The sequence below is a fragment of the Papaver somniferum genome, chromosome 11 (assembly GCF_003573695.1).
Source record: "Papaver somniferum cultivar HN1 chromosome 11, ASM357369v1, whole genome shotgun sequence".
Lineage (NCBI taxonomy): Eukaryota > Viridiplantae > Streptophyta > Magnoliopsida > Ranunculales > Papaveraceae > Papaver > Papaver somniferum.
The window spans coordinates 36,885,319-36,957,407 of NC_039368.1; the positions used below are offsets into that span (position 1 = coordinate 36,885,319).

Here is a 72,089-nt window from a genome sequence, read left to right on the forward strand (position 1 = left end):
TGCTGAGTAGAGTAAAAGGAGAGAGAATACCCGATTGTACGGTGGTAGCTCGATTAAAACTCCGTTATTTCAAGGCAAAAATCCATCATATTAGCAGTCACAATGGATGAGCACAAAATATACACAAAAGGAAATTTTACTAACACATTATCTACAAGAAAATTTGGTTTTTAAAGGGATTGGACTTTTTGGAAAAATTTGGTTTTGTTGGGAAAAAGACAAATTTTGGTTTTGATGGGAAAACGAAAAATTTTGGTTTTTAGGGAAACATTTGGAAAATTGTTTGGTTATTTAGGGAAAGAGTGGACCAGTTTAGTCCACATAGACTGGGTCCTCCAGGTTGGTTGTTTCAATGTCGGGTGGAAATGGCTCAAGGAATGGCTTTAATCTCTGCCCGTTGACTTTGAAAACGTTCTTGTTGGAGACATCCTCCAACTCTACAGCTCTATGAGGAAAAACTGTGCGTACTAGGTACGGTCCCTTCCATCTGGAACGCAGTTTTCCTGGAAAAAGATGTAATCGGGAGTCATACAGCAAAACTTTCTGACCAGGAGTGAAGGATTTGCGTAGAATACGCTTGTCATGAAATATCTTCATCTTTTGCTTGTACAGCTTGGCACTGTCATAAGCCTCATTTCTCAATTCATCCAACTCGTTGAGTTGAAGTTTCCGTTGAATTCTAGCTTCGTCCAGAGAGAATTTCAGCTCTTTGATTGCCCAGTAGGCACGATGTTCTAATTCCACAGGTAGATGGCACGGCTTTCCATACACTAGACGATAGGGGGACATGCCAATTGGTGTCTTATAAGCTGTTCTATAGGCCCACAAAGCATCATTCAATCTCAATGACCAATCTTTCCTGGACGGGTTGACCGTCTTCTCCAGAATGTGCTTGATTTCCCTATTAGACACTTCCACTTGTCCACTAGTCTGAGGGTGGTACGGAGTAGCAACCTTGTGAGTTATGCCATACTTGCGTACTAAAGACTCAAAGTACTTGTTACGAAAATGTGAACCGCCGTCACTGATGATAGCTCTAGGGGTACCAAAACGTGAAAATATGTTCTCCTTTAGAAATGAAAGTACCACCTTGTGGTCATTTGTTCTGGTTGCTATGGATTCTACCCACTTAGAAACGTAATCAACTGCGACTAGGATGTACAACTTGCTGTCATACATGGGAAATGGACCCATGAAGTCTATCCCCCAAACATCAAAAATCTCCACAATCAAAATGGGGTTCAATGGCATCATGTTTCTCCTCGAAATGCTTCCTAGCTTTTGACAGCGTTCACAAGCAACACAATAATCATGGCAATCCTTGAACAATGATGGCCAATAGAATCCACACTGCAAGATCTTTGCAGCGGTTTTCTTGGCACTGAAATGGCCTCCACATGCTTGGTCATGACAGAAAGATATCACATCTTTCTGTTCCATGTCGGGTACACATCTCCTAATGATTTGGTCTCGGCAGTACTTAAACAAATATGGGTCGTCCCAAAGGAAATGTTTAACTTCAGCCAAGAACTTGGAGCGGTCTTGTCTCGACCAATGTGAGGGCATTCTACCTGTAGCAAGGTAGTTAACAATGTCGGCAAACCAAGGAAGGTTTGTCACAGACATCAATTGTTCATCAGGGAATGATTCTCTAATCAGCTCAGATTCATCAATAGACTCACTAGTTAATCGGGACAAGTGATCAGCAACCACATTCTCACAACCTTTCTTATCACGGATTTCGATGTCGAATTCCTGTAATAAGAGTATCCATCGAATAAGGCGAGCTTTAGCATCCTTCTTAGAAAGAAGATACTTCAAAGCCACATGGTCAGTGTATATGATGATCTTAGATCCTATCAAGTAAGATCTAAACTTGTCTAATGCAAATACCACGGCAAGTAACTCCTTCTCGGTAGTCGAATAGTTGAGTTGAGCATCATTAAGAGTTTTACTAGCATAGTATATCACATATGGTAGTCTATCAACACGCTGTCCTAAAACAGCGCCAACGGCGTAATCAGAGGCATCACACATGAGTTCGAACGGTAGTTCCCAGTCGGGTGGTTGGACAATAGGAGCTGAGGTGAGGAGAGTCTTGAGTTCTTCCCACGCCTTCACACACGAAGCATCAAAGTTAAAGACAACATCTTTGGCAAGTAGGTTACACAAAGGGCGAGAGATTTGGCTAAAGTTTTTGATGAATCTCCGGTAGAATCCGGCGTGACCTAAAAATGATCGAATCCCCTTCACAGAGTGGGGTTGGGGTAAATGTTGAATGAGGTCGACTTTAGCTTTGTCTACTTTAATTCCTTTTTCCGATACGATGTGTCCTAGAACTATGCCGGATTTCACCATGAAGTGGCATTTTTCCCAGTTTAAAATCAGATTCTTTTGCTTACATCTTGATAGCACAAGGACTAGATGGTCCAAACATTCGTCAAAAGAAGAGCCAAACACAGAGAAATCATCCATAAAGATCTCGAGAAAACTATCTATCATGTCTGAAAAAATGCTCATCATGCAACGCTGGAAAGTAGCAGGTGCATTACACAGCCCGAAGGGCATACGTCTAAAAGCAAATGTCCCAAATGGACACGTGAATGTAGTTTTTTCCTGATCTTCCGGTGCAATGTGAATTTGGTTATAACCGGAAAAGCCATCTAGAAAACAGTAGTGACTGTGTCCAGACACACGTTCTAGCATTTGGTCTATGAAGGGAAGGGGGAAGTGATCTTTTCTTGTTACTGTGTTCAACTTCCTGTAGTCGATACATACTCGCCATCCTGTGGTTGTACGTGAAGGGACTAACTCATTCTTTTCGTTCCGAACTACAGTAATGCCTGACTTCTTAGGCACAACTTGAATGGGACTAACCCATTTACTATCTGAAATCGGATATATGATACCCGCATCAAATAGCTTCAATATCTCACTCTTAACAACGTCTCTCATGTTAGGATTAAGTCTCCTTTGCATTTCCCTAGATGGTTTGGCATTCTCTTCCAGATTAATGTGATGCATGCAAATGGTGGGGCTTATCCCTTTGAGATCTGAGATGGTCCATCCTAAGGCTTCTTTCTGCTCCTCAAGTACTCCTAAAAGCTTGTTTTCCTGTTCTATGTTTAATCGTGAAGAAATGATAACAGTTAAAGTATCAGAAGGACCTAGAAATGCATACTTCAAAGTATCAGGTAATGGTTTCCATTCCTGTTTGGCCTTAGGAGACTCATCCGAAGATATAACAGACTTCTCAGAAAGTGGGAGTTGTTCCACTGTAGTCTGCCATTTAGTGATGTCCATTTGAGGTACAGATTCGAGCAAAGATTGGACTTCACCAATGTATTCATCATCATACAACTCCAAGTTAACATCTTCCAAACATGCTTGCCAGGGATCTTTTGACATAATGCCAGTCAATGAATCTTGTATCAAACTCTCAATCATATTGACCTCATGTACATCCTCATCATCAAGATTCACATGTTGTTGACTAACATTAAACACATTCAGCTCGACAGTCATGTTCCCAAAAGACAGCTTCAACACTCCATTACGACAATTGATGATCGCATTAGATGTCGCCAAGAAAGGACGTCCTAAAATGACAGGAATGTGACTATCCGGGTTTTGTACAGGTTGAGTGTCTAAGACAATAAAGTCTACAGGAAAGTAGAACTTATCAACCTTAATTAAGACATCCTCAACTACACCTCGAGGGACTTTGACGGATCGGTCCGCCAATTGGAGAGTTATGGGAGTTGGCTTCAATTCACCAAGACCTAACTGCGCATAAACAGAATATGGCAGGAGGTTCACACTTGCACCTAGATCTAATAAAGCTTTACTGACCATGTGGTTTCCTATAGTGCAAGAGATTGTTGGACAACCTGGGTCCCTAAACTTAGGTGGAGTTTTGTTCAGAATGATGGAACTCACCTGTTCAGCTAAGAAAGCACGTTTGTGCACATTAATCTTGCGCTTTTGAGTGCACAAGTCTTTGAGGAATTTGGCATATGCAGGGATTTGCTTAATTGCCTCAAGAAAAGGAATGTTGATGTTGACTCTTTTGAACAGTTCTAACATCTCATTGTAGTGGGTGCTTATCTGTTGGCGAACTAACCTCTGAGGATATGGAGCAACATCAACATTAGGAGTTAGAGGGGTATTCACAACAGTGGGATTGTCGGCTTTGCTAATGTACTCAGGTTCCTTTTCTAAGTTGGAGGTGTTCTTTGGTGGTGTAGGCAATGATATGCTTGGCTCAGACTCATTTGATTGTGGTATGCCTACATTGTTCTCAACAATCTTACCACTTCGGAGAGTGGTGATGGAATGGGCTTGATCGGGTGAGGTTTCATTGCAAGATGATGTTCCTGCTTGAAATATCCTCTTTGGATTTTGTTGGGGCTGGCTAGGAAGCTTACCCTTTTCTCTTGTATTCAGTGCATCGCAAATTTGACCCATCTGGAGTTCTAGAGCGGAGACTCGTTGATCAGTTGCTTTCTCATTCTTCATCAGATGTTGGGTCAATTGATTGATACTCTCTTCGATGCTAGACAATTTCTTGTCAGCAGTGTATTGAGGGTACGACTGCTGTTGAGGATTTTTAGGGTATTGATAGCCTTGATTGTTTGGATAGCTTTGAGTGGGTTGAGATGGTCCTCCTTGAATGGGTCCTTTAGACCATGAAAAATTGGGGTGGTTCCTCCATCCTGGGTTGTAGGTCTGAGAATAAGGGTTATGCTCTTGTTTTTGAAACATAGCATGTGCCTGTTCTAGCCTAGATTCTTGGAATGCATGCATTTCCGGACAATCACTGACCTGATGGTCAGAACCGTTACATATATCATAGATAGCCATTTCGACATGTTCACAGAAAGCAGTGGTAGAAGGTTTTACGTTTTTCTGAAGTTCTAATGCTTCTATTCTTCTTGCTAGTGCTGCCATTTTTGCATTTTCCTCAAATTTAGACTCAATTCTATGGACCTTATCTACAGGTGTAGTCTTTCTAGGTTCACGAATGGACTCCCATTGTTGAGTTTTTCAGCAACTTCAATTAGGAAAGCCCAAGAGTCATCAGCACTTTTATCTGTGAAGAGTCCATTGCACATAGACTCTATAATTGTTCGGGTGGAGACATCTAAACCTTCATACAAAATTTGCACAAGTCTCCATTTCTCAAAACCATGATGGGGACACTTAAGCAATAATTCATTGAATCTCTCAAGATATCTAGCTAAGGTTTCACCTTCTAATTGTACAAAGTTGTTCAGATTTTGACGAATTGTCGCAGTCTTGTGATTAGGGAAGAACTTTTTGAAAAACTCTTTCGTGAGGTTGTCCCATGTCCTAATTGACTGTGGATGTAAGGCATACAGCCATGACTTGGCCTTTTCCTTCAAAGAAAAAGGGAATAGTCTCAATTTTAGGGTTTCGTCAGACATCTGAGTGAAACGTATAGTTCCACAAATCTCCTCAAATTCTCTCACGTGATGGTAAGGGTTTTCATTTTCAATTCCTCTAAACACGGGAAGCATTTGTATTGTGCTCGATTTTAGCTCATAATGACCAGTAGCTTCTGGTAAAACAATGCACGAGGGTTGGCTTGTCCTTGTGGGGTACATGTAATCCTTGAGGCTACGGGGTTCTTCCATTATCTCAGGTTGGTCCGTGTGTGTTTTCCTCAGAGGATGTGGGTATGTCAATTGGGTCTATTGGATTGACTCTAATTAGTCGGTTTGATTGGTCTCTAAAGGTCACAACCATATCCTAATAAGATCATTGATCGATGAACTAACATCTAACAAGCCCACAGTCAATGAAAAACACGACCTAAAATTTGGTTTTGTTGGGTTTTGGTTTCACAATGGGTTTAGAGAAATTTTGGATTAATTGGGACAAAAAGCCCAAACAACTAAAAAAAAAGGGTTTTGGTTCTTGGTTTTTTTTTTTTGTAAGGTTAGGAGCCCAATGATTGGGGTATAAACCTATAGTCCAAAATAAAATGCAAGCCCACAAAAGAAAAGAAAAATAACCAACAAATAATTACAAGCATATAAAAGAAAAAGAAAAAGAAAAAGAAAAATTATTACAAGCCCAAATAGAAAATAAAGAAAAAGAAAAATAAAATTATTACAGGCCCAAATATAAACACTTAAATACAAGCCCAGATAAATTTAATGAGGCCCAGTTGGGTTAGCTCATGGGTTAGGCTTACTTGATTTTTGGAGGGAGCCCAAATTTGGGCTTTTTATCCCTTTTTAGTTGCACAGGCCCAGTTGGGCTTTAGGATCGTCCTAAGCAGCTCAGTTGGTTCAAGCCCAGCAGCAAAGGTGGAGCAGAGCCCAGCAGAATCTGCAGCGAAGCCCAGGAGCAGTAAGTACTAAGCCCAGCAGAGAGTTGGCACAAGCCCAGCAGCAGGAAATATGCAAGCCCAGTTGACAGCTTCAGTTGGCAGCCCAGTTGGCTTGGCAGCAGCGCTCCACACCACCAGCAGCAGCACGCAGCAACAGCAGCTCCTCAGCAGCAGCAGCACACAACAGTTTCAGCAACACTTGCAGTTGCAGCAGTGCAAGGTAGTGCACACCAAGCAGCAGCACTTGCACTTGCAGCAACACAGCAGCAGCACTTGCAGCAGTGCAAGGTAGTGAAGCAAAATCAAGACAGAAAACAGGAAACAATCAGAAAATAAGCAAACCGCTACCGAGTCCCCGGCAGCGGCGCCAAAAACTTGGTGTAAGGGGAAAAGAACCTACAAACTAGCCTGCAAGTATACAGAGTTGTTGTAGATAGGTGGAGTAAGAAAGGGTTTGTCCACAGGGACTTGGAGGATTTGCTGAAGTTCTCTTTGGGGAGTTTCTAAGGTTATCTGAGTTCAAGGGAGGGTACTAAGGATTTTGATTCCACTACTTGACCCTAGGCTAAGGAAATTGTGATGCAATGTATGTCATGTTCTTTCATGAAAGATTACAATGAAGAAAAGAGTAACTAACCTAGCTAAATGACCCCTAGCATCAGCTGTCTTTCAACAGCACAACTGATCACAAGTATTTAGCTCAACTAGCTAACTGAGCTTAAGGCAATCTCTCTAATGGATTAAATTCTTACAACTGACCTAGCTGCACTCCTAGCATCAGCTGTCTTCTAACAGCACAGCTGATCACAAGTGAAGTAACTCAAGTGGCATTTCATTAATCCTAAGGCAGTTAAATCATTCCAAGACAATACATATACATTTACTATCCTAGCATATGATCAAGAGCTTCCTCTAAGCCCTAGCAAAAGAATTAGAACATGGACATGGTTATAATCATGATATTAACACATATACACATGCTCCACATTATAACAGTATACTTCACAATCAATTTTTATGCATCACAAATATTCCACATGAACTGAAAATGTAACTGATATATGAAGTAAAATGAAAACTAAAACATGTGTTCACTGGATAGCCCAAAGATAACTGTTACAACAACACCACAGTCTATTTTATACCCAAATCCCTAAATTATACAATTAGGGTTTATAGAAAAATCCCCAAATTCCAACAGTGAAATTAACTCACCTAATCTTCAAATTGACGTCGACCCATCCTTCCTCTGACTCTCCTGTTCCATTCCCACGCGCCAATTGCTACTCTAGACTCGCCTAATCGATTGATTTTTCTTCTAGGGTTTCAGAGAAAGGGTGAGAAGAAAAATCAATCAAATAGGGGGCTAGAAAGAGGGGGGTGATGATAGTAGTGATGGGTTTAGGTTTAGGGTTGGTTTGGTGGCTGTTTGGTGGCGTCAGGGAGTGGTGGTGATGATGGTGGTGCAGCAGGGTATGGTGGTTCTGCAGAGGGGGGGGGGGGGGGTGATGGAGGAGATGGGTGCGATAGAATGGGAGAAGGGTCTGTTTGGTTGGGGTGTAGGTGCTCGGTCGCTAGGGTGTGAGGCGAATCCATCGAGTTTTGATGTTCTGTGACTCTGAGCTGCGAGATGCGAAGATCGTAGGTAGATCGGATGGTGATGCGGAGGCAAGCGAGGAGCGACCGTCAGATTTTTTGATACAACGAAGTTAACGGCTCTAGATGGGGTTAGGTGTTGTAGTGTAAGGCGGAGATATCAAACGTTGATGAACAGCAAGGGAGCGACCGTTGGATTCAACTACCATCTAATCTGAAGGCTTGGAATTTCAGCGCTGTGGTGCTTGGCAGAGACTTCAGATTTTGATGCTCTATGAAGGAGCGACCGTCGGATGCTTCTGAGAACTGATCTGATGGCTGAGAACGGAGGCGCTTTTGTGTGTAGAAAATGAGGTTGTGCGCACCATTCTTCGCGGTTTCCTTGCGTAATTTCTCCCGGCTTTTCACTACTTTTCTGCTCTTTTCGCTCCGCGACTCATCCGAACTTTATTTATTACCTAAAAATGCAAAATTAATTAATAAAAATATTTATTCTTGAAAACAATGAAAATACAGAATATGGGATAAAATGTAGAATTAATGCACAAAAGATGAGTTAAAATGCCAACAAAAAGGGATAAATATATACAATATTTGGCACTCATCAACATATCTTTTTGATGCTTTGGCATCATTTTTGCGGTGTTGAGAAACAAAGAATTCACCACCACGGTGCGAAACGAAGAAAAGGCCAATGATGCATATTCTTGCTTATCATTTACAAAAGACCATTTGGCCTAAGTGGACTAGGTTATGCTTGGAATTTGGCCTTTCAATACGAGTTGGCTTTAGTTTCTTGTATAGATTACTTATGAGTTACAATTATTACTTCATACGTTCGCAGACACAATTAGTTGTAACATTAGTGGTCCAACATTTTGTCGATCATATCATCTAACTCATATTGTCTGGCTCGGTTTTGCGATGCAACAGATGATTGTTTCCATGCTTGGTGGGGTAGTAACATTACTTGGATGCTCTTGAGCCTGATTGATACACCCTTGGCTCGAGCAAGACCAATGGATGCTTTCTGATCAATGCCAAAGCAAAGTAAAAAAGCGAAAATAAGCTTGGAATGGTGTATGCACAAGTCCAAGGCATACATATTCCTGGACGGTACTCGGAAGTTAATGATGCATACCAAGATGCATCGGCACCATCCTTTATGGCATTACACCTTTCGCCGAACAATGATAAGTTGGAACCATGAGAAGTTAAGTCTGGAAATACACTTAAGGTAACATGCTTGTGAAGCATGCTTGCAAAGGTAAATGGACATGCATTTTCCTGGTCCGACCCTCGAGTTTTCCCTACGACGGTGTCCTCATCAAAAACAAGCCCTGAATTTCAATCTCAATTAAAATAACCGATTCATCCAATTCTTGATGGATTGATCTCTTATTTACTAAAAACTTGCTAATAGCATAAAGTTTATCTCTAACCATGAAAATAAATCAGATAAACACAAAAACTGAATTTTCTAGTTCCTTTTAATTGCTTTGATACGCATCACAAATTACTTTTGATCTAAATAGATGACCAAGTTCCGTAATCTTTGTTCAATTGCAAGAAAGAGAACTTGATATCAAATAATTGATACTAGACGTGTTGGTCTTTTCTGATTTTGATGACTTTTGTTGTATATACTTTTTTCTATTAATTTTAACATCAAACTAATAGTGAGAATTTTCTGCAGGAACTGCTCAACTACCACGATCGTAGAAATGACACAACATTTGGGAATCACCATTGTTTTAGTGGAAATACATGGAACATGCTTATGGTGGTTAGAACAACAACATACAATAGACAAAAATCTGAGTCACAAAACCTAGTCAATTTCAACACCAGAAGGATCACGACACAATGGTGTGTATGGCATATGATCAAAATGAGAGACCTATTGCATTCCATTCAGCATCATACAATGCACTACATCTGTATAGAGGCCAACTTGGAGGCGGGTATACTAGAAAATCGGGCAGTAATCAGAAGCCAACATGAATTCTTTGAAACCACCTTTAGGTAATATATATAAATACGCGCTTTTTAAGACAATATGTAATTGATGACTCCATAGGTGTGAGGGTAACGTACTCCTTTTAGTTTAAATTAATAAAATATGTTTTAGAAAATTGTGAGACTTTGTTAAAATATGATCTTCTGCCAATGGTATTCATCATATTTTGAGTCTCTCATATTTTAAATGGACTTACCAGGAAGGAGATACTTAAATTAGTTTAAAGAGAATTGCATGTAGTTGGTTCTAATGTTCTTATATAAAAGTGTAAAAGATAAAAATAATGATTAAATGAAATTGGAAACTAGCACGCACTAGTTATAAAACAAACGGCTTTCAATAACAACTAGCTAGAAAGTATGACTATCAACAAGAATACTAGTATACACTATGTCCCAACACTACTTACATACATGATAAAAAAAAGAACCATCATTTGGGGCATACAAGATAATTTTGGGGCATATATAATAAGACAAAAAACAGGGTGGGAAATAGTGTTTCAAGGATACCCCTTATCCCACCTTTTTCAAAAATGCGAAAATACCCTTGACTGATTAGTGTTAAATTAGTGTTAATTAGATTGATTAGTTGTGAATGATTGTACTTAGTTTAGTATTAATTTGGGATAACAGTTTTTTTTTTAAAGAGAGTTAGTGAGTTATTTTAGAAAAAGAAGAAGAAGAAGAGGCGGAATGAAACATTTTTTTTCCTTTGAGATCTTTGTGATTATTGAGAGATGTGTGATCCAAATTCGAGTGAGGAAGGTGAATCTTCATCACGTAAAGCTAAGAAAATACATATCAATTACAATGGAGATCCGGAAATGGCTTATTTTTTTTTATGAAAATGATTTTACCCAAACTCAACTTTTTTCTCAAGCTCAAGATGATGACTTTATGGAGCCAAATCCCGAAGATGAGTACATGAATGAGGAACCCAATGCTAATAATACACAGGTATGGTTGTAGACATTGTTTAATGTCCATTTTCTAGCTTGATTTCACCAAAAGTTATGATTTTTGCATATAGTTCGGCGCAACAGAGTTAGGTTCGGCGGATATAATGTATGCCGAACCTTGATAAACAAGAACAGTTCGGTTTGTGCGGTTGAAATATTTATACGCCGAACTGTCATTCAATTATTTTCGCGCCAAATAATTTTCATGGTTCGGCTTGAATAGGGTGTGCTAATATCAGCTGAACCTTGTACGAAAATCCTAGATTGAGTTATAGTGTAATGTTCGGCTCACACGTGATCCAGCTGAACATATCTTTTTTTTGTTTTCATAATTTTCAAGTCTTATGGTTTGGATTACAATATTAGTGCTCAATAAGCCGAATCCATGTATGACAAGTAGTTTGGCTTTATAAGTCTTATGGTTTGGAGAAGTTTGTATCTACCTCTTCAATGCGGACTAATTAGTCTAACGGATGATGAGGATAAAGATGATGAAGAAGATGTTGTAAGGTTAGGATCATCCTAATACTTAATCTAATACATCGGCGAATATATATTATTTTTTTGCGTTTTGTTTTCATTAGATGCCTAGGATGATATGAGATTATGAATGCTATATAATGTATCCTCAAGTGCATATTATGAATTGAATATATTTTGTGGTTTGTCAAATTTTGAATTGGTGCAAAGTTTAAACAAAATATTTATCAAGTGTAATAGTTCGGCTTAATAATGAAGATATTTGTGCGCCAAACTAGAGTGATTCAAAGTTCTGAAACATACAGTGCAATGTTCGACTGATAATGAAATATAACTAATAAGCCGATCATGTGTTGGTTTCCTAAGTGTCATGGTTCGGCTTAAAGATGATGACTGTTGTGAGCCGAACTATTACGATGCACATTCTCGTAACATACAGAGTAATGTTTTTCTAATTCGTAATATTCTATAATAAGACGATCTTGAGAAGATTTCAGAAGTTTTATAGTTCGGCTTAAAATTAAATTATTTTTACAGCCGAACCATATTAGCTGAGCTTAAAACTTTCATAGTAATCAGGTTCGGCTGATTTAGTGTATTTTTTATAATAGCCGAACCACAAACTGAGATTAAATTACCTAATTTGTTTGAAATCATAAAATCACCATTACAAATTAACCGTTGCAAAATACTAACCATTACAAATTAACCATTACAAGATTCTAATAACCAAAACGAGTTATGAGAAACTTTCTAAGGATGGTATAGTGAGCTTGCTATTTGAAATTTTTTCCTTTCCATTTTCGCCATTTCTCTAGAGCTCGAACAACAATCTCATCATTTGTTTCACCTTTAAACCGATATCGATTGACAATCCGAACCATAGCTATGAAGTCCCTAACTTTATTTTTTATTTTTTCGATTCGACAAAACAATGATGCCCCATCCCGATTGTTATGATTACTTGTTTCGTTGGTGAAGGCTTCATGAATTCTGACCAAGTATTACATACTCATTAGACCATTTACCCGTGGCTCGGCACCCTTCTCCGGATAGTACGTTACGTAATGTTTGCAAAGAGACAAATCTTCTTCTAGAGTATACTTAGGAATAGAGGATGCCATTTTGTTCTTTGATAATGAGATACCATGTGTGGATATATGTATGTTTCAAGGATTGTACTATTTGTAACGGCTATATTTTCAAATGCTGTTTAAATCTATCTGGTTCAGCTAATACGTCATTTATATTACAATCCGAACTATACTAAACGTACCAACCCCAACGGCTAGTTTTTGAGATTTGAAAAACATTAAAAGGTTCAGCAGACATACATTTTCATTTAAAAGCTGAACCTGCAAATTTTCCGTCCATCTAGTATATCTCGGCGCAAAGCTCTCTAATAAATCTCAGAATTCTTCTCTTCAGCCATCTGTAACATATTCCGAGCTCGTATCTTCTTCCTCCATGGAGTATAGCCCAAAGGATTTGAATTCTAGCTTCCTAAATAAAAAGGAATAAGAAGTTAGTTTTATAAAAAGAAAATTAAACACCTCTATAATGCAACATTAAGATTTTGGATTACTCAATTTTTCTTCATTAGTTTCTCTGAGATGATATTGATTAACCCATCCTAATATTCTGATGTAATCTTTCATCGCATAACGGATTTATCGGAATCTTTCGGCTAATTCTGGACGCGTATGATGTTTAGGATTACCATCTAACCGAAAATGGAATTCTTTTACTTTTTTCCAAAACATCGAATAATGCACATCAAGATGTTCACCATAAATACGATAAGTTCGAATGAAAGCTCTAACAAGCAACTTATCATCTTCTACGGTGAATGGTTCCATGAATTAGTTTAGAAGGAACCAGTGAGTTAAGCAGACCCAATGCTCTGAATAGAATACTATATATAGAAAAAACCACAACGGATCTATTTTTTGGAAAAAGAAAAAAATAGTCGTTGTATTTTACAGAAACCAGTGTAATGTTCGGCTCATATTAACGATTTCCTTATGAACCAAACTTGTTGAATTAAGGGTTCGGCTGATTCGAGTATAGCATAATCAGCCGAATCAGATGCGCAGAAACCTAAATATTGTTAAAGGCAGCAGGTTCGGCAACTACGAAAATAGTAATTTGAGCCGAACCAATATTGAACTTCTTTATCAATTTCAGTGTGAACTCCTTCTAACGGTTGTTGGTCTTCAATTGACGGATTAGAAAAAGATTTTGACCGCCTACCAATTGCTTTTTGTTTTCCACGAGCCATTTTATAGTTGTGTTTAATCGACGATCAAATTTTTATGAATCGACGATTAATTTCGATGATGATATATGATTGTACCCGTTTTTTTCCGAATAAAGAAGAGGAGAGGAACCGAAAAGGTTCTTTTGATGTTCCTTATGCTTTGACACAAAAGAGAATTTTTTGCTTTTATATCAACTTAAGGGAAGTATGGTAATTTACAAGTTTATAGAATATTTTAATACTTTCCAAATAGTTCGGCTCTTGATAAATTCTCAGTTTAAGCCGAATGATGCCTTGGATAATTATCGAGTGCCATCATTTTGGTTCGGCTCTAAACTAAATTGGAAATTTGTGCCGAACTTATTACTAAGAGAACTGTCGAATCTCATCAAATTAGTTTGGCTAATATGCGTTAAACACTTATAAGCCGATCTTTCTACTTTGAAAATTAAGGAATGTCAGAAACGGGTTCGGCTAATACGTATTACATGTTTATAAGACGAACCTTATACTGTAACTTACGTATCGCAATGCACTCAAAGCATAACATTTCACTTAAACATAAAAGCATAACATAATAGTTAAACATCGAAACATTGTACCGAAAACCAAACACATAACATTGTTTTCTTCAAGTAAATAACATTGTGCTAAATTCAAACATTACTTAAAAACCAAACCATAAAAACCTAGTGTACTTCAATTTGAACATAATCATTTATTGAGCATGACCGCGTCTTCCACCACCACGACCTTTTTTACCACCACTTCCACTCGCACCTTCACCTTTTTTGATTACTCCATCCCAACGGTTGTACATATATTCTTGCTCTTCCACCGTCATCTCCACATTGCAATCAATTTTCTTCTTCATAGTCTTCAACACGTCGTTACCCCCAACCACCTAATAAAATTTAGTTACAACATATAAGCAACAACATACAAAAATATTGAAAAAAACTTTAAAAGTATGCACTCAATATACCATAGTTCGGTAAGACTTCGAAACATCTTCAACCATTCCCTTTGTGTTCTTCCTCGTCTTCCGCTCCACTTCCTTATGTGTTCGCTTTCCCCTCTTACCATCTACCAAAGCTTGACTTTCCCTATTAATGATTAAGGGATATGAAATTTGGTTATACCAATCTATATAAGCCGGGTCAACTTCACAAGGATCTTCAAGAACCCAACTTAATAAGTTATCTTCCAATTTATCCCAATAAGCAGTGGTAGGATCGGGGTCATATTCCACATTCCATGAACTTTCAGTACTCTTTGTTCCCTTAGAACCCTTGGGCAACAACTTGAACTTTGATTCCTCTAGCACCGGAATCGTTTGGATACATCCATATTGACTGAGTATTCGACGGGGATCAAACAATGTAAAGCCTTCGGGATAAAACAACAGCCCATAGTACATCCCCAATGGCATATCTTCATCCTCAACAACTTCATCATCTTCTTCATCCTTTTTGTATGGTTGAAATACAACTTGTTCAACAGTCAAATAGTCTAACTTTCCTCTCAAAGCTATCAATATTTCCTTTTTATTCCTCTTCTTATTTTCCTTGAAACTCCATTTGGCCGAGGTGGGGAATGTATCTACCCACTTGTCATCTTCCTTGGAAAAATTCAATTCCGGGAAATGGTCATATATCCATACCTGCAAGAACAATATTAAAAAAAGATCCCAAAACTTATTTATTAGGATCAGTAGAATTGGTTCATGGAGGTTGTCAACTTTGGGAAACAGAAGCAAGTTCGGCTTATGTTCAAAACACAGTTAAAGCCGAACCCACTAGGTTCGGCTTAGTAAACTAAAACCTAAATAGCAGAACCTCTTGAAGAGTAGGTTCGGCATAAACAAAAACGATAATTTTAAGCCGAGTTTTATCTTGAAAATGGCACTACAATGTGTAAACTTACCTGAAACATTGTGAAATAACCTCCAATGTTTCTACTTGTTAACCTAGAGGCAGTTCCAAGTTGCTCGAATAGGAAAGAAAGGGCCACGATTCCCCAAGAGTACTTGTGGAAGCTTTTGAAATCCCTTAACAATTGAAGGTATTGAGCATTACACTTGTTTCCACTGTTATCGGGAAATATAACACTTCCTAAAGTATACAACAAATAGGCGGTAGCAGTGCGCCTAGCTGTGACCTCGTCCATAACCAAGTCTCCGTTTGAATTTTCTCTTTTGTGTCTCCAAAATATTTTTTCAAAGCGGTGAACTTGATTTTCTTCAACTTCTTTGTGCTAGAATCCATAAACTTCACCTCTTTAGCAGCGCAGGCGAACTCCAATTATGTCTTGTCTTTTGGCCAACCAAGAGTTTCCTCAGCCAGTACATACAACTCATCCCAAGTCATTTCATACACCGCTGAGTTCACATTTAACCCCTTCATTCTAAGACCACTAATCTTCTGCGCATCATCAGGAGTAATTGACATCTCGTCAAAGGGGAGATGAAATGTGTAAGTCTCCGGACAAAATATCTCACAAAAGGCTGAGTTTGTAACTGCATCAAATTCCTCTTGTGCATAGAAAATAGTAGGCCATAAACCAGAGACTTGTACTAAATCCACCACCTCAGGAGCTTCTTTGAAAATATCCCAATGTGCGGCACTTTGGTATCTAAGTACGCGGATTGCATCCCTGTGATCCGGAGTCTCGTAAATTCTCTTCTCCCATGACTCCTTATAGCCAATCAACACTCTTCCACCATATTCCAGAAGACCATGGGCAAACCATCCCCGCGAGGACGTATCACATTATCCGGATGAGGAATGTGCTTACCTGTCTCCCTTGAAGTAACAACTTTCTCTTGTTCTTGTTCTAGTTCTTCTTCTTATTGACCTTCCTCACCAACATCTTCATCATTGTCATCCTCTTGTTCTACATGCATAGATCAAGTCGTGTCAATTCCCCTTTTCCCTGCATGTAAGTTCTTTGTACCACCACCTCGAGGTTTGGGAGTTTTTGAGTTAGAAGGAGTCACTTCCATTGTTCTCCTTTTAAGCTTGGCTTTGAATTTTTCCGGATGGGTGCTAAAACAAATAACAAACCTTTATTAGTTTTCCAAATTAAATAAATATGATTCTACTACACAATGTGATAAGTCACCTATAAGTGGACAAGTTTACAGGAAGCTATTGGTCATGCACAGTGTAAAGCTCGGCACATTCGATATTTATCAATATGAGCCAAACCATGTGCCCAACAGAGTAAGATGGATTATTATCCATACATGGAGTGAAGTTTGGCACATTATATATTTATCAAAACGAGCCGAACAATGTGCTCAACAGTGTTAGCCATGGTCAGAGCAAAGTTCGGCATATTAGATATTTATCACAATGAGCCGAACAATGTACCCAACAGTATTAGATCGGTTATTAAATAATGGTATTCAAGTTCGGCTGATTAGAATAAAAAATGTATAAGCCGAACATAATGGTTCGGCTCATTCGATATTCAAAATATAACAACTTTTCAGCCGAACTGTTCTTCGTCTGTGGAAAAAAAATTAAGTTGGGCTGCTAAATGTTAGCCGAACGCTACTCTGAAACTACCAAAACTTAGAGGAATCATCGATTACATGTCATAAATCAAATAAATACGCAAAAACAAGCAATGGGTTTGTGGGAAATACCTTTCTATGTGCAAATTTAAGGAATCAGGGTCTATTTCTCGCTCTCCAACACCAATCGATCCACTATCCTCTTCATCTCCATCTTTTCCAAAAACCCTAGATTGAGATGCTACTGAAGCAACAATAGGATTCGGCACCGTATTTCTAGGGCATCGCTTAACACGAGGTGCCATGTATGTGTTTAATCGAGAACTTTATCGAACAAAGAAATTTTAACAATTTTCGGAAATTTTGGAGAAGAAGATGAGAAGAAGAGGGAGAGAGAAGGGTTTTTGGTTTTTAAAATTTTAATTTTTTTTTAAGTAACTGTTTTAGGATTAATGAGTGAGTTAATTAGTGGGTAACGGTTAATTAGTGGGAGTGAAGTTAATTAGAGGATGGGTTAATTAGTAGAAAAGTTTTAGGATTAGAATTTAATTAAGTGGAAGGATAGTAATGTAATTTAAATTATGTAAGGGTATTACAGTAACTTTAGCACCACTAGGACACCCCTTAACATTTTGCATTGGATGGCATATCAAGTCTGTATGCACCAAATGATGGTTCAAAAAAAATTAAAAAAAAAGAAAGAAAAAAAAAATGGGCCTCAACAAATTGAGGCTCTAGGCAACAGCCCAGCTGGCCTAGTCCATAAGACGGCTTCCTTTTCCTGTCCAGATCTCTTCTCCATCGTCCTTATATAAACCTAATGTCTCAGTACAAGTCTATTTCATCTCCACTGAGAAAACCATCAACAATTGCGTTTTAGGGTTTTGAAAAAAAATCGACAAAGATGTCGATGTCGAAGAGTTCAAAGATGCTTCAGTATATCAACTACAGAATGAGAGTAACAATCCAAGATGGTCGTCAACTAGTAGGTAAGTTCATGGCCTTTGATAGACACATGAATCTTGTACTCGGTGATTGTGAAGAGTTTCGTAAGCTTCCACCAGTTAAAGGTAAGAAAAACGAAGAAAGAGAAGAAAGAAGAACTTTAGGGTTACTTCTTCTTCGCGGTGAAGAAGTTGTTTCAATGACTGTTGAAGGTCCGCCACCACCTGAAGAATCTAGGGCTAAAGCTGCTGGTGCTGCTGCTATGGTTGGTCCTGGTTTAGGTCGTGCTGCTGGTCGTGGTATACCTACTGCTCCTCTTGTTCAAGCTCAACCTGGTTTATCTGGACCTGTTCGCGGTGTTGGTGGACCAGCACCTGGTATGATGCAACCTCAGATTAATCGACCACCACAGCTTTCAGCTCCACCTATGAATTACCCACCAGTCATTCGTCCACCTGGATACCCTGGACAACCACCACAACAGATGCAGAGAGGTCCTCCACCACCTATGCAAGGGCAGTTTCCTGGAAGACCTGGTGGTCCTCCACCACAGTTTGGAATGCCTCCACCACAGTATGGACAGAGACCCATGGTTCCTCCTCCTGGCATGATGAGAGGACCACCACCACCACCTCGTCCTGGAATGCAGGGACCTCCTAGACCTGGAATGCCTCCTCCACCTGGTGGTGCTATTCCTGTTTTCGGCCCCCCACGTCCTGGAATGCCACCACCACCCCCTAATCAACAACAGCAAAATCAGCAGCAATGAGTTAGGTATGCCTTTTCTATTGAAATTGGGACTTCGTAGTGCTTTAATATTAAAATTGTGGAGTTTTTATCTGCTTTAGATTTTCTTTGTTACGTTCTGCTGTTTATTTCTTATTGAGGATCATGTGGTTGGCAATCTTTAATTGATCTGGAAAGAGGCTTCAGTTATCTATATAGAGATTATAGAGACTACATTGCTTTTTGATCAAGTGCTGTTGAATTAGGAGTGCGCTAGTATCTACCCATAGCATCTTAGTACAAGCTATGAATCTAGCTAACCCACACGACTAATTGTGTTTGACGAGATGACCTCTCTTATTTCCCACTTCAGTTGAGAAATCGGTTATACCGCTTAGAGATAACCAATTAGAGGTGTGATTTGTCAGTAAATGAATAGTCTATGGGTGTGGTGGAGAAAGTAGTTAATGTTGAACATGAACTCTCAGTACCCCTCAGTTATATGTAACTAGCCAATGCTCAGTATTGTAAATATGTAATCCCCTATTCTAAATACTAGTTCCAAAATGTGCTGAATATGTACATTGGTGGATGCTTTTCTTGAGCTTAGATGATTTGCCCCAATTCCATCCACGTCATTATCTAGTAACTTAGTAGCAAGGACAAACTCTTCAAAAGAATATCCAATGACGAAACTTTTGTATCAATCTTGTCATCTTCTATCAATGATTTTGTTTTTTCTCTCGACTGTCCACTAAGTTTCTGCCTTGATATATCTGTATCAATAGTTTTTGATAATGATTCACTTTGTAAAATCTTAGTTGATGCGATTGTAAACTCTTTGTTTCTGAATTGATATGTTCTTTCTTATTTTGCACGCTTTACATCTTATTTTGCACGCGTTACATCCTATTTTGCACGCGTTACATCTTATTTTGCACGTGTTACAGACCTAGTAGACAGTAAATATCACCTATCTGAAATGCCATTTAGAGCTCCCCGATGTTAATCGGATATCATATGCCATAATACTAATGCTTCTAAAGAAAAGCAACGTGTTTGAGATCCCATGTTAAGATATCTCCAAGTTATAATGTCATGACCAGAAGATGATTGGTTGCAGTGGACTTGTAGGGTATTATAATGTCTGGGATTACGTGTCTATCATTTCAGGAAGCTTTTTACTTAAGAGTCCTGCAGAAGATTTAATGCTATTCACCCTCTTGAGCATGACTATTTTTCATTTTGCTCTGCACCAGATTTATTACTTGTATAACTTTTTGTAAACAGTAATGCAAAGATTTGATCTAGGAAAGGAAGTTGGAGTAGTTCTTTAGTTCTTTTGCTCACAGAAAACATCTATAAGGATTACAGAAAACTGTACCCTGAAAGTATGTAGTTATATTGCATTGTGTTATATTATTTCCTCAGCATTAACGTACTGAATCTTGCTTGTGCAGGAGTTCTGGTATAGAGGAGATTAGTTTGAGCTCATCTGGTCATATGGCGGCTTAACATTCATTACATATCTTGGTGGAGGATTTGTTGGTCATATGTCAAACTTAGAACTGAATTTAAGATCTGGTTCAAAACACAGTTTCCTTGATTGTTGTTATTATTACTTTTCAGAGCTTATACTACACCTTTCAGTAATGTGTTATATTACCTCTTTAGAGGAAGAGAGGTGATTAAGAACGTAGTTATCAATCTAGTCTTTTTGTAGTATTGCTGTATTGATGTGATTCCTGGTTTGTCTTTTGCTGTCAACTACATTAAGGCTAGCTGTAGTGAATATATCCTGCAGTTGTTACTGGATTATATATATATATAATTATGATGAGAAATCTCGGTTCTCAGTTAGCAACTGACTCTAACGTGGCAGTAATCTTAGTCGGACTAGACAATTACATTAAAAATGAAGAGATGGCGCATTGCCATGGCCCATGGCCGCTCAATTTTCACTCCCAATGACGTTTATTGTGCGCACTCACAGAGCCGTATAGATGTAAGAGGGTCAGACCCTATATACCACATAGTCCATGGAACCGCGTACCCTTTATTACTGTGTATTTCCATAGAACCATCTGCATGCCAAGCGGCAGCTGATGCCTAGGCAGGAAGACCATGCTTCTGGTAACAGACCTCAGACCTCCATTTATATAGAGGTTCAAAAAGAGGAACAACTAGCTTCATTAGGATGAAGCATACGCAAAAAAGCGTTCTCATACAACAAAATGAGTTGGCTGCCTAAAATCTTAGTTGGCCTGATACCATCTTTCCAGACTTGATGAAGTTCTGAAAATGAACCTTCGAAGGCACGAAAAATATAAAGAAGTTTTATTTTGGAGTAGTTTGTAAAGAGAACGTTAAACATGTATTATAATCTTGTTTTTAAAAATTTTCTTTCAGATTGTTAAAGAGACTGGAGATATAAATTTAGAAACTAAGAGCGAAAGGTTGAACTTCGGTTCCCACTCTGTGGAAAAGCTTGACGCCTTCTGGCCTGCTGCTGAAATGCCTTGGCCTCTTCTTCTGTAGGTAGTCGGGTGAAAACTGGTTTCTTACGCCTCCCCTTGGACTCTTTCGGACTTTTAGGTCCTTGTTCATCGCCCTCCTCTGCTTCCTGCTTTTCTTCTTGATCTTTCCCGAATTTTAGATGTTTCCTAGCTGCTTCATAATTGAAAGGCTCAAAATTCAAACTTACTTCCTCAGACTCTAGAGATTTCTCAACCTTGTTTCTTCTTAGTTCTTGTTTCGGCTGAAAACATTTCTTAAAGTTGGAGGATAATTCAGAGAGAGACATGGGTTGTTCATCTTTATCCGATTCAGACTCGGCACCATCACCATTTATTCCCTGACCACTCTCCAATGGAATTATATCATCCACTTTTGCAACCTCATTCCCTAGAGGAATTTGTTCATCAGGCAGGGAGAAATCAGAGGATTTAGTGCTCACTTCTACAAGAGGTTTTGACTGGTCATTGCCCATGAATGAGTGAAAAGGAAGAGTTACCGACGATTTGATCTGTTCAACCTTCATCTGTGCCTTATCCTGAGATGGAAGAGGTTTTGACCGGTTACTAGAGCAACATAAGAAAGCAAGGTTTTTCCGCATCCTCCCTAAAAGTAGAGCAACTCACCTTAGAATTTGGATCGAGTTTTCTCTTTGAGCCCGAGTTACCAAACAATGCCCCAAAAGCACGATTTGGCTTCTTTAACACTTGAACGGTCACCTCTGGAACCTGCAAACGACAGATATTCACTCAATAATCCAGACAGAAAAAAAGAAACAAAGCCAACAACAAGACAATTGATATATTTTACATATATAAGAGTAACTTACAGCCTTTGTGGGAAATAAGCAAGAGCCTGTTCCAGTATTCTCTTTTTTCCTTTCATCTCCAATTCCACAAGAACTCTGTTCCACGGACACTCCATGCAAAGTATTATTACCATTGCTGAGTTCTGCAGCCACTTGCTTGTCACGTAAAACACTACTGTTCACACTGTTGCTAACGTCAGTGTTAATCATTTCTGGATGAGCAGGGGGGGACTCCATCATCTCTGTACGATCCTCTGAAGTAGGCGAGGCTTCAAATTCGTCAGGAACTACTTCTGTATGTTGCTTGGATGCCTACATATCCAAACCAAATCATATAAACACACTTTGTAGTGGGAATTATGGAACTTGAGCTCAGCAAAATCCTTGAGAGCTAAGGTTCCACAGACTCAACCAAATAAAACAAATGAGCATACACCAAAACTTCAGACTCTCTCATGATAGACTAAAAAACTTCAGACTCTCTCATGATAGACTAAACCACCTATTGAACTGGTTCTGGTCTAATATAGAAGCATCATAAGGTCCTTCACGTCGCATCATAGTAGGATCTTACTTCTATGTCTAATGCATATTTATAGTAGGCTCTAAGGTTTAGCCAATATGATTGGCGACTGAAAGATCTAAGTGAACAAATTTGTGCCGTCCCACAGAAATAAAACAGGAACAAATAAGAAAGAAATAAAGGCAGGGCCGCAGGGGGGCCATATGCTAATTGGTTGAACTTGATTGAGTGCGCGAATTATATTACCGTTAATGCACGTTCCTTCAGTTGTTCAGCAGCGATTTCGAAAGCTGGAGCATTTTGTAAGGCATTTTTTATAATGGCAACTACAGTTCCAAGATTGTGCTCAATATATGGATGCTTTGACTTCACTAGTCGGCGCAACTTACTAGCACTGTCAGGCTTCTGCCTGGCTTTTTGTTTGAAAATATAGAAAGGTTGGAAATAAGTGAACCATATTTGAAGTTAAGAGTCAAAATATAATAACTGAAAATCGGGAGACGTGTGACGGAGGATGTAAAATACCAATTTCTATTAGTGCTTTGTTTGGCAATATAAAGCCAGTGCTTTCATCCTCCATACGGGCAACAGCATCTCTCCATTCACAAAGCCCCTGCAACACATTTTAGCAGTTCCGCATGTAATAAGATAATTAAGAACCAACATGTGGCATCTATTTTTTGAGGAGGCAGCGAAATGCATCCGTCAGCCACCAGATTGATTTTTGTCCTGCTTTGTCTCAATTTCAAACTGATTCCATATTCTATCATTCTAAATTTCACAGGATGAAGTTAAAGAGAAGATATAACTTACAGCAACAATAGCAAGCTGCTGAGAGTTCAAATCAGCATCTTGTAAACTGTTACGAAGGCAATGGAAACGGAAATTAGCTACTTGCAAAATACTTTTCTGCACAAAGTAAGCAAACTAAAGAATTTACCACTTAACACAGAGGTGGTTCCGATTCAATCATTAATATCTTCGTGTATAATTTCCATTTATTACTAGGCTATTCAAGCAAGTACGTAAGCAGTAAGAAACATACCCATAGATGTAGAGATACGATGTGTCGGTCAACAGCTCCTTTTCGTAAAGTTGCATGCATATGGCACAACTTCGGTTGTAGACCTGTAAGAAAATATAAAAGCTTGGTCAGTGTACACTTACCGCATTCTAACTCTGCGAGGGATGGCAGGAACAGGCAGAAACAACTGGTTGAGATATATATATATATATATTAAAGGGGAAAGAAAAAGCAGAGTGGAAAAGAAACACTAGCACACCCACTAAAAACATTATATTATATATGTAGCATATTTCAAATGCATAAAATACATTTTGCACCAACTATACAAAACAAACGCATCCACTAGCTTTGAGCATAATGGCTCAAGAAACAAAAAATTACTCTTTTCGAATAACAAGGAGCAAGTTGATGCTGAAACTTCTACTTTTACATACTACATTCGACTTGGCTCCAACTGACGTGAAAGTTGTAAACATTGTAGACTAGGTCTAATTGAAGGTGTAGGTGAAAAGGTTGAGCAAGAAACCTAATACTGATTGGCAGGACAACTTCCAATGTACCCATGCAATAATAATACACTACATATGCAGCTGGTAGGGGACAGAATGGCCGCAAAAGGACATAAAAAAGCTAATGCCTTTTTAAGAATGTATTGTATATCATCCCTTAGCATAAACCTAGCTTGTTCTATCGGCAAAAAGCAGCTCAGCAGAGAACTGGTTTTGCTTTCAAGAAAAGTGGTATATAAATAGGTGGTATTAGAAATGATCGAAAAAGATACCTCCCACAATCTCGTTGGAAAAAGAAACTCATGAATTTCACATCGACTTGGGATCTAAATCGGAAGAACATGCAGTGTACTTATAGGAGACTTATATAAGGAGTAAACAAACAACTACACCGAATTGTATAAGCCTATATAACCTACAGGTAATTCACCATCTTAAGGGAAAAGGCCATAGTGTACACCTGATAAGCCAAGAATCCATAAGAAGTTTACCTAACAGCAAAGCCATGTGGTACAACTACAATCAGTAACTACAAAGTAGGAAGAACGTAATGAGGTCATAATAGTAGAAATCTAAAGACGACTACGAGCACTAAAATATTATGTGGTAGTCACATTTGAACTCATTCCTAATTTACCAACTAAAAGTAAATGAATTAAAGATATGCCTTTTCACTTGCCTAACTGTGTATGAACCTTAGTAGTGCATATAAGGACCATACCTCTAACAGAAGATCTTCACCATTTTCAGAGCTGGTAGATGCTGAAAGCAACATGCCTTTCATAATGTCGAAAATATGCAACAGATAATGTGTATCCTCTCTGGCATATCTGTTAATGAGAGATGGTGACAAGAGGATGAACATTAACCCCGAACCAACGAGCGAATGCAAAAAAGAAACAGTAATAAGAAATCAGAAAGCAAAGATTTATTACCTAACCATCTCATCAGGAAGAGGCCTGAGTCTCCATTCTGCATTCTGGTATCTGCATAAATTTTTCGCAATCATCTCAGAATATCAAAGATATTGAGGAAAGTAACTTTATATGACAACTGGCACATTCTAAGCTTCTAAAACATGCTCACAACCAGATTTAGTGTTAAAGCATGACCATAAATAGTGTGTAGCAAGGGTACTGCATTTTCTTGAGATATTGATGTGTTGAGACATATAGGCACTGATGAAAACAGCAGTGCGCACTGCAGTCTTTGTTATGCGTAAGGATCTCACAAAAACCTAAAGAAAACTGAACACAGGAATGGAACTATTCTTTTCAAACTTTATAAGAAAATCACACTTGTTTCTTCTACTCCATGGTCAGTAGTCCGCGCATTTTGTTTTCCCGCTTTATCATTTTGAGGATGCAGTTCACTTCAGACAACATGTAATAATGTCGAGTACTGACACTCGTACTAGTACCATTGTCACATAGGACATTTCTTATATCTGGTAGCCCAAAGGGCCTGAAACTCTTGAACGACCTGATAAACCCCCAGGCTATATATGCAAGGATGAGGATTTAACGGACTGATTGTACAAACATGAGCCCATAAAGAAAATACATGAAAGAGATGAAGATTTACTCTTTGTTCGCAGCTACACCACAAAAGTGATTTAGAAGAAACTCCAAACTGTTCCGCTCTAACTCCAACACCCTTGATGCCTATACATTTGCAAACAGAAAGAATGAAACTTTCAATTCATATATTAATCCAATTCCAGGCATAATAATATAAGAGACGTGAGTATTTTTTATCTTCATATAGAGAAGTAAAGAGGTTCAAGTGAGGTACGAGTACAGAGGTTTATAGGTAAGACCTGTCCAGTGTCGAATAAGTTGCAAACATATATGCCAAAATCTCGTTGAAGCCACAGTATATCCCGATCAGCCCCATGCATGACCTAATTAGGAAACCACAAGGTCAAATGTCAAAAGCATCTCAGAAGTAGTATATGCTTATCACCATTCATAAAATAAGAGATCCCACCTTTTTCTTAGAGGGGTCTTTGAACACTTCCCTTAGGTATGGACCAACATGTACACGGAGCTTTAATGTATCTACTATAAAATCCTCTGTTCTAGTAGAAATCTGAATCAAGCAAGTCATTCCTTGGAAGGACCTATACTGGTTATGCTCCAAATCAACCTAAACAACATGAGAAACAGAGAAGAGCGACGGCAAGCATTAATACAAGAAAGAGATAGCTTTAAATAATCAATGACAGCAGGGATAGCAACAATATCATGAAACATATTTGGTTCAGGATGATTCAAATAGAGTGGGTAAAGGAAAAACCTAAACATCTCCTATATAAACAAAATGTTCAGGTTCTTGTAGGTAGAAATTAGAGAAAGAGGAACAGAAGCAATACTTGTAACTGGAAACTCCGCCTATTTGAGACCAACAAAAAGTAAAGCATGGGATTGTTATTAAATGTGAGCTCCCAATTATCTGGAGCGTAAATATAGTTTCAGCATCCACTGTTTTGTAGTATCAAGACCTACTTAGCTTTTTGGTTTTTGCACCATCTAAATTAGTCAAATACCTTTATTCAATCAACTGATGAAACACTACCTATGCTTCACAAAGCTTTGGCTTGGATACCCTGCTTAAGAAAAACCTACCATGACATGTCGCCGAAGGCTAACAATTTTGACCAACTTATCTAGGTCAACTAAGTCAAGTGTCCCAATCAGTATTTAAAATTTTTACTGCTACCTCAAACAGGTAAAGATGGTAACCATAAGATACTAACAAGCAAACATACGACAAAATTGACTATGACATCCGCCAAAACTGAAAATGCAGGGTCATGACAATAACTGAGAGTAAGAGTTGTCAACAAAAAGAAATATTACCGCAAATTCATTCACATCACGCAGCTTCTTGGACAGTTCTTTCAGCTGTTTAACATCCTCTATCAGCGTAAATGGAGTGCTTTCTAGTGGCAGAGGTTTTTCGGGTTCGGTGTCACCGATGTTTTTATCAACAAAATCCAGCACAGAAAGATTTTCCTGAATGACAGAAGACCATATATTCAGCTTAATTTTGTAATAAGAAAATACCAAACTGAATTTTTTGTCAAACCTATTACCAAGCATGCAAAATACTAATGACATAGCAAACAGAAAAACAACATAAACTTCCATAGATTCTGTTTTATAGGGGACGCTAAGTTATTCTCAGGAGGCAGTGGGATTAACGTGTATACATCAGTGTTGAACAACAAAAGAGAGCAGGGAATAAACACAGGCATTGAAAAAGACAGAAGATTTTCTTTCTGACAAGTAGCCCCACTTCAACAATTTATAACAGCAGACCTTTCCAGTTTCTAACATAGAATATTAGCCACTGCTAAATAGAAATATCCAGCTGTTAAACTCTTATCATTTGTGTTAGAAGGAAAAGCTTTTATATTACAAGCCTATCTGAGCCTATGGGAAAGCATTTAATGCCATTGCATTTTGTAAGCTTAGTTAAAATAAATAGATATGATTCAATAACTAAATTAAACTGCTTCAAGCAGTTTTCCTGGAATCCATAACCCGCGAAGATGCTCCTAAGTTAGTCATTCCTAACTTTGAAATAAGCTCCCATTACTTTTACTCTACAGGTCTTTAAAAACTATGTTTATCAAGGGCACATGGTCCAAACAACCACATATTCTGGTAGAAATATACCTAAGCCACACTGGTAGAAATATAGCAAAAATTATTTAATACTCCGATCTCAAAATGGGAGATGCACAAACCTAACACCATTCTCTATCGAACTTCATAACAAATTGAGATGAGCTTTACAAGCAAAAAGAAAAGCCTGCTAGCCTAGCACATTACAACCAAAAGCTTCTTGCCTATATACGAACAATAGATATAGAAAGATACCAAGCAGAAACCTTTACACTAATTAGAATATTCGACTTCAGTCATCATAAACATATATGCAAATGCCAATCTTCCATGCTTAAGCAGCCGGAACAGAATGATGCAAGTATGACTGTGACCAATGAAATGGCAAAGCATGGAACTTTTGATTACCAACAATATAAATTTAAAATCAATCATAGCCTGAAAAGAAGACAAAAAAAAAAAAAAAAACTGGTTGAAAGAAAGTGAGATATATACTAACCAGGGGATGAATAAACGTGCAGCCATCTTCACTCCTAGTCAACCAAACATGCTCAAATGGCTGGTTTATATTGTTAACAATGATATTATACTCATCTTGTGGCCGCTTCACTGTAGGTATATGAAAAGGGACTTTTGGTTTTGCCCCAGTTGTTTTCTTATCTTTTGATGCCACCTTCACAGACAATGAAGGAGAACTCAAATTCTTACTACTCTCTTCTTCATTACCAATAAACCCTCCTCCTCCTCCTTTCTTGTTTCTCCTACAAACCAACTGAAACCCATCATCAGAACTAATAATCTTCCTACCCATTTCCTCTTCCTTATTTCTTAAACTCTTAAACTCATCAATTGAAACATCAAATCTTTCATAAATATCATCTGTTACATCAGTTAACCAATCATTACATTCATCTAAACCATCAGGAAACGGAATAGGTTTATCTAATGGATAATTCAAATCACCAATAGCAATCAACATAGATTTAGATTTCTCAGACATATCTTTGACTGGTTTTTTAAATTCCTCAAAGTTATTGAAAAAATGAAAATCTTCATTATGCGGAATAGCTTTGGTAGAAGCAGATAGCTTAGATATAGAAGATGATAACGGACCATTAATCAAAGCTTGTAAAGCTTCTGCCTTTTGCTTATTGATTTTCTCTGAATCACTTTCCATCTCTTCTTCTTCTTCTGTATCAATCAATCAATCTAATCATAATCAAAGAAAAAGTTGGTTTGGGTAGAAAGAGAGAGAGCTAGGGTTTGGAGATTTTGTGTTTGTTTTCTTGAATTTTAGGGTTAGGGTTTAACTGCCGCTTCTAAGTCTCGTTTTATTTGTATTTCCTGCTGCTTCTTAAAGTTTTCAAGAAAACAACAGTTGAAAGCAAAACCTGGAACGAATAATAAAGTAATTTGCAGCAGCAAAACAAGTAAAAGTATAACAACACACAAGAAGGAAGGATTGGTTGGTTTAAAACATGTGTATCACACGTGATGGTGTGATGGTGTGAAAGAATCTGGTTTGGACGCATGAATTGAATGCCCATACCAACTAGGAGAGTCCGCAAGAAGCTGCTACGGTGTATCGGAAAGCTGTTGAGGCAAGTAGTAGCTTGTTGTGACCGGTCGGGCTGGTGAAGCGCCAAGATGGTGCGTTACAGTATAGCCGGCCTAGTCGGTGTTTAGTCAAGATGGCCTATACTGAATAGACTGTTAAGCGTTAAGATACTATATTGTAAAGATATTGGCCAGCTAATGAAGCTTATTGGGTGACATAATGAAGCTTTATTGAGGGAAACGCAATATAAGGCCAAGTGGACAAATGCAATATTCAATGTTGGCATTAAGGCATATCCATGAAATTGAGTTGGCCCAAACTCAAGTATAATGCAAGAGTGTAGGATAGGCCAAGAATTGGCCTATGCATTAGTTCAAGGTTGGAAAAAGTTTGACAGTACAAACAAGCTAGTAATGCAAGATGAACATTGATATTGTCTAGCAAGTTGGCCTAGTGAAACATATGACGCATGAATAACCTGGATGAGCTAAAGAAATGGCCAAGATGACAATGTTGGTCGTGCATAGGATTAGGCCAAGAAGATTACATGGCCATGTTGGCTGAGTATTGGAGGAAGGCCAAGTTCAGTAATAAGTAAAGGTTGCACGTTATGGCTCAAGTGACGGTTATGAGTTGGTTATTGTCTTTCCAAGCGTGCCAAAAGTGCGAGACAAAGGAAAACGGTTATATGAGGAGTTTATAATCGTTGGGGGGTGTTTGTAACTGCTTGGGAACAAGTGTTGAAGGTTGGCTCAAGTTATAGCAAAAACTGGCCAAGTTAGCACGATTATTATCGGTTATGGAATTGTCATATGAGACAGATGGTTGTCATATGTGTGTGCAAGTGTTGGGCATGGTTTTTGGCTATTAAAGTTGTTGTATAAATAGTGCAAAGGCATATGAAATCCAGTAGGCTTACTTGGAGGATTGTGAGACTCAAATTAAGAGAGTTTTGTGAAGGTTAAGGATTGGTTCAAGAGGGACAAGTTTGTGTAAGTCCCTAAGTGGGCAAACTTTGTATATCTTCCCGTTATTGAATAAAATGGGTTAATTAATTGTGTCATTTTCTAAGTATTCTTGGTTGGTTGATTATGTTAGTGAATGTATGACGATGTTTGAATGCTTTATGTTAAGCATTTGAGGAGAAAAGAAAAGGATAAAAAAGGTCGAAAGACTTCCGTTGCAGAATTGTGTGAGTGTTGTTTATATTGATACAAACTTGTAAGGCTGAAATAATTATGGGTGAAGCTTGATTCACTAAACCACGTTGTTGCTGGGTTACAGTCGCGCATAAAATTTTGTAGGTGCATTTACGGGTGTGACACTTGCCCAAATTCCGCCAAGACATTTGGGTAGGCCTTGTCTAGTCTGGTTAATCAAGTTACAAGCTTTAAATATTATGACCGTGATAAATCTGATTTACTACGGTGATAAAGTCGTCGTGTGATAACACAAACGACTTGAATTTGGAAAAAAAAAAAAAACTTATCAACTTCGGGATGGGGTATCTTACTTTACTTGTTCGTAGGTGGTCGACTTCTTCTCATAATAGAGGTGTAATCCAAACTTTAATATATCTTTCATAAACTGAAAGCTCCGATTTAATATCTTAGTACTCGAGGTATCGATTAGTTGGCTCGTCGGTATTCATAACTTTTTAACTTTCGAGCAATACAAACTACGTAAATAAGTATAACATGCCTTGTAGATTATACGATTGAACATGACCATGTTGTTTGACACGCAACCGATATGGATCAAATATGTTATTCATCGTTGTCTTACTCACGATGTTAATCATACAAATTTAACCATATTAGTCAACGTTCTATTGCAAAGAATAAGAAAAAAAATTGGCCAAAAAGTCTCATTTCAAATTATAATACTTTGATTTAGAATTTCCATTTCACTTAGTCCAAAGATACGCTTTTAGATCCTCTCTTAACTTCCCATACAAATTTTAGTTTTGAATATAATTATAGTTATACTTGCATAGTCCTTTGTAGGTAGCGATCTTGATGGTTGAATTTCAGGCCCAAGTCCTATCACGTCGGGCTTCCTTAATTTCCATGTTATGAAAAGTCAAGCATATGAGTATGGTTTTATGCATTTCAAGAGGATCAACTACGATATAGCCCACAAACGATAGCGGACTTCCTCTTCAAAGTTCCATATGCACTTTCAACATTGTATCTCAAATCCATTTGTTTTCACTTAAAATACCTCATTCGTTAATTGTTGATTGTATGCTTGAACTAAGGTTAGCCATTGTTAGATCCTAGCTCGGTTGAACTCACCAAACGTTAGTACGTCAAGTTCAATTGTCATATTTTAGTATCAAAACTCATCTAGAGTCGTTTAATTAAATACTAGAGTCAACTTCGTTTAGGTTAGACTAGAAAGTCTAGGAATGATGATACATACAAGTATTACTCCGAAGACCTGAAGAATGTGAAGAAGTAACGAAATACAACGACGAGATCATCCTTCCACTTGAGGTTAGTAATATTGACTTGAACTATTTCATTCCTAACGTATCTTTCAAGTCGTGCTATATTGAAAATATAACTACGAAGCTTTATATATTGTACATATTATATATAATAATCTAGTTATGAGTCATGATCATAATAGTATGACCATAACATAAGGAATTAAACTACGAAGTATAACACTTATCTTTTGAACTTCGTAGATATGATATCAACATAATCTTGTATATAGTTTTATGATTATGTGAGTGGGTTATGGTGAAGATTTCATCCTTGGAAACAATGTTTTACATTTGTTTAAAGGAAGTACATGCATGAACTTGTTTCTTGAATCGAAAGCGAAATCAATAGGTTTATTGGTCCGGCTATTCATTGCATATCTTTGATGACCAATATGTGTGAGTTGGTAGAACCGATCTTAACTCAGGTTATGTATCTTGGTATAACCGATTACAATACCTAGAATTATGATTTGGTATGACCGGTCCTGGTAATTAGTGTAACCGATCTTAAGTAATAACCATGAGATGATATGATCGATCCTTGTAATTGGTGTGACCGATCCTGGTAATTGATGACCGACCATATGTGTTGTGTGACCGATCCTTGTAATTGGTGTAACCGATCCTAGTGACCGGTGTGACCGATCACAAGTAGATACCATGTTTAGGTAGAACTGATCCTAGTGATTGGTATAACGGATGTGAACCCATGTACGTGACTTGGTGGGACCAATCACAACTAACCATTGTGACTTGGTATGACCAATCACATAGTAGCCTTGGAATACTGGCAAACCAGTTCTAAACTTGTTTGGAAGTGTGGTAGAACCGATTCCAATAAGCAACTCCATGTAAATATGAAATAAGGATTTGCAGTGAAAAGATGTCAACATACTTTGAACACGAGCACTAATTTATTGTTCAAAGATATTTCATGGTACTCAAGGTGATCCGGTGCCGAAATAAATTAAGAATCTTTTAATTAAGGTTTTTGGTTTTCTATGCTTTAATTACCAGCAATTAATGCATAACTCCGGAGAATAAAAATTATTAATGTGCATTTACTAATTGGAGATTTTCTATTGAGAGATTTCGGAAAATATTGAACCAACATTTATATTGGAATTATGAAAACCGAATTTGGGCATTCACTGCATATCTTGAGAATATTTTTGGCTTTGGAAATTCCTTGGTGTCCCAACATCCTTGGTCTACAACTTAAGTTTGCATATCTAGCAAACTATCCTAAGAGCCAGGCAAACTTCATTTCTTGTTGTTTCTGGTGGATCCGTTTATTCAGAGAGAAAAGTATCCTAATTAGGTGAAATCTCTTACGACCGCTCGTTTAAAGACTTTTGTGGGATCAAGAAGCTTTACGAGTACCGTTGGTGGGAAACTAGATAATTGCAGTGTTAGTGTTTTCGATTTGATTTGATTGACTAACGGTTGTTGAAACTTTGATTGCACCTAGTTTGTTTATGCTTGAATAAAATCTTCTCTCCTGATAATAGATTTACTCAGACTAGATAAAAGTATCGACGGGATTTTTAAAACTATTGTTAGATCTAAAGACATCTTGTGATAATCCATTGTTAACAGACTCTGTTTTGTGTGTGATTGATCACAAGAGATTTAAGTGGTGTTGTGCAGGTATTTGAAGATAATAGAAGATTTGAAGACGAAGAATAATTCTTATTAGTTTTCGTATCTTGTGGATTTAGTGCACAGACCTTGATCGGTTGGGATCCAACTTGAATCGATTTATCTTTGATAAATATGATTGATTAGTTGCGTGAGATCGACATTCTCTATATTTCTCTTTGAGATCTATATTGATTGAGTGCGAACCTATACTTGACTATTTCGATAGTTATAGTTAGATTGATCTAACTAGATAAATGAATTTATTATATTAAACGGAAGAGACTTTGTTACCAACTCATATATACATTGTATCAAGATTGATTAGAGTGGTTACCAAACAGACTATTCCTTTGTTGTTTGGAATATGTTCCTAAGGACTTGCTATTCACGTGCGTGACTTTAGAATTATAAGGCACAGGGGTACTGAAGGAACTAAGTAGCTAGGGGTAGTATTCTTGGTCTCAATTATACAAAGTTGGTATTAGATTTTGTATAACGGCTTAATTCTGAGAGTATTCAAAACTGGACTACGTCCAGGGATTCTTCTGTATTTGCGGTTTCCTCGCTAACAAAATCTTTTTGTGTCATTTACTTTAGTTTTCCACATTATAAATGTTTTATTATAATTAAAGTAAATTGCACTTTACGTTAACTCCGTAGTACTTCATAGTGATCTTATAGAGTTTGGTTATTACTGAACCTATTATCAAGTACACACTTTGTTGTAGTAGAGTCTCGATCTTGTATCCAGAGTCAATCACACAAGTTATCTTGTTGTTGTACTGTCTCGATATCGTATCCATAAATGATCACACGAAGTGTGAACCGAATTGTCGTATTGTCTCGAATTTTTCCATAGACGATCACATTCGATAGAGGACTTATATGTTGAAATAAAATCGACTTTACGAGATAATTAATATTTGATCAAATCTCTAAAAACACTATAGACTTATTTGATCACATGATAGTGACTCAAGGTTAAAGCCTTAAGTGTTTATGAAAATAAATATTAAGCTTATAGTTTCGGCTAACCACCTTGAACATAGTCCTTATACACGGTTCGGTTACGGTTTCACCTAACTGGATTGTATATCTTGTTTATGTAAATCAGATACAAAGATTCATCTAACGCTGGATATTGATTGCTTGGTTCCAAAGCTATCTTAGATTAAATCTAAAGCAACCTATGCTTTGAATTTCTATAAAAGATAAACTTTAAGCAACTAGGATCTTTGAATCTCAACACTACTTTTCTTGGTGTGTCCTAGTTGTTACTAGAGTCGTCCTCTTCCTAAAACATTTTCAGGGTTTAGCGACTTCAAAGACTTCACTGGGATCTGTGAAGCCAGGTCTAGTTATCTTTTATCTTGATAACTCAAGTATCCTGAGTTTTTCACTTGAACAAGATAGATAGAAATCATCAAAGTTCTCTTCGTCTCAGACTTTGTTGATACCGCAAGTTTTATACTTGTGAGGCGAATAATAATCTAGGCTGCACTTCGAGTTGCATAAGTCCGAATTTTGAGGTTAGCTAGACTTTGTCTATTGCTATCAATTTCCATCACCTTGATCAAACTTTTTGATCGTAAAGGAAATCACATATATGCTTAATCTCTGGGAGGAAGTTTAATTTAAAGTCTTCAATTGAGTTGAAGCAACTCTTAGTTGGCGTGACGTCAGCTAAGGGAATCAACAATGCCGACTGTCCTTTTTTTCGATACAGAGAAGTCGACTAACAATCAATTTCTGCAGTCGGTATACATGAAACGTGACCCGATAGTGCCGACACTGTCAACTTCATGCCACATACGGGTACACTAAATCCAATCGGACGATTCAAAACTTTTCAAAGTTGGTTTTTCAAAAAGAGATCTAATTACTTCGCGTACACCAAATTATTTAAGTTTGACCGCCCCAACAGTCGACGTTGATTAATAATTTGTTTTCACATAGTTCTCTGATCTAAATTCAGTTGGAGGATTTAAAAATTTTCAAACTTTTCAAAAAACTTGACCGAGCAATAATAGGCATTGAATTCATCATGAAGACAATACCGACAGAAACCCTGAAATTGAAATTTGAACTCCAGTTTTTTGATTTATATCCTAAAAATCAATCAAGTGAATATTAATCGACGAATTCATTTGCGATTTTATTTTTTTAGAAAGTATTAATCAATGAAGAAATTTTGGAATCAACGGTCGGAAATAATGAAGAAGAGGAAAAAAAGAGAAAAAATCGGCCCCATACAGAAGAAAAGATAACGTGGGATACAAAATGATTTAGGTTTTAGTTCTCTTTTAATTTTATTATGGTAAAAGATAGTATGATTTTTTCATCGGAAAATTATCCCTTAGCCAAAATCCGGTCCTATTTAAATTGGAGTATTCCCAATTTGTGGCACTATCCCAAGCAAAAAAAATCACAAAATAACGGGCCACTGGCACTATGCGGATCAGCCAATACGGCAAAGCACGGTTCACAGTGCCGGTCCGTTCTGCTTCTGAGTTAACTGATGGTCAATTGAATCTGATATTGCCTTTGAACCTGACTTTCCTTTTCTTCCCGCATGAGTCTTCGGTGTTTCTTTAGCTGTCAAACAAACAGAACATCAAACGGAAATGAGTTCTCCTCATCCTTCTCTGGTTCGTTTAAACATCGGTGAGAAAAATATATACACACTCTTAGCCTTTTCTTTTTCGATATTGCATTCGTCTGACTCTCTTTGATCATAAAATTTGTTGCTTTAATTTTAATTTCACATTTATTTGGATCAAACAAGTTCGATTTGATCGATTTTTTATTACTTTTTATTTCGAATGAAAATCCCTAATTATTCAATTACCAATAAGTATTGGAATTTTATTTGTACTAATGTTTTTATGTTCATAGGTGGGAAGAAATTTAGCACAACTGTTGACACCTTAACTCAAAGAGAGCCGGATTCAATGCTTGCAGCAATGTTTAGTGGTCGCCACACATTGTCTCAGGACTCTGAAAAGGTTCTTATTTGCCCGTTATACCTTGAATTTTGTTTATGACCGAATTGGCTTTTCTGAGATCTCTTAAATACTGCACAAGTATTCTCAGTTAGTAGAATACTGATTCAAGTATGGACATGGTACGGATTAGGTAGAAATGTTTATCATTTATTAGATGTCGGTTTAGTATTAGAACAAAAGACTCATACCCGAAAAGAAGTAGGTATGGAGTTGCCAATCATACGTTGTGATGGCCAAGAGAGGGCTATGCTAATGGTTTGCTTCTTCCTATCCTTCACAATGTATCACATTTATCATCGACACCTCATTGCATGTTACTTTATGTTATTAACCCATTATAAGGTTTGATATTGTTCTTTTAGTATACAGCACTTCATTCTGGCGAAATGAATGCTCCAAATACACCTTTATCGCATTTAAACTGCGTGTCGGTGTGCTTGAATAGTCACGGAAGTGTAAAACACTTTTACCAGAACAAAAGACTCATTGTTGATCGTATTCAGTTGGTTAATATATATAAACAGTGTTGTTTTACTTGTACATATGATCCGTCAATGCGCATTAGGATTGTGTAACTATTTAACTATGAAATTGAAAACTTTATATAGCAGTAAATAGTTTTTGCTTGTCTCACCCCTAACTCGGATATCAGTATCGGCACGACCTCCTTCTGTTTCCAGCAGGCAGACTCAAAACTTAAGTCTCAGCACAAGTAGTTTTAGTTTCTTCCTTTTCACTCTATCATCCTATCACCACTTTTCATCTTTAATACCAGTATCTTTTTTTTTACTCAAAGAGCACTACAAGTTATTAGGCAAGGGATTCATCTCCAAAGAAAAGAAAGAAAGACATGTTTTCCAATCTATAGTAGTAAAGAAGAAGTTAAAGAAAGCACTACCAACAGACTTCAAGTTCGGTCTTTTTCCCCCTCATCTCTTGAGGTGTTTCAGTCAACGAAGCACTTCTCATTCACTCTTTTACAGAAGTTCGATCTCATTGCAGGCCTCAAAATGTCTGGGAGTCTTGAGAATAAGCAATTGAGATATTTTCCAAGTCCAACCACTTCAAAGATATGCTTAAACAAACAAAGTTTGTCTTAACACGAAACACTACACCTGCAGAAATCTTCAATGATTTTTCGCATTTAGTCATCTTTTGCCGATTTACTATGTTACTGACTGGTGCACAAATCTGCTAACTCACAACATCTGGGAAAAATCGTGATGGGTTTTAAGCTAGAAGTGATATTTCAAAGGTGCCTCAGGTTATAACATAGTAAATTGGCAAAAGACGACTAGATATGAAAACTCAGGTTATCACATGCATGCAACTATGCAAGACTTCATTTGATGGAAAATGTAAATAACTGCTGAATTTCATTTTTTGGGGTGCTACTAAATGTGATTTTAGATCACCTTTTATCAAGCTATTGCATAAAATTTCTTAAAATTTATCGCTAAAGGACTTACTAGGAATGAGATTCTACTACGTTGTCCACTTATTAAAATTTGCATTGTGTAACAGTAGATGTACTCAAGTACGAAGAATTTGAATCAGCATTTTTTGTATAATACATGATTGTTGCAGGGGCCTGTGTTTGTTGATAGAGATGGTAAACATTTTCGGCATATTTTAAACTGGTTGAGGGATGGTGTTATTCCAGTACTTAAAGACTCAGAGTATTTGGAACTTTTACGAGAGGCAGAATATTATCAGCTACTTGTAAGTTGTTACTCTCGCTCTAGAATATGTCTTATGCAATCATACTGTTTTAGTAGTTTGAGTGATACTGTGAAGTTTTCGTGATACTGTGAAGTTTTCTAACTAAGAAATTCTGAACATATTTTACTTATTTGATATTTTAAATTCTTATCATGCAAGTATGATACTTAGTAAGATGCTACGTTTATCCAGAGACAGTTTAACGCTAACTTCAAGTTTTCGACTTAAGGGGTCCAGATGCACCCTATAATGTGACAGCAAGTACACAGCACATCACAAGTCATCAAGCTCATCGAATTCGCCACTCATTCCTTCCGGGAAAACACACACTAATTTTTTAATCTCATTTATTGCTATCCACAACTATAGTCAGCCATCAGCTCTACATTTTACTCACTATCACAGTACATTTGATCATAAGCAACAAAGTTAACATGGATAAGAAATTATACACAATAAAAGAAGTTTCTACAAGTATCCTACCAATATAGTCTTTCATCAAAGATGGATTTTCTTCATGATGCAAAAATAGTGTATTTAAATAACTAACTTAGATATTAATCCTGTGGCTTCAGACTCAATCAAAGTTACCTTAACAATTCATATAATTATCACCTTAATAATAAGGTTAATCCATTATGCAAATCAACAGGTTCTTTTGTTCAGATCTTATCAAGATGTAGATCGAAGCTCCTAAAAAGATAAACAAAGAAATATCGATCTTTTCTAGTATAGCAAAACTGTAACATCGCTTGCCTTAAATGGCTTTACGGTTTCTGTTTTACTGATACGCGGCAGTTACGATACGTGTTGCACAATTTTTTGTGGGACTTCTTTTTAATATGAAGATAAATAAACTGAGAGTTAGGTATAGTTGTGGATGGTGATAGATGAAGCTGTAGGAATTTATTTTAATAGTGTCCTGTTTATGGGTACATCAGCGGCCAGCCTTTATTTTTGGAATGAGATTAGCTTAATACTTGCTCAAACCATCAAATGGTATTTTTTATGTCTCTCATTGACTAGCGTGTAAAGATTCTGGGCGATATCTGTACTGTTTGTTTCTGCTAATCAAGTTCCCAAACTGAGTAGGTTTATCAAGAAATGAGTGAGATTCCAAATATTTAACATAACCTGAGTGAATTACTGCAGGGTCTGGTTGAGGGGATCAATAAGGTATCGAGCTGGAGAAGGGATGAAGATGAACCAAAAGAGAATTTGAAAGCTGAATTGACTCGCACAGATATCATTAAATGCATTCAGTCAGAGAAAGTCAGATTTCGAGGATTGAATCTATCAGGGCTTGATCTATCTAAACTGGCAAGTCTTCCTAGCCTCTGGCCAGTATTCAATTCGAGGACTACTATGTATGACAATCCCTGTGAAGTATTTGTCTGTTGGAGGCATCTTTGGTATTTACTGTAGAAAATTAGAATTGGAGTCCCGCTTCTTAAGTTTCACTTGCAATTTGATTTTTGCATAAAAGTAGTGTTTTTAAGTGTCTTTCCTCATTTAACTTAGATATTCTTGTATAATATTCTCTTCTTATCTTGCTAAATAAACATTTTCCCCCTTTGATTTAGGCGTTACACTTACTTTTCTGCTATGCAGTTCTTTCACAAATCCTTCTTGATATTAAACATTTATGATGACGAGGCATTCTATGAGATATATTTTTCATCCTATGTGTTGTTCTGAACTTTGCAGGATCTGTCATACGTGGACTTCAGCTTTGCATGCCTTAAGAATGTGTTCTTCTCACGTGCAAACCTTCAATGCGCAAAATTCAAGGTAGGTTTAGTCTACCATTTCTTAGAAGACCTTTGTTTGTTTGTTCTTTAACTCTCTAATAAGGGTGAGTGGCTATTTCTTGTACTATTTATATGTGCTTGAAAACATAATCGTCTGATTCTGTGTGCATTAAGTAATATAGGTTTTCAATGTTAGGTTTTCAATATTTCTTGAAATGTCGCTAAATATATTCACTCTCATTTTATCAAATAACACTTGTATTTGTTAGAGTGCTGGTATCTATGACTTTAATCCTATTGTGTAACTTACATCATTAATACGATGGTAAATTTTGGTATCTGGTTAAGGAATTGCACAGCAGTTAAAACACATCTATGCTCTAAATCCCATCGTTTTATTTGTAATAAAAAGGTTTAAGGTCCTACAAAAGTATAGGCACAAACCAAAAAAGTGCAAGGGGATGGAAACTTATTCGGCTGATGTAATCAAGTCAGCCTAGTTCCTTTCTCCTGGCTCTTCGATGAGGTATAATTAGGGTTTCATAGTAAATGCATGTACTGGTCTAATGAGAATGAGGTTTCATTTCACGTACTCTAAATGTTATCGAGTTAGTGTGTAAAATCTTAGCCAAGGCTTTATATGTATCTAATAAAATGGTAAAGCTATCCTTTCTAAACTCCATAATGCTATTCATAGGCCCCCTAAGTTTGTTTCACAAGATGTCAGAACAAGCATTCCCAAGTTTTTATTAGCGTGATTGCTTTTCTGTAAGAAATAACAAAAAATTCCGTTCCCTAGGAGATCGAATTTCCCTTGATATTAAAACTTCCTGTGCAAATATGCCTTTTCTTTTTTTATCTTTTGTTTGTACTTCAGACTTACTGGTTCTATTACAGGATGTGGATGCTGGTGGTTCCATATTCCACAATGCAAATCTACGTGAGTAAGTAATTTCATGAAGAACTTAACCGTTTTTTTTTTTTCAAACTTTGCTTTTGTGGATACTAGTTTAGAAGCCCAGAATATTAACATTTAGTTTTCAGTATTAATGCTTAAAAAAGGGTCCCCTGTGACAGCATTAGCATCAAAAAGGTGTTAGATTTATCTTTTTTCTTAGTTTGCCTTCATCTCCTGTTGGAAATCTTCAGGGTTCATGTAAAGCGTCCTGCCATTTGTTAGTGGCAGGCTGGCAGTGAGGTGATTTTTGATAGGCTAAATAAGTGAATATTAAATGTTTGTTTTCGGCAAGCCATAGGCAAAACATCAAAATGTTTAGCTTAGACATCAGAGATAAGACATTGAATGGGTTTTTGTGCACTGCAGTGAGGATATGAAATAGCTTAAGACATCAAACTACGTAATCGCTACAATCCTGTCAAACAAAAGGATATTGTGATTTGCTATGATGAAAAGCAACAGTAACAACTTGTACAATTAAAATCATAATTGGTTACTTCACTAAGTATTAATAATAGTTGTTGGTAATTCCCTTAGAGATCTAGCGCGCATTAAGTAATCACACTATACCCAGTAACTTCTGATGAATAACTTTAGTCACAAAATGTCACCATAGTATGGTTGTGGGAGCATTTGATGTCTCCTCATTGTCCTTGCACTTATGCACGGTGTGGGTGAGCGTCAGATTTCTTGCAAGCCAATCTTCGAGGGTGGCTTTTATGGTTTTAATCCACTTTTGATAAACTATTGAAAGGAGAAATTTCTCTCTTCTTCTTCTTCTTTTTTTTTTCTTTTTATTTTTTCTGTTTTAAATGTTTATTTTCTTTCGCATTTGTGCTGAATGCTTTTTCATGCCTAGGGAAGGTGTGAATTCACTGGTGCAAATCTACAGGGAGCATTATTAGCTGGAGCTAATCTGCAAAGTGCAAATTTGCAAGGTATGTTGCCAAGTTTTCTTTGCTAATTTATGTCTTCGGGATAACTAATATTTCCTCTTTTAAAGTTTTCAAGCATTTGACCTTCAAGTAAGCATCCAGCTGTCTTTGCTGTCTTTGTTATATCAATGATGCTTTCTGAATCCACACTACATATTTGTGATTGTTCAGATGCATGCTTGATAGAGTGTAGCTTTTGTGGAGCAGATCTCCGCACCGCCCATTTGCAGGTGGAGCTGTCTTGACATAAGCTTTTTCTCATGCTCCTTACATTTTCATCTTTCTTACATGATGCAACATCGGAACTAAACTAATTACTAGTGTCCATCCTACTAGAATCATACTGATCTTTTAAGCCTTTCAGACTGCTGATCTCACTAATGCTAATTTGGAAGGAGCTAATCTGGAAGGGGCTAATTTAAAGGTAAATTTCTCTTTATCACAATCAAACAGTCCCATGCAGATGATATTGGAGATATGGTTACCACTTTGTGTCTAGTCAGTTGTTCGATACAATTTCGTTCTTGGTGTTGGAACTAGGATCAGGAAGAATGAAAGAAAGAAGGCCCTTATATGTAGCTATTTAAAGTGATCATGTAATTTTTAGGGACTTTGATATCTTTACATCATTCTTGTGGTCCCAATCATATATCTAAGTATAAGTGATACAGACTGGGATGTATGGTCCTGATCATACGTAAGCCTTTCTTCTAGCCTACCCCAACTTGTTTGGGACTAAAGGCTTAGTTGTTGTTGTTGTTGCAGGACACTCGAAATACACGATCTATCACTTGGCTATGCGTTTTTTTTTAGCTTAGGTAGATCTAAACACACTACTTCATCATATTTTCATACGAACAAATTCATGATGTACAATAGTAGAGAAATAGAAGCAAGAGCTGTGCACCGTGTTAATTATTCCATAATGTTCTGGGATCATGATTTCCATATTAACATTCATATATTTCAAAGTATTACAAGTGTGAATGTACTCTCATACAGGCCTTCCTGAAGCAGCCAATTTGGTCATGCTGTAAAATTTTCTTTTCCTATTCAGCAACTGCTCACGGTTCTTGTTTCTTAAAAATGCGGCAGCTTTCTCTCTCATGCTTTCTTGTACCTTCATTACGTCAATAGACCACAAGATCGCTGTAAATGATTCTGATAAAGCATAACGCATTGGAGGCTAATTTCTGAGTTATCTGTTTACAGGGGGCGGTGTTAAGTGGTGCTAATCTGCAGGGTGCAAACCTTCAAAGAGCCTACCTAAGACATGTCGACTTACGTGATACGGTGAGTAAATTAGATAAAATTTTGTGTTTCATTGTGAAAGTATTTCACTTTCTATCTTATTGGTGTCATCATCGAACATACTTAAAGGTGACACTGAATCTGGTTACGGGTATCTACAGAAAAGTTAGCTTGGTACATTATGCAACTGGGCATCAGAACATGATTAACCATCCTTTACTAACACCACTTTATTTTACAAACATCGAAAATAGAAATAAATTGAGAAGTGTGAAAGCTTTTGGTTACAAATGGAGACTTTTCTCTATAAATCGTTAACAAGAAAATAATCCATCAAAATCAAGTGTAACTTGTTGCATTAGCGTGCAGCTGTTCAGCTGTTAGATTCAACTGAGAACTGCTAAATTTGTTTCTTCGTTCTCGACACTCGAGTAACAACAATTATCTGTTCATCGTGTTCTCTTAAGGGTTACACTTTGCAACCATAGACCTTGTTATCTTGTTGAAACTACGAATAAGATGTCCTTGAAGAATTGTGCATTAAGCTTGTGAACTAGTTCGTGACTTTGTTCTACAGTTACAAACTCCTATTTTACAGACTGCAAAAGTCATAATTTTTTGGTCTCAGCTACGCAGTTGAAAAAGAAAGAGCCTTTAGGAATAGGCAACATCTTAATGGTTTGTAAATTATGTTGCATTTACCTCAAAATAGGTTCGATATTATTATTGTGTCAGAGTGATATCTTCTAATATCTGAAAATGGCTGATTAATATCTAGCAACTCGAATGAAGAATGTGGTGGGACGTGCGCATTTTCCTGTTTTCCTTTCTTCTTTGCAGCCGTTTTAATGCTAATAAGATATTTTGTTTTTTCTCTTTGGTGTTGATTAATGCTGTCAATCTTGTCATTTTTGTTCATCTGTGTCTCAGCACTTGGTCGGGGCAAAGCTGGATGGTGCAAATTTGCTTGGAGCTATCAGATGATTTATATTTCTCAGGGAACCATGGAGGATATGTTAGAGGTTAATAGCTGGTGAAGTCATGCCAAACATTTTAGGGGCCTCCAGGCGAAGTAGGATATGGGTGCCCCTTTTTATCTATGCAAATATATGAACCTAATACATATTTATTTTTTTCTTTCATACACAACATAGATGAACTTGGGAGTAGGGAGTTCAATTTTTTTGTTCCAATATTTTAGGTTTGAAAGTCACCTAGCTGAATGCCAACCCTTATCATGGACTAGCTTCGCCGCTGCTTTACGGTGCATCCTGAATATATAATTCAGGACCAAGTCTTTGCCCGATAGAAGTCATATAATCTTGCTTGCCGACTCCAATTCGATTAGTGTTGACGCATTGTTAAGCCATGCGTGGTCCAACTGTGCGATAAAGAAACCGAGGTTGAGATTCTCCTTTTGATAAGCACTAAAATATGAGTCCAAATTTGTTCACGCTCCTCTAACGAGTGTATATTTCACATGTTCTTCTAATTGGTTGATTATTTAACTGATGATCCAATTATCCTCCACGTTTAGAATCAAGGTCCTCGTTACATGACTCCCTATATTACATCAAGGATGGAGATTGAAATATGAAATATACACCCTTTAAGAGTAAAGGCTATGGGTAGTCTCCATTTGGAGACTAACTCGCCCATACGAACGAGTATGGCCACTGTGGGGAAATATAAAAGAAGGACTAGCCGGGGGACCGTCCCCCGTTTAATAGTTTTTTTGAAATCTTACGGGGACAGTCTCTCGTAAGAAATAAAAAGAAATCTTGACGGGGGACAATCCCCGTCTAAAAGAAAAAAAATCCAAACGGGGACGGTCCCCCGTTTGTGTAGGAAGTCGATATCAGAAGCAATTCTCCTGAGTGTTTTCATTCTTCTTCAACATTTTCATGGTTTTTTCATCTTCTCCTTCACTATAATCTTCAAAAACGATAAGCAATCCGATTTCTTGAAAAATAAATGTATCCCATTGATTAACGAGTAGAGGTAAATCCTATTCTAACAAAAAAATCGTTTATTGATATTAATTTCATCATCTTATTTAGGTTTTGGTTAAAAGTTACCCTAATTTGATTTTTTTTCTAAATTCTTGAAGGTGTTGAGCTAATTGGGATAATTGAGCCAATTAAAGGTATGATTCTTAGCTTAATCTTAATGTTGAGCGAATTAATTTTGTTTACCTCTTGTTTCATTGTTTTAATTTGATTGATTTATAGCTTAATTTTGATAGATGGTTAATGACACTTGTTTTAGGGTTCATATAGAGAACAATGGATTATCCTATTTTGTCTTCTAAAGGTGAAGAAAATCATATATGCAACACTCTTGACATTGTAGATGGTGAACCTTCAATTAGATTTAGAGGTGGATGGAGCAATATGCATAATTTTTATGAAATTGTATGTAAAAATGAAAAATGTAAGTTATTTGTAGACCAATGTGGATTGGGTCGATTACTTGAGATAAATGTTTCGAAAGATGATCAACAACTCACACACGCAATTGTTGAGCGATTTTGGAAATGTACAAATACTTTTCATTTTCCTACATTTGAAATAGGGCTCATACCCAATGACTTCTCTTGGTTGACGGGTTTAGAAGTAGGAAAAGGAGTAAAGCTAGATTATGTAAATTGGTGTGATAAGGAAAATAGAGAAACTTGCTTGGAGTATGTTGAAAACCTTTTTCCCAATTTAGCTCAACTTATTTTCGATCAAGCCGAGAAAAAGAAAGCCGCGAAAAAGAAGAAAGCACTAGAAAAGGGGAAAGGGAAAGCCAAAACAACCGAGCAAGAAAGTGACGATGAAGAAGATATTCATGAGAATTTGTAGCCGAATGATAGTGAAGAAGAAATTGGTGAGAATGGGGAAAACAGAATTCGTGGTCTTGATGTGTCCTCCTATTTGAGCAAGAGGAGTGGTGGTATCAAATGTGTAGATATGTGTGATTGGTTGAAGACATTTAACGGAAAGGGTGGAGTGGCTATGGATCCATACTGGGATGAAATTGTCCGGGTTTTTATTTTATGGATGATTGATCAAGTGCTTATGCCAAATAGTGTATCCACCACAAAGGTAGGATGGTTATGTAACTTTGAGGAGTTGGATTTAGAAAACGTAGGTTTGATTGGGGATCTCCGACGTTGGCTTGTCTTTATAAATCTTTGGCGAGGCTAGTAGCAAATTGAAGACTTTCAACGGGATGTGGATGATCTTAGAAGTATGTACATATGGCTCATTTTATATCTTAAACCCATTTAATGTTGATATTTGTGGAAAAATGTTATATATTAATTTCCCCCACTTTTTTTTTGTAGTATTGGTTTTACTACTATTTCCACACTTTGTTTCCTAAAATTGATAGGAATACACCGGTTTGGGATGATTTGTGGCCAAAAATTAAGGTGTTTAACAAGGAGAATTTAGCGGAGGTTCAAAGGGATATGGGAAGACATTCAATTACTATTGCTCGTAAGCAAATGGAGAATAGGTCAATACAAGGAACAACATGGCAGCCATGGCGAGGAAGTGAGCATACTAATAATGAAGTCCTAAGATATTCGCATAGGTTGTCAAAGAAACGATGTGTGTTCTTGGATATTGAAGATGATTAAGGCTATAGGTACTTGGGTGAGAGATGTTCGTTTCAAGTAACCGGTGTATTAGGTATTCCGCCTCGCCCACCTCCTGAACATGAAATGGTACGAATTGCTCAAAGAGCATGTGAGAAGTGCAAAGGTTTGAGGACTTGTAGGGAACCCACTACGATTGTAACTATTGAGGAGTATGAAAGCTTTCTTCCCGGGTCCCCTTTTTTTTTCCCCTTGAGCGTCACTCGTTTGTTTTGTATTACAATCGACTCCCGTCTCTTCCTCCTCGACACTGTCGACACGTTGGACACCCTCGACACCATCATCATCAACAACTTGGACCACGGGTGGTGGGGGTAGCGGGGGTACTTCAACATACTTGGTGTAATCGTAACCGGGTTCATTCTTGTATAACTCGTAGCACTCATCGAGGATGAAGGGTCTCCCATGTAGCTTGTGGAAGTCACACCGACCACGTATCATCTACAATGTAAACTTATCATATGAGTATCATTTTTACAAACATAACGAGCAATACGTACGAAACAAAAATACTTACCGTGTGCTCGGCTCCGTAACCACTTATTCGTCCTCCTCGATATAATTTTCCAAGAACGGCGACAAATAGCTTAATGTCTTTCTTTATAACATATATTCGGTTTTTCTAAACTAGTTTTGTCTCTATCATTTGGGTTACCTTTCATTTTCTCGATAAATAATGGAATAAAACGATCCCAATATTTGGTTTTTCCTTGATGCACACCAACACTACCATCACCCGTTATTGCTATATTTGCTTCACAAATAGCTACATCTTCCTCCGTAGTAAATTTAATTTGTTGTTTCCTACGAGTTTTTTGAGCTTTTTGGGTTGAAGGGGTCGGTGTTGATGAAGAAGACATGGATAAAGAGAAGAAGAGAACTTCAAAACTAAAATGGAGTAGAATGAAATTGAGTTAGAGTTGAAGTGGAATGAAGAGAAAAGAGTTTTATGGGTTGGTTTTATAGACTCAAATGTAGCCGTTGGGGGAACAAAATTCAAATACCAAACGGGAAACAGTCTCCCGTTTTTATCTTAAAAACTCATGAAACGGAGGACACTCACCCGTAAAGAAAAAAAGATATATAAACGGGAGACTGTCCCCAGTAAAGAAAAAAAATACCTTACGGAAGACTGTCTCCCGTTTGTTGTTATTTTTTCTTACGGGGGATAATCCCTAGTCTAGTGTGAAACTCCCAACCACTCGTTCAACTGAAATCTACCCATAAAAAAGTGGGTTGAATCTACCCATAAAAAAGTGGATTGAATCTACCCATAAAAAAACCTAACCATAAAAAACCTAATTTGCTCAAATAGGTAATGCACTCTTTCGTTTGAAAGGATGACATTACCCATAACCTCTGCTCCGAGGAGTGTGCACCAATTCGCACTCCATAAATACGGTGAGAAACTATGAATAGCTGCCATTCCTCCACGTCGTGACAATTATTTTTCCTCATTGAATGAGTAGAGAATAATATAAAGATATTAGATTAGACGGACAAGTGGCCGTCCATACCAAGAGTCTCCATCTTCCTTTACGCATTATTGAAAGGATTTCTGCCTTCGACGAAATGAACTTTTGAGTTCGTGTAACAAACCAGAGGATTACACGTATACAATTGATTCTTGAGCCTTCTTTACGATTAAAAGAGTTGATTCCTTCAACTTGTGTGTAAGAGTGAGACCATGTCCCCTCGCAGCATCCCAAGTGTTCTTGTCCGTTAGCTATGTGCCAAAATAAAATATCCACCTCAGGATAACGTCTTCCTTAATTAAGATCGTACTGCGGGTGCAGTAACTCCATTTCTTCGGTTTTCCAAGCAGTATACGCTCTTGCAGACTAGCACCATTATGCTTTTTCTTTTTGCTCTCTTTTCTTCTTTTTTCACTTCCCCTTAAAGAATGACTTAACCGCACTAAACGAGTTGTCTTTTTTCCTTTTGCCCTTTCTAAAGGTGTTTAGGAGTTCTAGTGGGGTATATAAAGATTCGCGACCACTTAAAATTGCCCCGTGAAGTACTTCCAATACTAGTATAATGGAGCTTGGCAAAGTGATTTCAAACTTGTAATTACAGTAGTTAATGTGCAATAGATAGTAGTTTCTAAGATGGCTGTAAGTTTTTTTTGTTGTTACATGTCAAAAAAAACTATATTTTTCCTGTTTCAACCAATAGTACGTCATAGGTTCGTGGCCGTATTTTATTATTTCATGATCAAACCGGCTGCTGTCACGTCACTGTTTTTTTTTTTTCTCGAGATATCCTATCCATGATCTCCATCTTATCATATGCCAAAGTCTCTAAGAAATTAGATAAGATCGAGTTAATTAGTTTTTGCTTTGGCTTAATCAACAGAACTTTAGATACATTCACGAATGGACGGTGCATCCATTATCCACCTTAGGTGGACATAAAGATGAAAGTTGTATTTAAATGCGATATTATCCCCTCACAGTCACAGGTATCATCATCATCTCACGTGGTTCCCACATATTATACTCCATGTCGGTAGAAGAATATCGAAGGGGTATTCAAGTAAATTTCATCTAATTACAAAAAGGATAATGCTAATTAAATGGGAAAGAGATTATTTTGGCGCCTATAAATAGAGATCACAAGTTCCATAAATTTCTCATCCAAATCACAACAAACCATTCAAAACAGAGAGTTTTTATTTTCAAAGATCATAAGAAAAAATGGCAGGAATCATGGGAAAGATTAGTGATGCACTTCACATTGGTGGAGACAAAAAAGATGATGAACACAAGAAAGTTGATGAACATAAGAAAGTAGATGAACACAAAGAAGGAGGACACTATGGCAGTGGAAGCCATGATGAACATAAGAAAGAAGGAGAACACAAAGAAGGATTCATGGAGAAAATCAAAGATAAAATCAGCGGAGATCACAAGGAGGGAGAAGATGGTGAGAAGAAGAAGAAGAAGAAGAAAGAGAAGAAGAAGCATGATGATGGTCATGAAAGCAGCAGCAGCAGTGACAGTGATTAGATCTCTTCTAATGTCATCTCTATTCTCTTTAAGGTAACTAATTATTTCTTAGATCTTTCAAAATTTTGTCCCATTTTCTCAGATCTGTCGTTTGATCGTAGATGGTACTGTTGATTTCTCTTTGGATCTTAACAATGTTTTGTGTTTGATTTGTGACAGGGTAGAGGAGATGTGAAGAAAACAAAAACAGAGTGCTTATGATTCTACTTTGTAAAGTAGAAGTATATTTTTCTATCTGTTTCTCACTATGTAATAGCTTGGAAAAAATTAAAAAAAAGAAAAAAAAAAAGTGTGAATCAAATCGTTGCTGTAATAAGTAGTATTCAGTAATGAAATAACAGTTATTTAACATTTTCAGATCTTTTTTACTATGTGATTTGACGCAATTCGCAAGACATTATCTTAATACGGACCACCCCATGGTATCCGTTTAAAACATAAAGGTGGAAATCTTGGCTAGCATTGACCAGTAAAGCGGACTGTTCCTGCTACTAGCTCGTAAAACTATGTCAAACAAGTTATATAATTCGACAAACATAGCCAAATTCAACTAGAAAAACGATCACTACACTATTATGTTAATTTGAATGATTCCTTAATATCGAATTCTAAGGCCCTTTCCTATGGGTGTGGTAAACATGATCGTTTGTCATTTAAGTGTCCATTATGGAGGGGGTAAATTGGCCTGATTAAGTGGTAAATTTGCCACTTAGTCAGGCCAGGTCAAGGTTCCACCAGTCATGTCTACACCGCTAGGTCTTAACTCCACTGTTATCGGTTTTTGTAAGGCCGGTCGGTCTAGTTTACAACGCTAATTAGAATCTGATCCAACGATCATAAATCTTTCTCCATATAAATACCACATTCCTCTACCATTTTAACTCACACCTTCCTATTTTCTCAGATTTTCCAATGGCTCAAAACATGTTTATGACTCAATTCATAGAAGAGGAACATGCGGTCCAAAATAAAAGAGTTGCACTTCGAGCTAGTGTGGAAAATGAATTAAGAAGAGCAAATAGTAGGAGAGTTGCACAACAACTCAATTTTAGCACGTTCGAAGATGAATGCATCTGCAGGAATTACGTTTTCTACACTAATCATCCAATCGTTGATGGCGCATTACGACTAATTTCGTTTTGGGAACGCGTTTTAATGAAATTTGAAGAAGAAACAACGAACCTCTACAATCGGAATTCGTTGGGGTTGGGTGCTCGGTTCTCCATAATTTCCAAGAATGTTAACAAGTATATTGGTATGATAAGGGAAGAGGCTCGAAACATGAGAAGTGGTGAAACCCTTCTGGAGATTGATCAAAGATGTCGTGAAAAGTGGCTCCTTGACAACGGAAAGAAGTTCCGACATGCAAGTTGTTATGAAATCTTAAAAGTGTTGCCCCAATTTAATCTAGCTTATCAATTCTAAGTTCTTAATTTTAACTTATGTAGAAAACTTTAAACATCACACAAAAGTGCAACTACATTAACGATTTAAACAAACCACGAAATAACAACTAACAAAAACTAACAAAACTCTCAAACTAACGATTACCACCAAATATATAATCCCCTAAGCCTGTTGGATCTTGTGAAAACTCATTATTTGGACTCTGAGATGGTGGTTGTGTAACATCAGGTGAGTCATAACCTTGAAATGGTACCAGAGCCATTGGAGGGGGTGCTTGAAATTGGTGAAATGCTGAACTTGTTGGGGTATAAATTACAGATTGCCTAAATGCATCCAAATTGACGTGTCCACCATCAGGAGTAAGTACAGGACCTTGGGGAATGAAACCAAGATGAGACTGGAAATCCATCCCCAAGTTTTGCTGATGTTGGTTGTATCTGAGTTTCCTCCACCATACTCTCTTCCATCACAGCTGGAGTGTATTGCCGACTTCTACGACCTCCACGACCCCCACTTCCACGACTTCCACTTCCACCAGGCATTTGAGAACTTGATGCTACCAGAGTCTCGGGCAATTCATAACTCAAACTCTCTCTCAAAGCTTGCATCCGGCTCAAGTGAAAATTCTGGAATTGATTGATAAAAAGATCATAATTGTTACACCGATCCTGAAACTCTTCTGGTGATTCCATCACACCATAGTATGGACATCTCCAGTTTGTGATAAAGTCCTGACTTCCCAAGGTAATGGAGGCATACTTGACGATCCCATTTGCATACTAGGGTACGTAAATGGTTCGCCCGTCGGTGGTGGGGGTTAGGATGGAAGATCTGCAAGTGGAAAATTGCCTAGTGCTGGAAAGTTAACACTACCTAAGTTTTGTGATTGAGTAGCAATATTCAGCTTACATACCTTCTGAAACCAACTAAAATAATCATACTCATTTTCTGGTTGTTGGATCAAATCATCAGCTTCTTCCCAAGGTTGTCCATTGTTTATCAACTTTATCCAATCATCATGTGAAACTAGTGAAGTTGGAAACGGGTTGATAGATTTTACCTTTCTTCCTTGTAGCTGAAACATATGTCTTTCTCCGTAGTACCAAATACCCTGACCAATAACTGGATTGTAAAACACAAGTCGCTTAAGGCTCATCTGTAACATGTTTTGTGCCATTGGTTCATGGAACTCATTAATTACTGAATACGGCATTGACGTAATGTTGAGACTAGTTCTGCACAGTTGTTGCATCCTTTGCATAACAACGATATTTTGACCATCATTAATCTGACCAACCCAATTCTTAGCTTTGTACTTGTACACAACTGGAAAAATTAATCGTTTATCGTGAAGATCAGGTTCGGCGACAGTAAAGTAAGTATACCACCAATACGGAAAAATAACATTGACGACAATTGATGTGTTAGTACATTCACCACTAGTTTGACAACTCGGTGATAAATCTAATAAATAGTTCTTACCTCCATTACGACCCAAAATCCATTTAAGCTAGCTGTCTTCTTACTTGAGAAATCACTGAGACACATGTATAACTCAGCTAAAATTGCAGAAGCCCAATCATAATTTGGTGCTTTAGTCAAATCTTCTAAAGATTCCAGAAAACCAATTAATGACACTGAGCTACCATTGGGGAAAAAAACTTGACCTGACATCCATAATACAAAAATACGTTCAAGCTCAGGATATTCTTCAGCTCTGTTTATCCCCTTTCCATGGTAACGGGTCAAAAAAGCCTTCAACCCAGACACTCTTAATCCAAATGAGTGTATCTGTCTTGAATATGGTTTTCCTTCAGTATCATTTGCGTACAAGGGGAATAATTCTTTCCATCTTCCTTTTGATATCCACCTTAATTGGTTAAATTGTATTGTGTCACCCCCACTTTTTATTCCAGTCAACATATACAAATCTAACGGTGTGAACCCTAAAAACAACATGGTCATAAAATTAAAGTTTGTATGTGGTACTAAAATTTGTATAAAACTAAAAAATTGAATCTCTAAATATTAAAATGAGCGTTTCTGAACTAAAAATTAAACTATTGAATGGAAGAAATAGAACTTACCACACTCGAAATCCTTGAAAAAAAACGTATTTGAAGTGTTCCACTAACATTCACAAAGAACTCGCACAATTTGAGTCTGGTGGTTTTTGCCTTTCATGAAATATAAACGCTGCCAAGGATATCTTCTCAAGGATTCTTGAACAGGTTGGGGGAGTAACTCAAAAATTTCGGTTAGCTCAGACCACCCACCTCTTACTTTGGGTAAAAGAACTCGCTCGGGATGGTTAGATAAATGCCTAGATGTTACACCATCTCCAACCAGTTTCCTAACATTAGAGAACTCTTGCTCTTTATTCTGAATCTATACAACATCACTATCTGAAACAGCTTTTTCTGTTTCTTTTCCTTTGTCTATTTGTTTTGGTACTACTCATTTTTAAGAAATCGCTCTGGTCTGCTCTCTAGGGGAGAAAGAAGAAAAAAGAATTTGTGAATGAAAAACTGAATGGAAGGGTGGAGTACCGACCGTGAACGGTGGAGACTAAACCGCTAACGGTGTAAACAACACCGAGCGGTCGAGTCTCAATCGCTAGCGGTGTAGTCTCGATTGCTCGGTGGAGACTCAATCGCTTAACCTATTTCCCATAGTGGCTCGGCCAGTTTGCCAAGCCAGCTGGCATGGAAAATAGAGGGTTTATCCAGTTGACATAGGAACCGGCCTAACAAACATAAAATCTTTTAATAGAAACCGAATTATATTTAGATCATCAACATTCGGATTATCAGTGACGGAACTACCTTGTGACTTGGGCTGGCTTAAGCCAGCCCAAATTCCAGAAAAACCTGTTTTTTTACCATGGTTTTATGTTTGGCAAAACAAAACCATGCTTAGAACATAGGCTTAAGCCACCCCAAAAAATCCAATTAGTTTTCAAGCCACCCCAACTTTATTTTCCAGTTCCGCCACTGCGGATTTTTCATCTCAGTAAACCAAACTGGAAAATTCATTGATTCTCCAAAAAGTCACTCAAACATGTAGATGCATAATGGATCAGTAGCAAATGTCTCTGCATCCAACCATCCAACTTCTTTTTTCTTTTTTTTTTCTTTTTTTTTTAATGATAAAGGAAGTGTATAATTTCAGTGATATGAAATTTTGGTTACATGATCAATTACATTAGTAACAATTGGAAATGGAAAGAAACAACTAGTACAAGATTTCAAAACTTAACAAGAAAACTTAACAAGAAAACCTTGTACTGTACTATTCTCCATTCCATTGACAAAATCGATATCTTTCTAATGGTTATGGTTTTAAACCATTTTGATTTTTGATCTACAGATTCTTGATCGTCAACATCATATATGTAACATGCTTCCATAGTGAAGTGAAGAAGTAATAAGCCCAAATCGACATCATCACAATCAATATCGGTACTAATTTCCAAAATAGATCGCCGTCTTTCAGAACGTACTTGATAATGATGCAGCCGCGCTACCAGAAAAAGCCATTATGGCTATCATATAAGAAATCTGAATGGTATTGAGACACCATCAGATCTATAAAATCAGAGGGAGAACGCTTAAAAATTGTTGGAACAACAATTACTTTTATTGAATATTTACATAAAACTAAGAGAAATAACCTTGATTTGCCCGAAAGATTTGAAAAATCAAATCAAATCCGAGCTAATCAAGGATTTTGAACGATGAAATAGTTTTTTTTTTAGTCAAACAATTACAAATTTAGCCATCACAGTTAGTAGACACTAAACTGGAGGCTGAACCATTACAAGGGATAACACAAGACAATGGAAATAAGCTAATACAACAGTAAGGAAATTGAAATAAAAGGAAAAGCAGATATATGTCGAGACAAGCGTTGTTGCATCCAGATATAGAAGTATACATCCTCACTTGGTCCAATTCTACAGAAGAAACCTTCGGTTAGAGCACTGCTCGGTCGAACTCGCAAGCGTTGCTATCTCAAGCTTGTTTGTCAATGTTAGTGATCAAAAGTATAAGTCTTGATTTCTAATCTACTTATAGATGTCTCGGACTAGGATAAATTGTGTAGTTGAGCATTAGACTTCACAGAGGTCATCATTGAATACAAAGAACTACTAAGAAGATCTTGTGGAACTCCATTAAAAAAAAGGTATGTGGAGACTAAAACTCATCTATCACTTTGAAAGTGTATTTCTACTCTATCTCCTATATTGAGACATAAGTCGTGTTACGATATAGTTTTCTATTATACACATTTGAGATTTCGAGCTGAGTTTAACTCGCTTACATATTTCTCGGAATATGTGTTGGAAAGCTTTCGCTTCGACCAAGTTCATCTTATATTCTTGACGAAAGTCAAAAGATGATCATGTGAAAATTACCGAGTAACATCTTACATGGTTTGTGTGATACAATCATTTGGTGTAAACTTGGAATGTTTCATTATGATTATTTCAATAACTTGAAAATTGCTTTGATGCTAATAGTGTATGAAAACGACTATTGTCATCCTCTAAGAAAGTTTCAATGATTGAAATAAGATTTTAGAACACTTAACCATTATTGGATTGTGACATGTTGTGTACTCTTGCACATATATTATCCATGTCCGGAAACCATAGTATGCGTACACGTACGCGTACCTGTTGGTTTGAGAAGTCCGGGAACCTAAGTATGCATACTAGCATGCGTTCTGGCGTAAGGTTCATGTCCGAGATTTTCTGTTGGGATTGGAGTTATGCGTACCCGTTCGCGTACTGGAAAAACCCAAACTCAGTCCGGGTATTTCAAGTATGCGTATCTGTTTGCATACTTGAAGTTCAAAGTTATAAAATCGGTTATGTACATGAACTAATACATTTATATAATAAGGAATGCATTCTTTGCAAACCGTGGCTATAATGTTCATGATTGATTCAAGTGAATCAAACCGATCTTGCTTCAATTGTGTTTTTGTATACTTCTATGAGAATATAGCAATTAAACAACTCTTTAACTAGTTTCATTTGAGTCATTTGCACTAGTTATGGTTAAGATGAATAAGGTTGATATGAGAGTGTTCATATAGCTAACCTCGGTTAACTACGGTTGAGCCAACATGGTGTACACATTTAGGTGCGGCTACATAAACCTAAATTAAGGTACATTTCATTTGTGTATAACAAGCTAAGTTCGATCTAACAGTTGAAAGATATTAGCTTGAATCCAATCAGGTTTTTATCTAACGGTGAATATTGAATGCTTTAATACCAAGTAACTTAGATTGCAAACCCTGATTTGAAAACTATATAAAGGAGAACTCTAGCAACTAGGAAACCTAATCCTCACACCTCCTTTGTGATACTAGTTGTATAAGCTAAAGTTGATTCTCCTTTAACCTTAGGTTTTTTGCGAAACCTTGTTGGTTAACGACGTGAAGACTTTTTTGGGATTCTGAAGTCAGCCCCAACTATTTTCTCTGTAATTGCCTGATTTAATGTTGCTGTTTCTATCGTGTTTGAGTACTATCTTCTTTAACATTGGCTCGAGATTTAATCTCCGATAGGCAAGATAAAAAGTAGTCACAAACATCTTCGTCTCATCGTTTGTGATTCCAAAATATCTTGTTTCGCTACCATACGATTAAGATTATTGTGAGGTGATTGATAATATTAGGTTGTTCTACGGGAACATAAGTCCGGGTTATCAATTGGTTCATGTTCACCTTGATTTATCAAAAGACGGAACAAAAGTCGTAGGTATTTTTGTGGGAGACAAATTTATCTATTCCAATAGACTTTTCTGTATGACACAGATTTGTTTATCAAGTCTTCGACTTTGGGTCGTAGCAACTCTTGGTTGTGGGTGAGATCAACTAAGGAAATCAAGTGTGTAGTATCCTGCTGGGATCAGAGATGTAAGGAGCGCAACTGTACCTTGAATTAGTGTGAGATTGATTAGGGTTCAACTACAGTCCAATATGAAGTTCATTGGTATTAGGCTAGTGTCTGTAGCATCTTAATACAGTGTGGTGTTCAACTATGGACTAGGTCCCGGGGTTTTCTTGCATTTGCAATTTTTCTCGTTAACAAAATTCTAGTGTCTGTGTTATTTCATTTCCGCATTATATTTGTTATATAATTGATATATCACAGGTTGTGCGTTGGATCGATCAATTGGTAAATCCAATCTTTGGTTGTTGATTGAAATTGATTGATCCTTGAACATTAGTCTTTGGTACCGTTCAAGTTACTTCTCGCAAATTCAATCAGGATCGCAAATTCCTATTTCTGATTGCAGATTGAATTGAGAGATAGAGATACAAAACTCTTTGATATACTTTTCTCTAGATTGAGTCTGACTTCCTAGTTGATTCTCTTGAAAGTATATTGGAGTCTGTTCAGATTGCCGAACAAAATATAGGGTGTGGTTGTTGTACCCCGGCTTTTTCAAAAGGTATCAGAGCAGGAAAACACATTAAAGACCTTATGAGTCTGTATTTGTAGCGATCTGAATATGGACAGAAGTGTTATGTTTATAAACGCACCACCAGTATTCGATGGCTCAAATTACTTATGGTGGAAAATTGCTATGCGTTCCTTTCTTAAAGCGAGTGATTTTCAATCATGGGTTTATGTTGTTAATGGCTATAATCCTCCGGTTGTTGCAGAAGGCGATGCAACTGTTCTTAAGGATATTGGTGCATATGAACCTGCCGAGATTATCGTTGCAAAGCAAAATTCTGGCGGGTTAAATGCTATCATCCATGCCATTACCCCAGATCTTCAGCACCATGTGACTACGTGCACTCGGTATAAAGATGCTAGGGATATCTTAGAAATCGTATTTGAAGAAAATACCAGCAAAAAGGAAGCTAGGTTGCAAAACCTAAATTCTGATTGGGAAAACCTCCGTATGGCAGATGAAGATTCATTTGATGAGTTTAATCACAAAGTGTATGGAATTGTTAATGCATCTTTTGCGTTGGGTAAGACTATTCCTGAAAGGACATTGTGATGAAAACTCTCAGATCGCTGCCATCTAGATACGATTCTAAAAAGCATGCCATCGTTGAAGAAAATAACCTTGAAACTCTTTCCGAAAAACACTTTGGTTGGGAAGTTAAAGATCTTTGATCATGAGCATACATCCAAATCTGGAAAGGATGTTGCTTTCAAAGCACAAAAGAACATTAAATTACTTGAAAAAAGTAAAAGTGTTTGCATGTCTGAAGATGATCTTTCTTAGATTGATTCATCAGATGAAGATCCTGACAAGTCAGTCTCCTTGATCACAAGACAGTTTAGGGATCTTCTTTTAAAGAGAAGTAAACGATTCTCCAGAGATAAGCCTAGGTTATCAGTTAAATCTCATAATCGTGTTCCTCCTAAAAACAGGGATATTGATGAAACTAATGACGAGAACATTCCTCAGTGCTTTAAGTGTAAAGGTTTTGGTCATTTTGCAAATGAGTGTCCAAATCATAAAAAATACACTGGGAACAAAGGTCTAGCTGCAACTCTTGATGAAATGTCTGACAACTATAATCCTAATGAAGACGAAAAATCAAGTGTTGCACTTCTTTGTAAAAATACTGATTTTGATAATTGTAGCAATACATACATCAATCTTGATATTCTTTCAGAAGAAATCTCAACCGGTCAGGAAGAAAATATGAATCTACCGGCTTATACTGGAAAATTTTGTTCTGATTTTTCAGGTTCCACTATGTGTCTAGCCGGGTACACATCTCGGGCGTCTGAATCATTCATGTTGACATGCTCTTATTGTTATCTCAAAGGTCATGAACTTTGAAAGTGTTTCAAGTACAAACACACATTGAGATATGTCAACAAACTTCAACGAAGAGCGAATCGATTAGCTAACAAGCTCAAACTTGTTTAAAGATCATCAGAGGTATGTAAACACATCTCTTCTTCAAAGAAGTTAGTTTCCAAAGAAAAGATTAGATCATTAGAGAGAAATTTTTGGTCTAAACACTATAAGAAACATGGCTCTATGGATTCCTTTCGAAAAGGTTATGGTGGACAGATTATTGTTCACCCCAACACAACTTAATTGTGTTGGTTAGTGCATGTTGTCTCATGTGCCTGATAAAAAGAGACAAGATTATGCACAACTCAGGATTTAAGAAAAAGAAAATCATTTTAGATTGTTTTAATTTTCTTTATTTTTTTTGTTTTTGCTCTGCTGAGCATTCTAAGTCTGGAATCCGTGCCTCTTTTCATATCTAATTGATATTGGAAGGGACTTTCCTGTTCAATCAAAAAAATAGGGTTATTATTGAAAATTCTACCCTCTTTAGGGTTATGAGTTGTGCGTGTGTGAACTTATGTGTTTAAAAGTTCTGTAACCCTACATTCCCTTTTCCTTCACTTAAAACTCTTTTTATCATAAGACTGCTTGTTGAGATTACCTTGTGATTTCCTCTCACAATTTCGCTCGTATGGATACTCCAAGCATTATGTCTTCTGATGAAAAATACGTTAATATGATTGTTAAGCCATCAATCATGAAGGAAAAACATAAATCTCCGTTACCTCCAACTTTGAAAAGAAAAAGAAGGAATGTGAGGAAGCCAAGAGCTGTTCCTTCAAATTCTCAGAAGTTTTATGGTGTTCTGGAAGAGATGAAGGAAACAAGGAAGGAGATTCAAGAAATAAAGGCTATTGCTTCGAGAACTCTTGAAATTCAGAAGACCCTGGTTCAGCATCAGTTCAAAAGGTTTGTTGGAATTGACTCCTTTCTTCATGAACCTTATGTTCCCATGGCTGTTGACAACAAGGAGTTCGGGGACGATAAAGAATTTTTCAGAGGTCTCAATGTCTAGGAAACTTCTTATGAGAATTTATTCTTGTTTTTAGAAGGATAACTAGGGTTTGGAATAGCTATTATTGTGAGTACACATATCTATTTCCAACGTTTTCATCTTGTAATGTTTGTAGATTTATTTGTTTAAATCCTAAAGTTGATTCGAAAGATGATTTCTACAGTATTAATCTTTATGGTATTATATATTGCAAATTGTTATGGGATATTTAGTTTACGTCCATAAACCTTGACTGTCCCATACTTGTTCAAAATTTATCTCTATTACATGTCGGTATGAAAGTATTGATAAAAGATAGAATGAACTTTTGGCTACAAAAGTTAAGAATTTTATGTTATTGTGCAAATAGTGATGCAAAATAGGATGAATCTTTGATTATTCTGCAATATTGGTCTTTCCCTGATCCACATCTTTGTGTATCTACTGTGTTGCTCCGTAAGTTCTCTTATTTTGAGCATGGGAAATTGAATTGATCATTTTCCTTGTGGTTAATTCAATTGAGTTTTTTTTTGATACAAATTCATGTTTCATATGATTTGTTAATGTCCAAATAAATCCTTCTTTTCTTGTAAAAGTAAGGTCGCTCTTGTTGTTCTTTCGGGAATTACATTTTATGGGGGAGAGTTCTTAATGGAACTTAGCTTAATTGTCAAATCTTTGTGGGGAGTGCGGCTGTGTAATATTGTAGGGGTTATCTTGTAACTTTATAAACTCCTTGATGAATGAATTTAGCTTCGGCTATATGATGGCATCTAAACAAGTTGATATGTTTTTCTCTTTTGGTCATGAAGTATCTCTATGAAAATTTCATGAGAATCCCACTAGTTTTCGTACCTTTTCCAATTTATATTGACAAAAACGGGGATAATTAATGTGTAGTTCACACTAAAAATACATACGGTTTACGAATCATTATGTAAGAGGGAGTGGTTTTCATTGTGAGATGAAGTATTGACTAAGGGGGAGTCATACATATCACCGTCGTATTGTTGTCAAAGTTGTGATATAATTGAACTTTAATGTTGTGTAATGATACTATGACACTGTATAACAATGATTGAGAGCAACTGTTTTCTCAATTTTATTGCTACGGATCTTCAACAACTATGATGCTGAGTTGAACACATTTGGAATCATTGGAGTACTTCAAAGTGATGAAGATTTCGAGTAATTTTGAAGAACCAAGAAGATCAAGCATTTGGATGACAAGCTACAAGCTACAAATTTTATTTATTTTGTAATCCATATGTATTGATAGTTTTGTCACTAAAATTGACAAAGGGGGAGATTGTTAGAGCATTGCTCGGTCGAACTCGCAAGTGTTGCTATCTCAAGCTTGTTTGTCAATGTTACTGATCAAAACTATAAGTCTTTATTTCTAGTCAACTTATAGATGTCTTGGACTAGGATAGATTGTGTAGTTGGGCATTAGACTTCACGGCGTTCATTATTGAAGACGAAGAACTACAAAGGAGAGCTTGTGGAACTTCATCATCAAAAAGGTATTTGGAGACTAAAACTCATCTATCACTTGGAAAGTCTATTTCTACTCTATCTCCTATATTGAGACATAAGTCGTGTTACGATATAGTTTTCTATTATCCACATTTGAGATTTCGAGCTGAGTTTAACTCGCTTACATATTTCTCTAAATATGTGTTGGAAATCATTCACTTCGACCAAGTTCATCTTATATTCTTGACGAAAGTCAAAAGATGATCATGTGAAAATTTCCGAGTAACATCGTGGTTTGTGTGACATAATCATTTGGTGTAAACTTGGAATGTTTCGTATGATTATTTCAATAACTTGAAAATTTCTTTGATGCTAATAATGTGTGAAAACGGCTATTATCATCCTCTAAGAAAGTTTCAACGATTGAAATAAGAGTTTAAAACACTTGACCAATATTGGATTGTGACATGTTGTGTACTCTAGCACATATGTTATCCATGTCCGGGAACCTAAGTGTGCGTACCCGCATGCCTACTGGCGTAAGGTTCATGTCCGAGATTTTCTGCTGGGATTGGAGGTATGCTTACCCATACGCGTACTGGCGAAACTCAAACTCAGTCTGGGTATTTCAAGTATGCGTACCCGTTTGCATACTTGAAGGTTAAAGTTCTAAAATCGGTTATGTACATGAACTAATACATTTATATAATAAGGAATGCATTCTTTGCAAACTGTGGCTATAATGTTCATGATTGATTCGTGTGAATCAAACCGATTTTGCTTCAATTGTGTTCTTGTATACTTCTACGAGAATATAGCAATTGAACAACTCTTCAACTAGTTTCATTTGGGTCATTTGAACTAGTTATGGTTAGGATGAATAAGGTTGATATCAGAGTGTTCATATAGCTAACCTCGGTTAACTACGGTTGAGCCAACATGGTGTACACATTTAGGTACGGCTACATAAACCTAAATGAAGGTACATTTCATTTGTGTATAACAAGCTAAGTTCGATCTAACGGTTGAAAGATATTAGCTTGAATCCAATCAGGTTTTCATCTAATGGTGAATATTGAATGCTTTGTTACCAAGGAAGGTAACTTAGATTGGAAACCCTGATTTGAAAACTATATAAAGGAGAACTCTAGAAACTGGGAAACCTAATCCCCACACCTCCTTTGTGATACTAGTTGTATAAGCTAGAGTCGATTCTCCTTTAACTTTAGGTTTTTCACGAAACCTTGTAGGTTAATGACTTAAAGACTTCATTGGGATTGTGAAGCCAGACCCAACTATTTTCTCTGTAGTTGCGTGATCTGATCTTGCTGTTTCTATCATATTTGAGTACCATCTTATTTAAGATTGTCTCGAGATTTAATCTCCGATAGGCAAGATAAAAAGTAGTCACAAATATCTTCGTCTCATCGTTTGTGATTCCACAATATCTTGTTTCGCTACCATACGATTAAGATTATTGTGAGAAGATTGATAATACTAAGTTGTTCTACGGGAATATAAGTCCGGGTTATCAATTTGTTTTTGTTCACCTTGATTTATCAAAAGACGGAACAAAACTCGTAGGTATTTCTGTGGGAGGCATATTTATCTATTCCAATAGACTTTTCTTTGTGACATAGATTTCTTGATCAAGTCTTCGATTTTGGGGTCGTACGAACTCTTGGTTGTGGGTGAGATCATCTAAGGGAATCAAGTGTGTAGTATCCTGCTGGGATCAGAGGCGTAAGGAGCGTAACTGTACCTTGAATTAGTGTGAGATTGATTGGGGTTCAACTACAGACCAGTCTGAAGTTCATTGGTAGTAGGCTAGTGTCTGTAACGGCTTAATACAGCGTGGTCTTAAAATCTGGACTAGGTCCCGGGGTTTTTATGCATTTGCGATTTTCCTCGTTAACAAAATTCTGGTGTCTGTGTTATTTCTTGTCCGCATTATATTTTGTTATATAATTGAAATATCACAGTTGTGCGTTTAATCGATCAATTGGTAAATCCAACCTTTGGTTGTTGATTGAAATTGATTGATCCTTGAACATTAGTCTTTGGTACCGTTCAAGTTACTTCTCGCATATTCAATCGGGCTCGCAAATTCCTATTTGTTGATTGTACATTGAATTGAGAGATAGAGATATAAAACTCTTTGATATACTTTTCTCTAGATTGATTTTGACTATCTAGTTGATTCTCTTGAAAGTATATATTGGAGTTTTCTATTCAGATTCCCGAACGAAATATAGGGTGTGGTTTTTATACCCCCTCTTTTTCAATTGGTATCAGAGCATTCAAACACATTAAATACCTTATAAGTCTGTGTTTGTAGCGATCTGAATATGGACAGAAGTGTTATATCCATAAACATACCACCAGTCTTTGATGGCTCAAATTACATATGGTGGAAAATTGCTATGCGTGTCTTTCTTCAAGCGCGTGATTTTCAATCATGGTTTTATGTTGTTAATGGTTATAATCTTCCGGTTGCTGCAGAAGGCGATGCAACTGTTCCTAAGTATATTGGTGCATATGAACCTGCCGAGATTATCGCTGCAAAGAAAAATTCTTACGGGTTAAATGCTATCATCCATGCCATTACCCCAGATCTTCAGCACCATGTGACTACGTACACTCGGTCTAAATATGCTTGGGATATCTTAGAAACCGTATTTGAAGGAAATACCAGCAAAAAGGAAGCTAGGTTGCAAAACCTAAATTCTGATTTGGAAAACCTCCGTATGGCAGATGAAGATTCATTTGATGAGTTTATTCACAAAGTGTATGAAATTGTTAATGCATCTTTTGCATTGGGAAAGACTATTCCTGAAAAGGACATTGTGATGAAAATTTTCAAATCGCTGACATCTAGATACAGTTCTAAGAAGCATGCCATCGTTGAAGGAAATAACCCTGCAACTCTTTCCAGAAATACTCTGGTTGGGAAGTTAAAGATCTTTGATCATGAGAATACATCCAAATCCGGAAAGGATGTTGCTTTCAAAGCACAAAAGAACACTAAATTACTTGAAAAAAGAAAAAGTCCTTGCATCTCTGAAGATGATCTTTCTGAGACTGATTCATCAGATGAAGATCTTGACAAGTCAGTCTCCTTGATCACAAGACAGTTTAGGGATTTTCTTTTAAAGAGAAGTAAACGATTCAACAGATATAAGCCTAGGTCATTAGTTAAAACTCATAATCATGTTCCTCCTAAAAACAAGGATATTGATGAAACTGATGACGAGGATATGCCTTAGTGCTTTAAGTGTAAAGTTTTTGGTCATTTTGCAAATGAGTGTCCAAATCGTAAAAAATACTCTGGGAACAAAAGTTTAGCTGCAACTCTTGATGAAATGTCTGACAACTATGATTCAAGTGAAAACGAAAAATCAAGTGTTACACTTCTTTGTGAAAATATTGATTTTGATAATTGTAGCAATACATACATCAATCTTGATATTCTTTCAGAAGAAATCTCAATCGGTCTGGAAGAAAAAATGAATCTACCGGTTTATACTGGAAACTTTTGTTCTGATTTTTCAGGTTCCACTATGTGTCTAGCCTCGTACACATCTCAGGCGTCTGAATCATTCATGTTGACATGCTCTTATTATTCTCTCAAGGATCATGAAGTTTCAAAGATCATTCATGTGTCTAGCCGCGTACACATCTCGGGCGTCTGAATCATTCATGTTGATATATGTCAACGAACTTCAACGAAGAGTGAATCGATTAGCTAACAAGCCCAAACTTGTTCAAAGATCATCAGAGGTATGTAAACGCATCTCTTCTTCAAAGAAGTTAGTTTCCAAAAAAAAGACTAGATAATTAGAGAGAAATTTATGGTCTAAACACTATGAGAAAAAGGGCTCTATCGATTCCTTTCGAAAAGGTTATGGAGGACAGATTATTGTTCACCCCAGCACAAATTAATTGTGTTGGTTAGTGCATCTTATCTCATGTGCCTGATCAAAAGAGACAAGATTATGCACAACTCAGGCTTTAAGAAAAAGAAAATTGTTTTAGATTGTTTGATTTTTTTTTTTAGCTCCGCTGAGCATTATAAGTCTGGAATTCATGGCTATTTTCATATCTAATTGATATTGGAAGGGGATTTCCTGTTTAATGAATAAAAGAGGGTTATTCTCGAAAATTCTACCCTCTTTAGGGTTGTGAGTTATGCATGCGTGACTTATGTGTTTAAAAGTTCCGTAACCCTACATTCCCTTTTCCTTCACTTCAAATTCTTTTTATCATAAGGCTGCTTGTTGAGATTACCTTGTGATTTACTCTCACAATTTCACTCGTATGGATACTCCAAGCATTATGTCTTCTGATGAAAAAGACGTTAATGTGATTGTTAAGCCATCAATCATGAAGGAAAAAGATAAATCTCCGTTACCTCTAACTTTGAAAAGAAAAAGAAGAAATGTGAGGAAGCCAAGAGATGTTCCTTCAAATTCTCAAAAGTTTTCTGGTGTTCTTGAAGAGTTTAAGGAAACAAGGAAGGATATTCAAGAAATAAAAGCTATTGCTTCGAGAACTCCTGAAATTCAGAAGGCCCTGGTACAGCATCAGTTCAAAAGGTTTGTTGGAATTGACTCCTTTCTTCATGAACCTTATGTTCCCATGGTTGTTGACAACAAGGAGTTCGGGGACGATAAAGAATTTTTCAGAGGTCTCAATGTCTAGGAAACTGCTTATGAGAATCTATTCTTGTTTTTAAGAAGGATAACTAGGGTTTGGAATAGCCGTTATTATGAGTACACATAGCTATTTCCAACGTTTTCATCTTGCAATGTTTTTAGATTTATTTGTTTAATTTCTAAAGTTGATTTGGAAGATGATTTTTGCAGTATTAATCTTTATGGTTTTATAAATTACAAATTGTTATGGGATATATTGTTTACGTCCGTGAACCTTGACATTCCCATACTTGTTCAAAAGTTATCTCTATTACATGTCGGTATGAAGTATCAATAAAAGATAGAATGAACTTTTGACTACAAAAGTTAAGCCTTTTATGTCATTATGCAGATATTGATGAAAGAAAGGATGAACTTTTGCTTACAAAGATTAAGTCTATTATATGTCATTGTGCAAATAGTGATGAAAAATAAAATGAATCTTTGATTATTCTGCAGTATTGGTCTTTCCCTGATCCACATCTTTGTGTATATACTGTGTTGCTCCGTAAGTCCTCTTATTTTGAGCATGGGAAATTGAATTTATCATTTTCCTTGTGGTTAATTCAATTGAGTTTTTTTTTTTTGGGATACAAATTCATGTTTCATATGATTTGTTAATGTCCAAAGAAATCCTTCTTTTCTTGTAAAAGTAAGGTCGCTCTTGTTGTTCTTTCGGGAATGACATTTTATGGAGGAGAGTTCTTAATTGAACTTGTACTTAATTTCCAAATCTTTGTGGGGAGTGTGGCTATGGAATATTGTAGGGGTTATGTTGTATCTTTATAAACTGCTTGATGAATGCATTTAGCTTCGGCTATATGATGGCATCTAAACAAGTTGATATGTTGTTCTCTTTTGGTCATGAAGTATCCCTATGAAAATTTCATGAGAATCCCACTAATTTTCGTACCTTTGCCAATTTATATTGACAAAAACGGGGAGAATTAATGTGTAGTTCACACTACAAATACATATGGTTTACGGATCATTATGTAAAGGGGAGTGGTTTTCATTGTGAGATGAAGTATTGACTAAGGGGGATCATACATATCACCATCCTATTGTTGTCAAAGTTGTGATATAATTGAACTTTAATGCTGTGTAATGATACTATGACACTGTATAACAATGATTGAAAGCAAATGTTTTCTCATTGTTATTGCTACGGATCTTCAACAACTATGATGCTGAGTTGAACACATTTGGAATCATTAGAGTACTTGAAAGTGATGAAGATTTCGAGTAATATTGAAGAACCAAGAAGATCAAGCATTTGGATGAGAAGCTACAAAGTTTATTTATCTTATAATCCATATGTATTGATAGTTTTGTCACTAAAATTGACAAAGGGGGAGATTGTTAGACCACTGCTCGGTCGAACTTGCAAGTGTTGCTATCTCAAGCTTGTTTGTCAATGTTAGTGATCAAAACTACAAGTCTTGATTTCTAGTCAACTTATAGATGTCTTGGACTAGGATAGATTGTGTAGTTGAGCATTAGACTTCACATCGTTCATTATTGAAGACGAAGATCTACGAAGGTGAGCTTGTGGAACTTTATCATCAAAAAGGTATTTGTAGACTAAAACTCATCTATCACTTGGAATGTCTATTTCTACTCTATCTCCTATATTGAGACATAAGTCGTATTACGATATAGTTTTTTATTATACACATTTGATATTTCGAGCTGAGTTTAACTCGCTTACATATTTCTCGGAATATGTGTTGTAAAGCTTTCCCTTTGACCAAGTTCATCTTATATTCTTGACGAAAGTCAAAAGATGATCATGTGAAAATTGCCGAGTAACATCTTACATGGTTTATGTGATACAATTATTTGGTGTAAACTTGGAATGTTTCGTGTGTGAAAACGGCTATTGTCATCCTCTAAGAAAGTTTCAATGATTGAAATATGAGTTTAGAACACTTAACCATTATTGGATTGTGACATGTTGTGTACTCTTGCACATATGTTATCCATGTCCGGGAACCATAGTATGCATACCCGTATGCGTACCTGTTGGTTTGAAAAGTCCGGGAACCTAAGTATGCGTACCGGTATGCATACTGGCGTAAGGTTCATGTCCGAGATTTTCTGCTGGGATTGGAGGTATGCGTACCCGTTCGCGTACTGGCGAAACCCAAACTCAGTCCGAGTATTTCAAGTATGCGTACTCATTTGCATACTTGAAGGTTAAAGTTCTAAAATCGGTTAAGCACATGAACTAATACATATATATAATAAGGAATGCATTATTTGCAAACCGTGGCTATAATGTTCATGATTGATTCGAGTGAATCAAACCGATTTTGCTTCAATTGTGTTCTTGTATACTTCTATGAGAATATATCAATTGAAAAACTATTTTAACTAGTTTCACTTGAGTCATTTGAACTAGTTATGGTTAATATGAATAAGGTTGATATGAGAGTGTTCATATAGCTAACCTCGGTTAACTACGGTTGAGCCAACATGGTGTACATGTTTAGGTACGGCTACATAAACCTAAATGAAGGTACATTTCATTTGTGTATGAAAAAGCGGGGGTCTAACAACACCACACAATATTTCGCTTAAAAATCTGTATGGACAAACTCGAATATACTTTTAAGAGAATCAACAAGACTCAATCAATTAAAAGTACATCAACGAGTTTATATCTCTCTCTCTTGATTTGATTTCCTCAAACAGAAACTGCGAGTACTAATCAAATACAAGGAATAACTTGGATGGTACCAAAGACCAATATCCAAGGATCAATCAATGACAATCAACAACCAAAGGTTGGATTACTCTAATTGATGATCTAACACACAACTTGTATTATTTCAATTATAAAGATAAAAAAATATAATGCGGAAACTGAAATAACACAGACACCAGAAATTTTGTTAACGAGGAAACCGCAAATGCAGAAAAACCCCGGGACCTAGTCCAGATTGAACACACACTATATTAAGCCACCACAGACACTAGCCTACTCCAAGCTAACTTCGGACTGGACTGTAGTTGAACCCCAATCAATATCCCACTGATCCAAGGTACAGTTGTACTCCCTACGCCTCTGATCCCAGCAGGATACTGCGCACTTGCTTCCCTTAGCTGATCTCATCCACAATTAAGAGTTGCTACGACCAAAAATCGCAGGCTTTGACAATAAACAAATCCGTCTCACACAGACAAGTCTATCAAAGGATCAATCTGTCTCCCACAGAAAAACCCTAAAGTTTTTTGTTCCGTCATTTGATAATAATCAAGGTGAACATGAACCAATTGATAATCCGGTCTTATATTCCCGAAGAACAGCCTAGATAAATCAATCACCTCACAACAATCTTAATCGTATGGTAGGGAAACAAGATTTTGCGGAGTCACAAACAATGAGACGAAGATGTTAGTGACTACTTTTTATATCTTGCCTATCAGAGATATTAATATCAAGCCAATCAATCTGATTATACTCGGACGATAGAAGATGCAATATCAGATCACACAACTACGATAAAAGTAATCTCGGTCTGGCTTCACAATCCCAATGAAGTCTTTAAGTCATTAACCTGGTTTTAGAAGAAGAAAACCAAAGGTTAAAGGAGAATCGAATCTAACACGCAAACTAGTATCACACGTGAAGTGTGACGATTAGTTTTGCACAATACTAGATGTCTCCTTTATATAGTCTTTCAAATCAGAGTTTCGCCTTGGTCACAAAGCAAACAATATCCACCGTTAGATGAAAACCTGATTTAGATTCAAGCTAATATTTCTCAACCGTTAGATCGAAAACTTAGCTTGTTATACACAAATGAAATGCACGCTTCTAGGTTTGTTAACCGTACCCAAACATGTACATTGTTGGTTCGACACTAGTTAACCAAAAGGTTATCCATATGAGCATTTCATACCAACCATATTCTTCTTCACCATAACTAGTTCAAATGACTTCAAATGAACTAGTTAGAGAGTTTTTCAATTGCGAGGAAATCTTATGTACTACACAAGACACAATTGAAACAAAGATGATTTGGTTCACTCGAATCAGTTCATGAACTTTTATAGCCACGGTTTGCAAACTGCATCTCTTAGTCTGTATAAGTTTAAGTTCATAAATCATCTTCAGATATATAACCTTCTTAAGTTCGCACACTAGGTTCGCGGACTTAAGCAACTGGGCAGAGTTTACAAACTCCAACAGAAAATCTCGGCAAAGACTTTCTGCCGGTTCGCGGACTGGTACTCACGCAACAAGTTTGTCAACTCCAGCAGAATTTCTCGGGATGAGAAGTTCGGCACTTCGCGGACTTGGCAACAAGCCATTCTCCCGGTTTCTCTTGATCACCAAAGTTCGCAAACTTTGGTTCAAGGGATAGGACTTATGCACATATGTGTTTTCACAACAATACTTATGTCCATCATTGGTTATGTAATCTAAACTATCATTCCAACCATTGAAAATTTCTTAGAGGACGTTATATAGTTGTTACACCATTTCTCGTCAAATCAATTTTCAAAGTGATTGCAACATATCATGACTTTCGTCACTAGGTAAAGATAAACATGGTCGAAGCGAAACGCTTACCAACACATATTTCGAGATATAGATAGGCGAGGTATACTCGGCTCGAAATACCAAATGTGTATAATCTAAGTCTATATATAGCATACGACTTTTTGTCTCAATAAGTAGGAGATAGAGTAGGTAGACTTTTAAGTGACAGATAAGTTCAAGTCTTCACATACATTTTTGTCGAGAAATTCCACCCGGTTCCTTGAGTAGTTCTTCTTCTTGTATGATGAATCAACATGAAGTCCTTGAGCTCAACTACACTTTTTATCCTAGTCCGAGACTTAGCTATAGTAGACTAGAAATCAAGACTTATAGTTTTGATCACTAACATTGACAAACATGCTTGAGATAGCAACGCATGCGAGTTCGAACGAGCAATGCTCTAACAGTGTATAACAATCTAAGTTCGATCTAACGGTTGAAAGATATTAGCTTGAATCCAATCAGGTTTTCATCTAACGGTGAATATTGAATGCTTTGTTACCAAGGTAACTTAGATTGCAAACCCTGATTTGAAAACTATATAAAGGAGAACTCTAACAACTGGGAAACCTAATCCCCACACCTCCTTTGTGATACTAGTTGTATAAGCTAGAGTCGATTCTCCTTTAACTTTAGGTTTTTCACGAAACCTTGTAGGTTAACGACTTGAGACTTCATTGGGATTGTGAAGCCAGACCCAACTATTTTTTCCGTAGTTGCGTGATCTGATCTTGTTGTTTCTATCATGTTTGAGTACCATCTTATTTAAGATTGGCTCGAGATTTAATCTCCGATAGGCAAGATAAAAAGTAGTCACAAATATCTTCGTCTCATCGTTTGTGATTCCACAATATCTTGTTTCACTACCATACGATTAAGATTATTGTGAGAATATTGATAATACTAAGCTGTTCTACGGGAATATAAGTCCGGGTTATCAATTGGTTCCTGTTCACCTTGATTTATCAAAAGACGGAACAAAACTCGTAGGTATTTCTGTGGGAGACATATTTATCTATTCCAATAGACTTTTCTGTGTGACACAAATCTTTTTATCAAGTTTTCAACTTTGGGGTCGTAGCAACTCTTTGTTGTGGCTGAGATCAACTAATACAGTGTGGTGTTCAAATCTGGACTAGGTCCCGAGGTTTTTCTGCATTTGTAATTTTCCTCGTTAACAAAATTCTGCTGTCTGTGTTATTTCTTTTCCGTATTATATATTTTTTTATATAATTTAAATATCACAGGTTCTGCGTTGAATCGAT

General features: G+C 36.9%; 4 protein-coding genes across 5 annotated transcripts; 3 read left to right on the forward strand and 1 right to left on the reverse strand.

Annotated features, from left to right (window-relative positions):
• Positions 1-18,025: 18,025 nt before the first annotated feature.
• Positions 18,026-20,726, forward strand: LOC113322626 (small nuclear ribonucleoprotein-associated protein B'-like). Its single transcript, XM_026570755.1, has 2 exons — positions 18,026-18,914; positions 20,327-20,726. The coding sequence occupies exon 1, from the start codon at positions 18,100-18,102 to the stop codon at positions 18,907-18,909; it is 810 nt and encodes a 269-aa protein (XP_026426540.1). The 5' UTR covers positions 18,026-18,099; the 3' UTR covers positions 18,910-18,914; positions 20,327-20,726.
• A 455-nt stretch (positions 20,727-21,181) lies between these two features.
• Positions 21,182-29,300, reverse strand: LOC113321712 (protein RRP6-like 2). Its single transcript, XM_026569616.1, has 14 exons — positions 28,379-29,300; positions 27,109-27,264; positions 26,237-26,395; positions 26,067-26,150; positions 25,832-25,911; positions 25,183-25,233; positions 24,969-25,077; positions 23,757-23,839; positions 23,525-23,570; positions 23,237-23,324; positions 22,958-23,124; positions 22,210-22,500; positions 22,007-22,108; positions 21,182-21,918 (listed from the first exon to the last, which is right to left on the reverse strand). The coding sequence occupies exons 1-14, from the start codon at positions 29,054-29,056 to the stop codon at positions 21,310-21,312; spliced, it is 2,703 nt and encodes a 900-aa protein (XP_026425401.1). The 5' UTR covers positions 29,057-29,300; the 3' UTR covers positions 21,182-21,309.
• A 6,824-nt stretch (positions 29,301-36,124) lies between these two features.
• On the forward strand, positions 36,125-44,410 carry LOC113323879 (FH protein interacting protein FIP2-like). Of its 2 annotated transcripts, XM_026572225.1 has the most exons (11): positions 36,125-36,239; positions 36,471-36,580; positions 38,168-38,302; positions 39,455-39,622; positions 40,010-40,093; positions 40,951-40,997; positions 41,876-41,949; positions 42,118-42,176; positions 42,311-42,370; positions 43,159-43,239; positions 44,128-44,410. In XM_026572225.1, exons 1-11 carry the CDS (start codon positions 36,200-36,202, stop codon positions 44,179-44,181), a joined length of 912 nt encoding a protein of 303 aa, XP_026428010.1. In that variant the 5' UTR covers positions 36,125-36,199; the 3' UTR covers positions 44,182-44,410. The 2 variants fall into 2 exon arrangements, with proteins under 2 accessions (XP_026428010.1, XP_026428011.1); XM_026572226.1 differs by lacking the exon at positions 39,455-39,622.
• A 5,049-nt stretch (positions 44,411-49,459) lies between these two features.
• LOC113322997 (dehydrin HIRD11-like) lies at positions 49,460-50,207 on the forward strand. The gene is made up of 2 exons (XM_026571214.1): positions 49,460-49,884; positions 50,011-50,207. The coding sequence occupies exon 1, from the start codon at positions 49,540-49,542 to the stop codon at positions 49,849-49,851; it is 312 nt and encodes a 103-aa protein (XP_026426999.1). The 5' UTR covers positions 49,460-49,539; the 3' UTR covers positions 49,852-49,884; positions 50,011-50,207.
• Positions 50,208-72,089: the final 21,882 nt, after the last annotated feature.

Bases quoted from the DNA above. Each gene is read 5' to 3' on its own strand.
- LOC113322626 (XM_026570755.1), top strand. From the start codon at position 18,100: ATGTCGATGTCGAAGAGTTCAAAGATGCTTCAGTATATCAACTACAGA.
- LOC113321712 (XM_026569616.1), bottom strand. From the start codon at position 29,056: ATGGAAAGTGATTCAGAGAAAATCAATAAGCAAAAGGCAGAAGCTTTA. The intron at 23,125-23,236 runs GTATTTTACATC...TCAAACAAAAAG, and splicing joins CAAAGCACTAATAGAAATTG to CCAGGCAGAAGCCTGACAGT. The intron at 21,919-22,006 runs GTGAGTTGCTCT...CTTCCATCTCAG, and splicing joins AACTCGATCCAAATTCTAAG to GATAAGGCACAGATGAAGGT.
- LOC113323879 (XM_026572225.1), top strand. From the start codon at position 36,200: ATGAGTTCTCCTCATCCTTCTCTGGTTCGTTTAAACATCG. The intron at 38,303-39,454 runs GTAAGTTGTTAC...GAATTACTGCAG, and splicing joins CAGAATATTATCAGCTACTT to GGTCTGGTTGAGGGGATCAA. The intron at 40,094-40,950 runs GTAGGTTTAGTC...GTTCTATTACAG, and splicing joins TTCAATGCGCAAAATTCAAG to GATGTGGATGCTGGTGGTTC.
- LOC113322997 (XM_026571214.1), top strand. From the start codon at position 49,540: ATGGCAGGAATCATGGGAAAGATTAGTGATGCACTTCACATTGGTGGA.